At 38.4% G+C, this 57025-nt stretch overlaps 2 protein-coding genes and 1 long non-coding RNA gene across 3 annotated transcripts; 2 read left to right on the forward strand and 1 right to left on the reverse strand.

Annotated features, from left to right (window-relative positions):
- Nucleotides 1–30058: 30058 nt before the first annotated feature.
- On the reverse strand, nucleotides 30059–30794 carry LOC149948369 (uncharacterized). The gene is made up of 3 exons (XR_016480664.1): nucleotides 30641–30794; nucleotides 30517–30570; nucleotides 30059–30363 (listed from the first exon to the last, which is right to left on the reverse strand). It is a non-coding gene; the product is annotated as an uncharacterized LOC149948369 (long non-coding RNA).
- A 7722-nt stretch (nucleotides 30795–38516) lies between these two features.
- On the forward strand, nucleotides 38517–40064 carry LOC149948370 (uncharacterized). Its single transcript, XM_090171065.1, has 3 exons — nucleotides 38517–38544; nucleotides 38616–38634; nucleotides 39350–40064. Exons 1-3 carry the CDS (start codon nucleotides 38517–38519, stop codon nucleotides 40062–40064), a joined length of 762 nt encoding a protein of 253 aa, XP_090027191.1.
- A 1288-nt stretch (nucleotides 40065–41352) lies between these two features.
- On the forward strand, nucleotides 41353–42821 carry LOC149948371 (uncharacterized). The gene is made up of 4 exons (XM_090171066.1): nucleotides 41353–41498; nucleotides 41563–41992; nucleotides 42034–42320; nucleotides 42506–42821. The coding sequence occupies exons 1-4, from the start codon at nucleotides 41353–41355 to the stop codon at nucleotides 42819–42821; spliced, it is 1179 nt and encodes a 392-aa protein (XP_090027192.1).
- The last annotated feature ends 14204 nt before the right edge of the window (nucleotides 42822–57025 follow it).

The following is a 57025-nucleotide window of genomic DNA, read 5'->3' on the forward strand; positions in this document are numbered from 1 at the left end:
AAGGAAGTATACGCCCTACGTTTTTTTAACGTAACAAGTGGCAATAGGCACTTCAATAATACATCTTCAAGAAGTTATAATTCCGAGAGCCAGGACCTGAAAGTTACTGTTGGAAAGGTGCTGGTTGAATTAAAGGAAACTTTCACCTGTACGGTACGCAACAAGTGTTCCCTTTTAACAAGGTAGCTTTTTTTGACATATTAAGGCTTAGCAAAAACACAACTTTCTGTTTAGTAAGTTTCCATTATTTCAACAAGTACTTTATAAACAGTAACTTGCAGGTCCTGGCTCTGGAAATATTACTTCTTGGCGATTTCCTTGAAGATGTTTTATTGAAACGGCAATTAGCCTAAGCTTTTGTTAAAACTGATGGTCGAATTGTAAAATTAGCTGGTCCACCGGAAATACGAACCTTTAAACTCCTTTGAAAGGAAACCAATGACATCATGTTCTGTAAATTTATAAAGATCTATTTAATTTTTCACATTGGAATTGATTTAAAAAACGCTGTCCATTTTTCATTCTTTGAGGCAGCTTCAATTTGAATTTTACAATTCCTTCTCAGTTAAAGGGACACAAACTAGGAAGACCTCTGCGTGTGGACGGTGTGGTGCCATAGCAGAGTGATTGAGAAAAATCATATCACCTCGGGCAGGAATCGAACCTACGACCTTTTGGTTACCGTCTCAACGCCACTACCATTGGACCGTCAACAACGGGTTAATTGAATCCCGTCAATAATGTGAACCAGATCGAGTCATTCATAAATTGGGTGTCCGAGGCCTGATGGTTCGTGGCCTCGGTAGTCCAATGGTAGTGGCGCTGGGACGGTTACCCAATGTTGTATTTTATTTTAGTTTGTTTATTTTGTTTGCATTTAAACCTTTATATGAATATAAGAAAAATAATTTTTAAACATAACTTTAGTAAAAACCCCGTAATTTGTACAACATGCCCCTCTCCTCGTCAAGGTCAGCAAAACCACGGTCTAAAGTACGTGTTTTAATTGGCTGCGAGAGAGAGAGAGGAAACAAGAAGAGCCCCGAAAAACGGGCAGAGGTTTCATAGAGTTGAAAGAGAACGCGTGTAGAGACAAAAATAAAGGATGTTTTTCACTTCAGCTGGATTTCATTTCATTCAAGAGCCCTATTATTTAAATTTACATTAGAGCATGATAAGAGTAGAGTAGAGTCCCTAGAGTTATAAATTAAAGAAATTAAACCCAAAGGTTGTAGGTTCGATTCCTGCCCGAGGTGAAATGATTTTTCTCAATCACTATGGTATGGCACCACACGCAGAGGTATTCCTTGGTTTAAATTAAACTTCTAATATATTCAGTGGCGGATTAACTACCACTCGGGCCCCTAGGCTTAGCTTTGTTTAGGGCCCCCTTGACCTTGGGAAACTTGCCGCGGCAGTTTTGATATTATTCGCTTAAGCATTTATGGTTGTACTTTGTACCATACTAAACTTTCTTATGAAATATATATAACTAAAAAAATCTGAAGATACATTTTTAATTTTATTTTTAAATAATTATTTTTTAAAAAACTTTCTAGTTTTTCGGTTTAAAAATATGTTAATGATAGATTTTGAATCAATTTTCTGAAGAATATCCGATTCAATATGCATAAGTGCTAAATTTCCAAGTTTTTCATCACACATCGTTGAACGTAAATATGACTTTAACCTCTTTAGAGCCGAAAATGAACGCTCAGCTGAACAATTGGTTATCATTAAGCACAAATAAATTCGAAAGCAAAGATATATGTTATAAAACACAGTAAAAACAAGATGAAGAACTGACCATTGACAAAGCACACCTTAACTGAATTCGTCTCAGAAGCAAAGAAATTATTTTTCTTGCTATTTTTGTCGCACAGATAACTCGAGTCAGAAATTAGAATTTCTAACCCGGCCTTGATTGGCACTTGCCTTAAGTTTTATGAACAGCGCACAGGTTATCACAGTCAATCAGTCCTTCAATTAATCAAATATTATAATATATCAAAATCAGTGGCGGCTTAAAAAGGCTGGGTCCCCGTGGCGGCAATGTTTTGTGACACCCCCCAGGACCGTGCACGGGTCCTTCGTATTGCACCCCCCCCCCCCCCATTCGGGCTTCTCCGCCACTGATCAAAATTGGTCCGTTATTATTCCGTGGCTACTCGCAAAGTATTATTTTATTTAATTTTACTATTTTTTTAGGACAACAGGATACACGCATAAAATAAATGTTTGGAATATACTATATAGATAAAATCAATAAAGAAAATAACTTTTTCATGTATCCGGCTTTACTACAAAACGACGATAATACAGACGACCTTAGCGGCGGTGGTTGAAATGAAATCCGACAATCAGTAGAAAACGCGATTACAAGAATTTGTGTTTGGACAATTTTCCAACAATTTTTTTCCAACTAAAAGCTTAAATATTTTTCTATTTTGAGTTAACTGTGGATTATTTATTCTCGGGGGCCCTTCTAGAAAAATCCTACCAGGCCCATTTATCCTCCGGGCCCGTAGGCTTAAGCCTACTCAGCCACTGAATATATTAGACTAATCATGGAATGAAAACGTTTTTTTATTTTTTTCGGAAAAATACGGCAAATTTTCCGACTTACAACACTATAAAAAATTCTTCATAAAAGCAGGCTACCAAGGGGCCATATAGAGCGAAGGATGTGAAATATAGGGTTAAAACGAAAGTATGCCAATGGCATTTGGCGTTCAGCACAATTAGTAATTGAAATTCTCTAACCAAGACACGTTTTCTCTAGTAAGCCGTGCTCAAGGTAAACCCAGGGTTGTAGAGAGATGGTTCGATTCTACCATAGGAGAGTTTGGCTAAAGAAAAAGTGACAATTAGATGGCGCGCCCGACACTGTGTAGCCCCTTCAGATACTTATGGGTGTTCCCCCAATGCATAGAAGTACCGAGGTGCAGCCTAAGTTATAGGAAACAGCGGGAAATTTGGATTTTACAAGCTAATTTCTGTTTCGTTTTTACACGTGTGAATTTTAAGGAAATTTATTTTTTTAATATTTATAATTAGCGAACGTTAAATTTCAGTTTATCAGATATTTATTTGAACTGAAATACAAATTATTACTTGAATTATTAAAGGAATAACACTGACCGTAGTTTTGCCTTTTGGCTCTTAATTAGCTTCGGTTTGCTTAGATTGTTCACAATTTCAAAAATTAATTTGTTAAACAATTTATAACAAAGCGACAATTAACTAATTTAGAGATCATAAGGAACCGAGATCGATTGACACGAAAAATTGGTAGTGTTCCCTTTCCGTAGGTCGTCCTGTGTAATGAGGTAAAGCCTACAAAATATCTGTAGGGGCTACTTAGCGTCACTAGCGCCATCCGTGGTAGAAAAATATTTCGCCAAAAACAAATCTAAGTGATCGAACCATCTCTCTACAACCCTGGTAAACCTAAAGGGGTCTTGATCACATGGCTTTCAAATAGAGCATTTTTAAAAGTCTTATAAAATGCGCTTGGAAAATAATTTTTTAATACTGTCAAATACCATTATGGTTGTCTTTTTGCACTCCATGAATTTAGTATTTTATAATACATATATGTTTAATGGTTAATGTTTTATAAAAATTTAAAAACGAAGAAATCTAGAAGCCATTTTAAACTTCGTGGCGTTATTTTTTAAGTAATACTTTTGAAAATGTTAAAGAAAATAGTGTGGTTTTAATCTTTGCAGAAATTAATTAATTTTATTTGCTTTGGTTTTTTTAGAATTAAAATGTAGTAAATTTTAATTTTACGAAATAACGATTTTATTCAAATTATTTGTAATTTCGGTCAAGATTAAATAATTATTCCAAGTTTAAACTTAATTTTAAAACCATTTTAAAAATTTTAACTTAAAAAAATAACTACTAATCGTTAAAACGCTGAAGGCCGTAGCATCAACTGTGCATTTTGTTTACGGGCGTAGTTCACCTCTTCTACGATATATGGTGGTAAATACGGATACGAATAAAGAGTAATTGGGAACTATAGTGTCTGAAAACCTTTTATCTCCAAATTACCCCCACCCGCCTTAGTAGAAGGCCAAGATGTAAAACTTGTTACAATGCCGAAGAGGTTTTCCTCTTCGTTTCCCCCCCCCCCTCCCACCAGCGCGCTCTTAACGATCCTGGTGGCTAGGGCAGCAGTTTCGATATTCCATAGAGTAAATAACGCGCGGTACACAAAGCAAATAGTAATTTTGGGATAGACAAGTGATTGAAAATAATAATTATAATTTTCACTACATTACTTTAGTACTTTAACTTGTTTTATTTTTATAGGGTGTATTCTCGTGACCAAGGGCGTATCCAGGATTTTATTTCGGGGGGGGTTTTGAGGGAAAATTCAAGGGGTGGGGTGCTGACGGAAGTTTTACTGTTTTTTATACGCCCTTGCTCGTGACGTCATTATCGCTGTAGTGGAAGGCTAGTGTCATCCCCCTTTCCCCCATAACTATCTACCTTAGAGCAATGGCCGCCATCTTCTCGTGAATACCACCTATAAGGTTAAATATAGGCTAGAATAATATTAGTTATAAACTAAAGTATAAAATATTAAGTTTTGCTGGATTTATTTACTCACAAAGACATTTTACATGAAAAAAATTTACATTCTTATCTTGTTTTGCACAGCGTATTTACTATCTCTGGTCGAAGGTCGCGTGTATTCGAATGGGCAAAGCCATACACCCTTAGTAGACACAGGTAGGCAAACTAATACAAAGCTTTTGAGGCTTTGTGATTTCTTATCGTTGGATATATAAATTGCCACCCTAAGTGAAAGGGTGGATGCCGCCCACCATCAGGAGACCCGGGTGGGCAAACTAATATAAAAACTGTTGAGCCCATGTGATTTCCTATAGTTAGATATACTATTTACCATCCTATGTTAAAGAGAGGCCACCGCCCACCCTCAGGATACACGGGTGGGCAAACCAATTCATAAGCTGTTGAGGTCATTTATTGACTTAACTTGCAAGGTAATTTGACAAAAAGCTATATTTTAAATTTCGATATATTTGTGGTAGAGCTATAAACGGGTAGTCTTTACGTGAACTTGTAAGTTAATATACCTAAGTTTTGCGAATGGTATACGGCAAAGATTATCGAAATAAAAATTTACCTTCATAGATATAAAACTACATATGCCCGAATGCCCCTAGTTTTTGGATGAGTATGGCAGTCCAATAATTAATAATGGCGGTACGTAAGTGTGTGAAGGGAAATAGAGTCTTCAATGCTTTAACTTTTTAAGCGTACGCGTGTTCTTAATAATATAATACCTTCTCCCGATAGTGACTTCAATTTATAATTGTTTCTCTATGGTTCTATTGCTTTTATTACCCAAAAGGAAGTTCGTCAGTGTGGATTGAACTCGTAGTTTGTCTTGAACCTTTTGTTTGGTGTAACGAGTGATGAAGTTTTTTAATGTATCTTGTTGATTTATTTAAATAAGAAAATAAGTATCTCATTGGGGGGCTTTTAGAGCATTTATAAGTACATATGGGCATTTAAAATTTTCGAGCTCGTTTATTCGAGTACTCACTTTCGAGCGAGGCATCTTAAGCGAGTGTGCCCACCACCCACCACCCACCACCCGACGCGAAGTTTGAGGTTCACTTGACCTTAAACTCCGAAAATATACGAAAAATAAGGCGTAAAAAACGTAAACCAATCACACTAAGGGAATCGTCCAAGGTTATTTGAAAAAAAAAACAAGTATCGCTAAGAGTGGACGATACTGTTCGAAAAAAGAAAAAAGATAAACACGAAGTACATTTTTACGCCAAAAGGTATTTTTTCACGTTTTTATAGATTAAATATGATATAACAAATATCAGTTGACAGTTTTTATTGAATTAAAAAACCAAAATTAAAAATGACTAAAATATAAAGCGCAAAAAATTACGTAACAATATCAACCGCGTTAGATTGCCATTTTGAAATTTTATATATATCTATATATATATATATATATATATATATATCTATATATATATTTACGTGACGGTACTTAGACAAAACTACATCGAATATCCAGTGGCGGCGCAGGCTACAGCCTACTTTTATTTCGCTTGTAGGGGCCCCAAATCTAGATGAAGGGGCCCCGAACAGCCCCCTAAAATGATTTGCGAAACTAGAAATATCAAAATCCGAATTAAAAGCCTGCTGTTTTTAAGTTGCGAACACTGAACAGTGATTTCTAATATTTTTTTGAACGCAGCCTTGATTCGTTGTAGTTGCTAAACTAGCTACTTCAAAAAGTGTTGCATCGTTAGACAGATGATAAATTGCACGGTTTTCCGACTCTCCGAGGCCCAATTTCCAAAATAAAGATAAAATAAAGCGTGGCAACTGGCAAGTATTTTTGCAACAATTGTATGTGAAAATGGAGAATGCTGTTGGAGGATGTTGCCCATATGTGTATTGTTATGCTCATCGACTAAAAAAAAACTTCCGAGTACATTTAAACAGTTATGTAAATTTTTTTTGTAAATTATTAAAAATAAACCGGTTTTGTCACAGTTTTGTTTAGTTAGTGTATGTAAAGGTTGTACCCCCAAATTAAAGAATTAAGTAGCCTACCCATAGTAATATCCTGGCGCCGCCACTGCGAATATCACATTATTTGTTACTTTTAAATTTAAACAACCTGTCTCCTTATTAAGCTCTCCAACATAGAAATGTAACTGTAACATAGAGTAAAAACGTGTCCATCGTGTATCCTGCTTTATGAGCTAATTCTAAGGAGTAAAACTTTAAGTAAAGTAGAGTAAGTCTCGTTACGCGACTAGAAAATCAAAAAGTTAAAATGAAGTAGCGTAAAACTCGTAACGCATTTAAATAAACTACTCGTGTTTAAAGACTGAGCTACATCAAATTAAAACCAGCCTTTACATACTTTTGGCGCCAACTATAAAACTTACTCACTTTATAGTCCTCGAAAAAATGCGCCCCCAAACCTCTTGCGCCCCCACACAGTTGCGTACCCTGCGTACCCTATATCGCCGCCCCTGCTTGCAAGACTCCCTCGGATTCTCTCGAGCTGATTGATACGCGGGGAGAAATAAAATGCACTGTGGAAGGGTATCGAAAACCTGTCCTCTTAATTTACTGTCCATGATTGCACTTGGCCCCGAAACTGACACACAGACTGACAGACACGGTGATTGTAATACTCCTCCGAGGTAATAGTCCCCTCGAAGAGGTAAAAATGCTTAATGAAAGTATAGACGCAGTCAAAAGTGAATCCAATTTAAATTCTTTAGCTCCGAAATCGAATGTTAAAAAACAAAAAGACATTCCTGCCATGAGTTTAGAAGAATTTAACGTACGGAATCGCATTTTTTTTAAAGAATCCTAGATTCGCGATATTTCGTACTCTGCCTGAATTTTATTTAAATTTTATACCAAAATGTACTGACGAGAAGTACCCGGCTAATTTACTCTACTTCGAAAGCAACACGGTCCTTCCTTTCAACGAGCTTTTGAATGCATGTGAGAAAGTTAATATTGAGCTCACAGATAACCAAATTAGTAGAGTTGAGAGGAAAACGAAATTACAATCTAAAAGCAAACTTTGGCAGTGGCTAAGCGCACGAAGAATTACTGCTTCCAACTTCAAGAGAGTGTTTCTTTCTAATCCCGCTCTGCCTTCTTTGTCCTTGTTAAAAGTAATATTTTATATAGCCAGTCACAGTCCTTCAACTGATGCGACCAGGCGGGGCTTAGATCATGAAGATATGTAGCCAAAAAGTCATATCTCCAATTAACTAAAGGAAATCACGTAAATTTTGGCAGTTGAAGTTTCGGTACGGATTTTAAACAAAAAGTACCCTTATTTAGGGGCGTCTCCTGATGGAATGATTGCTTGCGACTGTTTGCGGTAAGGGAGTCCTTGAAATCAAGGCTCCTTTTAGTATGAAAGATAATTGCTTGAAAGATAAATCCCCTAAGTCATGTCTAGAGGTAATTGACGAAGTGTACAGATTGCAAAGAAACCATGCCTATTATTATCAAGTCCAAGCATAAATATTTGTCACGGTGATTTTGGTGTTTGGACCAAAATAGATTGCCACATTGAAAGGATATATCCAGATGCTGAATTTCGGCAAGCTAACAATGTGCAGGCTGAAAAATTGTTTATATGTGCCTTATTGCCAGAGCTAATAGCAAAATGTTTCCCATGAAAACTTTGTGAACCAAAAATACCTAGTGCATCCAAAACGAGCCAAATAACTAGTTCAAAGTCTGTCCAAAACACGTCCAACAACTAGCCAAGGAAACATTCCAAGTCCATCCATTACATTTTTGTTTCGAAGTCCATCTAATAGATGTCAAATAAATAGTCAAGGTCCAGCTGCAGCTAATCAACGGAACCAGAGTACTAAAGATAGGCAAGGGACCCCAAGTCCATTTAACGTTGGTCACAGTGGCACGCACCGGGTGTCACCCGTTTGGGGCCGTTTTGGGATTAACACCCGACCGTGAAAAAAATAAAAACTTACACAAACTAGAGAAATTCGAAAAAACGTTTTTACGCGTTTTGACTAGTAAGTAGCACACCATGATATCCGCACCAGGTGCCACCCACGCTAGCTACGCCAAAAACTATTCAGGGGAACCCAAGCCCATCTAATCCATGTCCAATTAATAATCAAGGGATCTCAAACCGAACCATCGCTTTAGCTAGTCCACCGAAAAATACATTTGATAAAACAAGTCACCATGATATTCAGTTGAACATTATCAGTCCATAAAATAATGTAAAAAAGCTTCATGCAGCACCAATAATCAAAATCTATTTCAAAGTGCAATCAAAAATTATCAAAACCAAACTCTCGTTAAGTCAAACAATCTCAGCCCATGAAAACTGTGTTTTGATCAAAACATAGATATTGATAGTGATGAAAACTGGTGCCATTATATGGGAAAAGATTATTGATCTAAACTGATGGTTTCTGATGAAGATAACTGTAAAATCCAATGGTTTTACATCACGTGTTTGAAAATTGTAGTACCGTCGAAGAAAAAAAATGGTATTGTCCAGATTGTGTGGAAGATCGTCAATTTTGAATACAAAGAATTATTTTGAAATGAGATTATTCCAATGGCACAGCAGATGGGCAAAGGTTGACTAAGGCACATGCCACTAAAGCTATTTTTATCAATGCTAGCTTGATGTTCCTATGGCGCACCGTGTAATAATTCGACTGGTATTTTGTGATGTAAAATGGAAAATTTTTGACGAAGGTGACCAATAACTCTTTCAACATGTATACGAACGTTAGCAATTTTTGTACTCTCTTCAATAGCTTTTGGGTCTAATTGTTTTTATTTTTAGTGAAGGTCGGAAGTTTTACTGTAGCATAGTATAGACCAACTGAACCTTGAATATTAAACCATCTATCAGCCAGGAGTAACAAATACTAGGAGAACGTCGCGACTCGCTAGCCTTTAAACACGCTTACGCAGTGTTGCGTACAAATTTCATTGGACGAACCTTTAGGCTGAACGTTTTACGGAAAGGGGGAAGACAATTTCCAAATTTTCCCCTTCCGATGGCAGCAGGTGCTAAAGCGTCTAACCAATGAAAAATGTACGCCAGAAAATGCACGACTTTTGACGGGTTGCGTTCTCCTGGTGTGGGGTGCTCCTACATGTAGCTATCAGTAAGATGTTTATCGCTAACTCTATACCACCCCATCCTTGCAATAAACAAGACGTACGACGGTCGGAATACACACAATCCTCCTGATGTGTTAAGTTTGTTTGAGCTATTTACAGCAACCTGCAACGCCGGTGACATAACCAATATATATCCACGGCCATACTTATTTGCACCTATACTTATTTGTTACTTCTGTGTTCACACTTATTTGTTAATTCTGGTCAGACGTTGAGTATCACATTAATTTGTTACTTATAGTCACACGTTGAGTGTCCCTCTTATTGGTTACTTCTGGTCACACGTTGCAAGCATCGCGTACTGCTCCGATAAGTGTCACACTTATTTGTTACTTTTGGTCATATTAGAACGGGCTTAGAAAATGCCAGAGAGAAATTCGCGTATAGTCTGTATAACCACGCGTGTTTCCAATGTTGGAAGTTGAGGGGGATACGTATACGCTGTTCAAAAAACCTTACTTAGAATTAAAATTAAGCAACGTAATTGCAATTCAAGGTTATATGGAAACCACAGCTATTCAAAAATATAACTTTCATGAAAATCGGGCTTAAATTAAGGAACATTATGTCGATTTTCAGGCGGAAATATAAAACCACGAACATTGGGGTAGCTTAAATTACCCCGAAAATCATACTTAACATTAATATTTACTGAAATAACCGGAGGGATAGTTCCTCTGAATCCTAACCTATACAATAATATTTTTTTAACATTACCGGACTTAATTTAAAAAAAAATATCTACCACACAAAGCCAAACTACCAAAAACGGTAAATTGGGCAAATGCCCAACTTCTTGGGCTTCGATTTCAAACATTTATGAAAGGCTATCAATGGCGATGAATGTACACTCGAACGAGATATCATTGACTCTTTTAGGCCTAACCGTTGAAGAGATATGCGCGACACGGCGGCATCGGCAACGGCTACACTGTACGTGAAACTAATACACACAAATCCTTAGGATTGCGTTTTCTTACACACAATCCTAAGGATTTGTGTGTATTAGTCTCACGTACAGTGTAGCCGTTGCTGCCGATGCCGCCGATGGCGCCGTGTCACGCATACCTCTTCAATGGTTAGGGCTAGACGTGTCAATGATATCTCGTTCGGATGTACAGACATTACCATTGATAGCCTTTCATAAAGTTTTCAAATCGGAGCCCAAGAAGTTGGGAATTTGCCCAATTTACTATTTTCGGTGATTTCCTTTATGTGGTAGATATTTTGTCCGATAACGTTAAAAAAATATTATTGGATAGGTTAGGATTCAGCGGACCTCTAACTTCGGTTATATCAGTAAATATTAAATTTAAGTATAGTTTTAAGGGTAATTTACGGGACCCCAATTTTGGTGGTTTAATATTTTCGTTTAAAAATCTACATATTTAAGTCCAATTTTCATGTGAGTTATATTTTTGAATAGCTGTGGTTTACACTTAACCTAAAATTGCAAATACGTTCCTTAAATTTAATTCTAAGTAAGGTTTTTTGGGCAGCGTATACGGACCCCCGCAATTTCCAACATTGTAAATCCGCGTGTTTATAGAGGTCTAAGCGACCGTTTCCCTCTGGCGTTTTTCAAGGCCGTTCAGAGTGGGCCGCGCTTTCAACGTATGAGCAGAAGTAACAATTAAGCATGACACTAATCGGCTTAGTCTTCGGCGTATGACCAGAAGTAACAAATAAGTGTGATCAAAAGTAACTAATAAATGTGATCAGAAGTAACTAATAAGTTACTAGAAAAAATAAGTGTGATCAGAAGTAACTAATAAGTCACTAGAAGAAATAAGTGTGACACTCAACGGCTGACTAGTAGTAACAAATAAGTGTGATCAGAAGTAAAAAATAAAAGTGACACTGATCGAAGAAATTTTCGATGCTTTCAAAGTATGACTAGAAGTAACAAATAAGTGTAAATATGTTTATATGTGTGACCGTGGATACATTTTGGTTGCGATACCGGCGTTGCAGGTTGCTGTGAATAGCTCAAACAAACTTAACACATTAGAAGGATTGTGTGTATTCCGACCGTCGTACGTCTTGTTTTTCTCTCCTTGGTCGTGAAGAGCTAGGGCTAGACATAGCCTTAACAGCTCTGAGAGTCCAAATTGGAAAGTCGCGGGAAAATAGATATATACAAAAACCAAAGAAACGGAGGTCAATTACACAAGGCTATAGGAGATTTGAGGGCACATTAAGTTTTAAGTGAATTTTAAGTTTTGCTTTAAAAAGATGGATAGCCCTCAAGGAAACCATGTCCTCAGGGAGAGCATTCCAATGAGGAATAACTCTGCGAAAAAATGAATTTTTAAGGGTTTCCTTGTTGGAGGTTCTAAGAAAAAGTTTACGGTAGTGACCACGAGTGCCAGTATTACTATTCGCAAAAGTAAAATATGGTTGATTTGGATCACATAAAATTTTAAAGAGCGATGTTAAGTCTAGATAAAGTCTACGAGATTGAAGGGGGACCCAATTAAGTTTAGCCAATCGACAGATAGGGGCTCCAAATTTGACTAGAAAATTCCAAGAGGGGGCGGACGTAACAGTCAAAGAGGCGACTAAGCATAGCAGGGCTGATTCCAGAAAAATTAGCTTTAATGGTGGCAAGAAGACCAGAGGCATGACCACAAACCTTAGTAATGTGTGTGCGAAAAGAGAGGTTATTGGAAACGTGAACACCGAGGTCGCGACACTCATTAACTCTTTGAATATTACGGTTAAAGAGGTAAAATGGGGATGGAATTCTCGTATGACATTTCTCTCGTTGGATAGAGAGCGCAACTGATTTATAGTCATTGAAAATGAGTCCATTGGTTTGAGACCAGAGTTCAAGAGTTCGAAGGTCAGATTGAAGGGTGATAATGTCAGCGAAAGATTTTATCACATGGAACACTTTGAGGTCATCAGCAAAAAGCTTGAGATCAGATTTGATGTTCTGGGGGATGTCGTTAATGTACAAGACGAACAATTGGGGCCCTAAGACACTCCCCTGGGACCAAGCGGGAGTCACTCAAAAAATTCCCAACACGCACCCGTTGAGAGCGGTAGAGAAGACAATTCTTTAGCCACGTGAGGACATTGTTCCTGATGTTAAAAGTGGATTCGAGTTTAGCCAGGTCGAGACGATGATGGGGGACCGAGTCAAAAGCTTTAGCTATATCAAGGTAGATCGCATCGACACGTTGGCTATTATCAAAGGCATCCAACCAAATAGCCATAGTAGATAGCAGGTTCGATTCGACTGATTTGCCGTGTAGAAATCCATTTTGAAATTCACTGAGAAAGGGATTGGCATGGGATAGTAACGCAGATCGAACACATTTTCCAGAACTTTGCAAATAGAAGAGGTAAGGCTAATTGGCCGATAGTTCGAGGCGTCGCATTTTCCCCCTTTTCCTTTATAGATAGGGGTGATATGAGCCGTGCACCAGTCCTTCGGGAGTTCACCAGTTTGAAGAGAGACCGTAAATAGGTAGCTAAGCGGTCGAAAAAGGGAGGTAGCACAGTTTTTTAATAGTCTATTGGGAATCCCATCAGGGCCCGATGCACTTTTGGTGTCGAGAGATTTGAGAGCTTGGCGGACGTCACGAAAAGACGTCAGTTTTCGGAAGGTTCAGCAGATCGTACTGGTTAGTATTGAAGTTCCTAGAAAGTGTGTTATTAACGCAGTTGGCCATCTGAAGATCCGAGTCAGTTTCTCACCGTTGGAAAGTGTAATATTGAGACGCGAAGGTGGTACACGAATTTGTTTCTTGAAAAAGCGATAGAAGGCTCTCGGGTCTTTTTGATACTATTAAACTGCCGTTGGTGAGACTTTGCTTTAGCTCGAGAGATCAAGACTTTGACAAGCTTCACTTTATCCTTGTAGGCTGGTTGGAGATGATTGAACGAGACAATGTTATTAGATCGAATCGTGCGCTGGAGCCGTTTCCAGAGGCGTTCCTTTTTCCGAATGGCTGGTTTGGTTGGCAGGGGGACCCAAGAGCGGCGGCTTTTGGGTTTGTTGGAGCTATAAAGTGGCACTGCAGTGGCCACACATTTGAGAATAACATCCTTAAAGAACTGCCAAGCTTCCTCCATAGGAAGATCTAGGATACGAGACCAGTCTTCCTTGGCAAACCGAGCATTAAGGGAGACAAAATCAGCACGAGAATAGTCGAAGTCATGCTCAAAATTTAACGAAGGCTGAACAGCGGTTATGCTCGAGGAAGTTGGGTATAGAATTTGTAGGATGATATGATCGCTACGGCCACGAGGCGGGAACTCAGTGATTGATGGCTGTACATTAGTTTGTGTTAGAACCAGATCTAAAATGTTAGAGCTAATATTGTGTGATTGCGAGAAACAAGTTGGGATGTTAAGGTGTTGCCGAAGAAATTGGCGTTGGAAAGCGTTGAAAAATAGTTCGTGAACGGCAGTAGCTTTAGGTCGAAGAGTATGGGTGGGCCAGTTAATTAGTGGAAGATTATAGTCACCAACGAAAACCAGTTCCATGTGTTGTTTAGTGCGTACAATTTCAGAAATGTTGGAGATAAGTTTGGAGTTGTTCGCATCAGAGGTAGTAGGGGAGCGGTAGACACAGGATAATAAAAGCCAGGTGTCGCAATTGTCAGGCTTTAATTCGAGCCAGACGGATTCATGGAAAATGAGTCCATCACGAATGTAGACTAGAACACCACCACCTCCTTGACCAACGTGATCGCGCCTGATAAACTGAAAACCCGGTAGATTGAAATTAGCGTCGCCATGAGAATCATTTGCCCAAGTCTCGGTAATACAGATACAGTCAGCGTTCCAATTGGGAGACAGTGTTCCAAGTTCTTTGATTTTACCTGGGAGAGACTGAGCATTGAAAGACATAATGGTAACATATGAGAGGTAATGTGGCGAGAAACGTGCAGAGGAGCTGTAAATGACGACGAGGAGGAATTTAGTTTTTTGAAGCAGGGAAGGGAGGGATTGACGCTGAAACGGTGAAGGGAACTGGAGAAGAAGGCTCGCTGATGGAATCAGAGGAGATTACCAGAGGAGACATCACTTGGGAGAGTTACCAGGGTGTGTGCGAGTGGTTGCACGCTAGCGGCTTGAGATTCAACTGGAGTTTGGGCGATTGAATTGTCATGGGTAATTGGAATCTCTTGGGGTATGGCTGTCAGGGGCGTAGGAACCGGGAGGGGCAGGGGGGGCAATGCCCCTCCCTAGAATTTTGCTGGGAGGGGCAACTAATGTTATTGCCCCCTCCAACCTTTGGTCAGTTGAAATCTTCAAAAGGCTCAAATTCTCATTTTAAAAGCAAATAAAGCTTATAGAACATCAACTGTGTTTAAATTTCAGTCTTTTCCCGCCTATTTACGTAGTAGTAACAAGTACACATGCATTCGGAGAAGCTACACTCCATTAAAAATTAAAAACCATTCTCCAGATCCCTTTTCGTTTATCTTTGCCCCCTCCAACTTCTAGAACGTTCCTACGCCCCTGATGGCTGTGTTGGATTTCGCGTGTCGTTGTATAATTTTTCCACCGTGAATAGAATAGATGTGAGTTGGGTTTTCTTCCTTTAATTTGCGCAGTTCATCGAGAAAGCCTGTGAGCCTGGCGTTGTAAAGCGGTGCGGTCCGGAGCCACAGGAAAACGAAATTCGTTGCGATTGTGCATTTCCTGTATACCCTGGGTGAAATATTGCCTATGACTAACAGATTGAAAACAAAATTTAATGAGGCGGATCTTCCCTTCAAAGAACCGACCAACTCGTTCAATTTGTATATTGCGGCACTGCGAGTAGCTAAAGTCAAGTTCTTGTAGAACACCATATGAATCATGAATATCACGGTCAAGATTATTGTCATCGGGTACATTGAAGATCAGAGCATTACGCTTGCGTGCATTAATCTCAAGCTGCTCTTCGAAACAGGCTTTGACCGAATTATTGTCACCCCGGAGACTTTCCCTGGGAACCTTGACAGCGGTATTAGAATCAGGAGACACAGATAAAGCTTCACTGTACGAGGGCTGAGATGAGGTAGCGAGCTTATCGGAGTGATCGTGAAATTTTTTATCAAGGGTCGCGATTGAAGTAGTGTGACTGACAGTGGTAGTTTCAACTGCGGATAATTTGGCAGAGAGAGTGAAGTTATGGCGGTATTGTCAGACGCTTGTAGGCCCGAGAGACGAGTGACCTCTTTAGATAACTCGGATAGCGTACGTAGGAACTTGGGGCCAGTTGCGAGGCACTTTGGGTAAAGAAACAAGAAATTCTTGCAGTGGGTTGAAGAATAGTTGAAGAACTGTATTGTTGTGCTTATAATTAGACCAGGTTGCCGCTTTTCCAATTACGCTCGACTGCTTTTCCGTAAAATTAGAAACAATAATTACAGCAACTTTTATGTCAAAATGTTCTCGTAAGGGCATTGGCGTTGTTGATTGTAAAATATGCCTTTCAGGCGAGTGAATATTCCTAGCTAGTCGAGTTGCTAACGCGTCTAAGGTATTATAAACAAGTTGGCAAGCCAAAATATACCTCTCCTCGGAAGAATTGTCCCTAGTGGTATTAATTTCTCGAGATAACCCGTAAAGATATCTCCGCAATTTAGAGTTATTTCTTAAAAATGTTATCCCAGTTCTATCCCGCACGGTATAAAATTTAATTATAATTAGAATAATTGAGACGAAACGACCAATTTTAATTTATTCAGAATATCATACGTTAAGTAGTTACAACAGGGTCATTCCATGACAAAACGACCTAGTTTTTTTTAATTTTAACACCCGACCCCTTTCGATTTCGCCAAAATTTTGTATACAAGGTTTTTTGGGCCTAGGAAAACGATTTTGACAGTTTCATAACGATCGGTTCAGCCGTTTACGAGATACAGCATACGCGTTTTTTCAAAAGTTCGCCTTGACCCCCTAAATGTTTTCTAGTATATCTTATGACATAATTATCGCAAAATCACATGTAATACCTCATTTTAAAGACAATGCGCACCCTAATATGAATATTTAATCAGAGTTGTCATTTGACGTAAATGTCATTAAAATCTGGGCCTTTAAATAATTTGACCTTTGACCTTGCCCAGACACCTCAGTCGTAGGTCAACGATTTTAGCATTTTTAAAATTCCCACTATCGAATACATAATAATCACTCAAAATCTCAAAGTAATATTTGTAGTTTTCGAGATATTAATTTTTGAAATTTACCCCACCACACACAAAATGAAATACCAAAACCATTTATTTTTATAGTTTACACACCAATTAATTTTTTATTTACACAAAACAGCTTAAACTTCTTTATACATGGAAAAGGCTTTGGTAATTTTATTTTTATCGTGTTCTTTGATTTGATAGCCTTTCGAATTTGGTAAACCTACAAGAATTTCAATTGCACATAGAACATTTTCACTTGACACCCAACTGCTATCGATCCTTCTGGGCCATGTGTATTTGTCCGAAATACCAGGGGGACGCAAAAAGTTTACAAAGAAGTCTCCAAACTCTTCTGATACTTCCTCAATTAATCCAACGTAAAGTTGGCCTTTGTAGACGCTGGCTACCAAATTTCCCACTTTAAAGTTTTCAGCCTCTTGATTTCGAGTATCTGACAATTCTAAAGTCGAAACCTTAACTGTGGTTAGCGAATCGTCATTAGATAACGGAGAAACCATGATTTCATTTAACGATTTCGGAACGAATTTATGAAACCCTCGAGTTCCTTTTACTGTTATGGCTTTAGAAAACCTTTCTTTTAAAAGTTCCTTTTGTCGCTCAATTTCTTCGTTTTTAACATAGATGAACTTGATATTTTCGAAGTTTGATAGGCAGAAGTTAAACATATCTGTTGGAGTCAAAATCTGTCCAGTCACTGGTCGCTGAAGACTGACTCTTGCTGTTTTACGCTTCACTGTTCCGCCAATTCCGTCACAAGGTCCCTTGCCATGAGATGTGGCAAAAAAATGCCATTCAGCGTCCAAACCAAAATCTTGTTTGTGGCAACAGAGATTAGAAAAGTTGTATTTGTTTTTATACTGTCCAGCACATCCATCCGTAAAATAAATTAGCTTTCTAACATTAGGAACATGTGTTTTTATATTTGGAATTAGATAAGTTAAAAAACTGTGAACAGTATTGGTTGTATGTGTTCTGGTATCACTGATAATACAAAAATTTAAGTGGTTAAGTTCTCCGTTTTCGACTACCCTGAAGTAGATTACGAAGGGATGCACTGTCGCTTGAGAATTGTCCCAATGGAACCCTTGTGCTTCGTCTTGAATTACGAAGGAATAGTTCTCCGCAAAATCACCGAGAACAATTACGTCACCAGGTTTTAGAGTTTTTTTGAGGTTTTTAAGATAATTAGATTGCGACTTAGATGTGTAATGATGACGCGTTAGTTCAAGTAGTTTAATGGCCAAAGAGTCGAAAAAGTTTTCAACACTCTCGCTCAAGGTCATGAGCTTTGTGCTGTCAGTTGTCACCCATTGCATGAACTTTATATTTTCAAAATCTTCTAAAAGGTTCGTTAAATATTCATTTTCAAGTAGACCATTTTTCCCAGGACAGTCCTTGCACACCCTCATCATACAATTCCTGTTTTGAGTATCACACACGGTGAGCGCCATGAAATCGATATCACATTTTAAAGGACAAGGAGACGGTAGAGCTGATATCATTAGCTTGACATTTTGGTGATAGGTGCAGACACACACTGAATGTGTACCTGACGAACCTGCTAATACACACCAAGGTGGTCGTAGATAACAAAATGACGAAAATCCTAACGTCAAATCATGCTCTTCCTTGAATTTGTTATAGAGCTCTCTCAGGTTCAGCAGTACAAGCCTCTTTTGATGATGTTCTTTTTGACCTGTCTCGTGGTTTCTAACTGACACAAACTCCTTTTGTCCAGGTGTCATACGACTGTTATCGTCATTTTCGTAAAATTCAACGACCTTTAATTTAACGTCTTCGGTCAATATTAATCCCTTCGATTGTTTCTCTGGTAGCGAAAGAATTCCTTGACTAGATTTAAGATTCCTGCTTCGTTTGACCATGTATTCTGGTGCTCCAAATTCCTCCATTGTGCGTTGTATTCCAAATGGTGACAAGGTCAGGATCTGAAGCTTTTCGCCGTATGATTTCTCTCTCAGTTCGTTCAAAATATTCTCATATAATCGATGTTCTTCGAGCTTTCTAAAAACATCGTCCGTAACCATATTATCGTCTGTTTCATCAAGAGAAATTTCCATTGACTCTTCTAATTTGCGTTTCAATGAATTGTTCACAGCGTTTAACTTAGTCCTGCTTAGAATTGTTTTTTGGCGAGATGACAAACCTTCTGTACAAAAGTTAAAAAATATATGTATTTTTATATGTATACATATATAAATTATTTCAAATTGAATATATTTCTTACTTCTTTTAACAGGAGATTCTCCCAAGTTTATTAGAGTTTCGTTAACTGCCACTAAAGCTATAGCTTTGTCGTCTTGCGTCGCATCTCCCGATGAACAAGGTTGACTAAATGAAAAAGAATCGCTTTCTTGTGATTCTTGTGCAGTGTGAACTTCTGAAACGTCCAACTGTATTTGGAGTTCATCCTTTACTTTTTTTCCAGCAGACATAAAACACTGGATGCACAACTTATTTCCAGCGATAACTTCAATTCCTCGTAACTTTAATTTTTTGAACAAATCCAATGAAATAGTTTTTAGTCCACTCTTTCTTTCAGCGTCGTGAGTCCCAAAAGGATTCATACACTTCTTTTGACTCGTTGAATACCTTTTCATAAAAAGTTCTTCATGGTGACGACATATGTTTCTTATTTTGGACATAGGTATAGCTGTTCGGCTGCTAAGAACTAATTTGTCATCCTCGGACAGATGGTTGTTGATACCAACTGTTTTCGAAAGTGTTTGCAATGACATTTACTACTGTCTCTCCAAAACGAACAATTTCGATCCATTTCAGGGCTTTGTTCGAGAATATACAGTTAAATAAATTCTATTTCGCTACTCAATTATCGCTGTTAATATATTTAACTACTCAATTATAACTATTATATATTAAAAAGATATTAAAACATTTTTACGTTATTAAAAACGTAATCGATATGACTAAGAGCAATATTGGGTTTTCTTGAGATATCTAGCACATTTCCATTTTAGGGTGCAGTAAGATACGCTACAATAATATTGAACGCCAGACTATACTAAGGACAAGCAATTTAGTGATGTCTTCTGTCTACAGATAACATGCAAAACTAAAAATAATATGTAAATATAACTCAACTTAATTTAAGAATTAGTGTATTTGATATTCTAAACTCAAAATTACCAAAATAATAATATTTTTAATTTATTTAGTAGGTCAACTAGTTTCGTGTATAAAATAGCATTTTCATTAATTTGAGGGGTAAATTTCAAAAATTAATATCTCGAAAACTACAAATATTACTTTGAGATTTTGAGTGATTATTATGTATTCGATAGTGGGAATTTTAAAAATGCTAAAATCGTTGACCTACGACTGAGGTGTCTGGGCAAGGTCAAAGGTCAAATTATTTAAAGGCCCAGATTTTAATGACATTTACGTCAAATGACAACTCTGATTAAATATTCATATTAGGGTGCGCATTGTCTTTAAATGAGGTATTACATGTGATTTTGCGATAATTATGTCTTAAGATATAGTAGAAAACATTTAGGGGGTCAAGGCGTACTTTTGAAAAAACGCGTATGCTGTATCTCGTAAACGGCTGAACCGATCGTTATGAAACTGTCAAAATCGTTTTCCTAGGCCCAAAAAACCCTGTATACAAAATTTGGGCAAAATCGAAAGGGGTCGGGTGTTCTGTGGCAGGCGTTTTGTCATGGAATGACCCAACAGTGAGTTAGACGTACTATAACAATGCACAATTGAATTACACCGTTTTTACAGTACAAGTTTGTCAATTGAATATAATACAAAGCAAATTTTAATGAAAGAAATAGCTACAGAGGGTATTATAACGACCGTTCGCTTTTTGGTTTATAATTTTAACGGAATCGGGCCGATTTTAATTAAACGATAGTTTATCGAAATTTTGTTAAAAGAATATTCCCTAAGGCCGCGCGATAAATTTACGAGAATAATTTCCCGTCTCCGTCATATCGCAAATTTAGTTAATTCGGGATTGCCAGAACTTTAATATTGTGGGCGAGTGATTAGAAATAAAATGGCAACCAGAATTATGCAAAATTATAAATGTTTATTTTTATTCAGAACAGTCTATGTAACGTTCTAGATTTAACTTTCATCAATAACCCAACAATATACATCCCTCCTACGTAATTGTGCAGAACTGGTACTCAAGTGTCAAAGACTAGATTTGTCTTAGTTCATCGTCATTGAAAAATAAACCAAAACACACTTACACTTAAGTAAATATCATAAATTATACTGAGTAATTTTAACTAAATTCAAACTACATTACTATAAACTCTTGTCTTAATTAACAGCTGAGAGCTGTTCGCTACTAATATCTTCCAATCTACTTAATTAGCCTCACAGGTTGAGTTGATAATTTCAAGGGTATAATTAGGTTATTCCAATTAAAAAAAAACAATCAATCTTACAGCTGACTTGAGTTAGTTCACAATTACTTTAACACTTTCAGTCTTAAACACGCACTGTTCATACACTTAAGTCCATTCGCTCACGTTCCAAACGCGAAACACAATTTAACTCTTTCCTTGACCGAAGACCGAACATACTAATTAAAACCGAAAAGTTACCTCATAACTTTTGACCGACACCTGGACCCCGTCCTGTAGTAGTTCGTCTGACCGCCAAGAACTAAGAAAGACTAATCTTCCATATTGACGGCAACGGCTTTATATACGTTTATTTGATGTTTTTTAGTCCCGTCAAGATTTGACTAAAGTTCGAAAAATTGAAGAGATTATATTTTTTACCCGGTTTGATTGATAGTTCTCCACACGGTGGCGCTATATTATTACTTTTATATAGTTTCCGCGGGAGTTTTAAATAATTATCCTTTTTCTAAGCGTTATTAAAAGGTAAAAAACCCGCCTTATCATAATGGTTTCTTTACTTTTTATATTCCTAAAGGAAGTCAATGGCTCGGCGGTAAACTATCTGCATTGTAACGATGCGACCAGAGTTCAATTCCTGAACACGATCAAATAAAGTAAAATACTCAGATATTTAATTAAATATAATATTAATATAATTTATAAATATTTAATTAAATATGAGATTAATATAATTTATTAATATTTAATTAAATATAACATTAATATAATTTATAAATATTTCATTAAATATAAGATTAATATAATTTATAAATATTTCATTAAATATAAGATTAATATAATTTATAAATATTTAAAATGATGTAGAATAAATTATAGTACCTAACGTTATAACTTTGTAAATGACATTCGCCAAAGCTGTTTTTTAGAAAAACACCGTAACTTAACAAGCGTTGGTGGCTGAGTGGTTAGAGTAAATCTCTTGCACAAGGCAGACCCGGGTTCGTTTCCCGGCCGGCGCTAATAAATCGCACATTGATCCTAAGACGAATACCGTGTACAATTGGTGGAAACCCTGCCATTGGACGTTGAGAGGTAGCATTACACTCAGCACTCGGTCCGTTCTAAAGTCATTAAGAAGAAGTTGGAGATAAAACGCCCGTACAAACACAACAATCTCTACACCCACAACCGACATAATACGAACTCAACATACACAACCATCAAAACACAAACACAACAAACTCAACACTCACAACACGAACTAGACATTCACAATCTACGCATAAACATTACAAAAACGTAATACACCAAACCGTCACGACGGTGAGCGAAAAAACACCATCCAAACCAAACCGCAAATGACTCCGTTAACACTAACCGTCACGCGGTGGTTTTGCCAACCCTTCGAGAAACTGCGAACGCAATGATTAACCTTTGCACGGAAAATGCGAACGCGTTCGCAGGGCAGACACACTTTGTCCCCTCGGAGAGGTAAAAACCGTACCAAAGAATAAACAAACAAAGTTCCATAAACAATATATACAGATATTGTATTAATCCGCTTAGTAAAAAAACCCGCCTTATCATAATTGTTCCTTTACTTTAATATTTTCCCTAAGGAAGTCAATGGCTCGGCGGTGAACTATCCGCATTGTTACAATGCGACCCGAGTTCAATTCCTGATCACGATCAAATTTTTAGAAAAACACCGTAAATAAACAAGCGTTGGTGGCTGAGTGGTTAGAGTACATCTCTTGCACGAGGCAGACCCGGGTTCGATTCCCGGCCGGCGCCAAAAAATCGCAATTTGATACTAAGACGAATACCGGGTACAACTAGTGGAAACCCTGCCATTGGACGTTGAGATGTTGCAAAACACTCAGCACTCGGTCCGTCCCAAAGTCGTTAAGAAGAAGTTGGAGAGAGAACGCCCATACAAATACAACAGACCCAACATCCACAACCTTCATAACACAACAAATTCCACACCCACAACATTCACAACACGAACTCAACATTCACAACCTACACATAAACGTTACAATAACGAAATATCCCATCAAACTGAGTTAAAACTGTGACGGTGAACGTTGACGAAAAAATACCAACCAAACCCAACCCAACCGCAAAGCAATCCGTTAACGCTCACCGTCACACGGTGGTTTGCCCAACCCTTCGAGAAACTGCGAACGCAGTGATTACCCTTTGCCCCGAAAATTCGAACGCGTTTGCAGGCCTGATAGACAGACCCACAGACAGACTGACACGATGGTTGTATAACCCCTCCTAAAAAGTCCCCTCGGAGAGGTAGAAATGTATTAAATAGGAAAATTAAATCTCTATTCATTAAACTTAGAATAATCTGCTGAAAACCTGATAGTTTCGAATTTTGAAACAGATACGGTTTCACTTCGTCTAAAATTCGCATTAGAAATTCATACGTTTCAAGGCCAGTATAAAATTTAACAGAGGGGAAAGGCCACTTCCTTGATTAACGACGCACCCCTCGAAAGATTAAACCTGATTTATTCATGATTATTTTGATTAAATTCAATTTAATCACGATTATATTGATTAAATAATGTTTAATCAATTAATAGAATGTTTAAATCATGTTTTATTAATTAATATAATGTTTAAATCTGATTTAATCATGATTAAATGATTAAATCTGATTTGAATGATTAAATCTGATTGAAACGATTAAATCCTGATTGAAACGATTAAATCCTGATTGAAACGATTAAATCGTGATTAGTATGAACAAATGGCGATTAGAAATTAGAACGAGAATCAGAATGATTAAATTGGTGATTGGAATGATTATAATTGTGCGTGATTAGAACGAGCTGATTAGAATAATTGAATACGTTATTAGAATTATTATTTCGTATTTATCGCTTTCGATAAAATCTCGATTCGACCGATTATATTGATTAAATCGTGATTAAAATGATTAAATTGTGATTAAAATGATTAAATCCTGATTAAAAAGATTAGATCATGATTAGATTAATTAAATCTCGTTTAAATCGTGATTAGAGTGATTAAATCGTGATTAGATTTTCTAATCTTGATTACCCTGATTTAATCACGATTACCCTGATTTAATCATTTTGCTGTAATTAAGACGCTCCGAAAAGCTTCCTATTTCCAACTGGATGCGTAAGCTTTCTAATTCCGCAATATTATTTTGGATTTCACGGGTAAAACTCAGAAGAAGGGCTTCCTTTTGTTCTTATTTTCCCCTTAATTCCTTACTTAGCGATTCTGCTTTTCCTAACTCTATCATAGCATTTTCCAATTGAATTGAATCACACACGTTCGCAAATGTTTCAGTATTCGCAGGCTCGCAGCTTCAGATAGATCCTCTGTTTGCATAGCCACATTTCCGGAAAAAAAGATATTCAGTCTGAATGTAAACACTCTTCATTCTTGAAGTTCTTCTATATTCAGTCTGTACAAATGCAGTCTTCATTTCCGGGGATTTTTTTTTATTTGGCTATTTTCTTTAGTTTGCGTTGATCCGTTAAGTTCCGTCCCAGAACCTTCAATGCTAGTACTGTTCAAGACAACCGATATGTCACTAGACACGTTAGTTCATGACTCGGTTGCAATGATTGAAGACAAATCCCTAGCGAATGTTTCCTCATTAACCATACTTAAAGATTCCGGATTGTCACTAACTGTTGACGCTGTTAGAAAAGCGTCTTTTAAAGAGGTATCCATGGGCGCCCGGGGGGGGGGATAATCTGCCCCCTTATATGGTGGTTGCTACGTTGCCCCCCCTTAGATCAAACTTTACTCCCTGTAAAATGATTGGTTTTCATATGTAGTTAAGTTTTTTAATTTGAAGATATTTTTATTTAATTATGTAGTCCGGCCACATCTTTTGAGTACAACGCGCGGAGATATTTTCCGCTAGGTACTGACAAGAATGTACTTATGTATACTGAGGGAGAATGAATACACGTTGAGGCCCTAACCCCGTCACGCTAAGGGGGGGGGGGGGAGGAACAAAGGAGGTGGTCTTATTTTTTGCGTCCTCGCAGCAGCGTTAATCGCGTCGAAAAACGTAATTTTTAAGAACCAATGAGATTGCAGTATTATTTGATTTTATTAAAGCGGAGGAGCATACCGGGGGCCCCAACGGATGGAATTTGGAGAAACGCTAAAAATAATCTCGACATATTCATTCTCCCTGAGTATAAATAAATACATTCTTGGTACTGATCAAGGTTTTTAAAAATCGTGCATGCACTACTGGGTACTGATGACGAATTATAGCTTAAAGTGGTAAACCATTGTACAGTAAACACTCGACGGTACATTAAATTTTGGACGATACTATGACAAATCGTACTTGTCCGGTATTGGGTCCTCCTTGATTTTACCCCCAATGTCAGCCCCCCTGGCGTCTCGGTTGCCCTGCTTGGACACATTTAGCGCATAATTTACGACTCCCTTATCCTCCCTGATTGAATCGACCTCAATCTGCCAGAATTCAGAAAGGTGTGCGACGAAGAAAAACCTATCTATGGACTTAACTAAAGCTTAAAACATGTAAATTGGTTTTAAAACTGTAATGAAATAACATAAAAAAAATTTAATACACTAAAGTTGATTAATCACTTTAATATTTAATATCTAATATTCTAATTATAAAATTAACAAAGCTGCATTAATAAACAAATGAAGGGAGAACACAAAATCTAAAGGAGATGTCGCTAAGGTTCCCCAATTCTCTGTTAAGAAATGATTAGTTTCCAAAAGTTGCCGCTTGGAGGAAATAGGAATAACGACCATGAAACTGTATACATTAGGTCTAGATAAGTTCGGTGTTAGATAATATGTTTTTTAAATTTTCCTAGCGGCTAAAGACCGAATTGTCTTATACAGTATTAGACAATTTTCTGTAACAAAAATTCGGTACTAGAGGGGCGCGTAGGTAGGAGCATTTAGGATTTAGGAGGTATAATTCAGAAAGTGGTTTTTGTGCCCCCCCCCCCCTTTTTTACTATTTGAAGCTAGCGTTTTCAATGGCGTAGTCAGAAATCCTACAAGGGAGGGGTTCAAACTATGTAAAATACCTGAGAGGGGTCGAGAAGGGGGTGATATTTGACTACAGCCAAATTTACACCGAAGGGGGGGGGGGGTTAGGACACTGAAACCCTCCCCTTGTCTACGCACCTAAGCGTTTTGGTGCACATTCCTAAAATGTTGGGGCCACATTGTACCCACCAGTTCCTACGCCAAGGAAGGGGCACCTCAAAATAAAAAGGCCCAAGGGCCCATAGCATGAAAAGACAGCTATGGTAGGCTGGTACCGACGAATTCTACTTTTATGTCGATAAATGCAGAAATGCTACGAAATAGGAGGTTAAATAAACCCCTCTCTGACTGTCTTGCCACCCTGTTCAAAAATGCTGCCAGATCTATTCATAGAAAATTCTCAGCTTTGGCAGTAAAAAGAGAAACCATAGACAAACCAGTTATATGTCCAGTCGTAGCAGTACAAACTCTATAATTGGCTATGAATGATCTTTTATTTAAAGGACTATTGAATACAAAAAATACCAAAAAAACATGACGTCATTTAGGGTTATGGATAAAAGTTATAAAGCTATAAAAGTATTTTTTAATTTTTGTGACTGCCCCCCTTGAAAAAACGTATGTGGGCGCCCATGGAGGTATCAGTTGGTTTCTCAGAAAGTGTAGTTTCTGCCTCTTTTGAAACCAGACGTGTGAAACTCTTCAGATTCACCTTCACCCGCATACCTAAATTTTTTGTTTTATTATTGTGTTATTTACTTTTGATATTGCATTTTCCCCCGCACTCTTGACCAATGTTTAATAGGCCCTCGAGGAGTCCGGCTTGACCATTTTGTTATGTATATATAAGTTACTATTTTAGCTATTCACTGATGGTTATTCTTAAGTATTCTTAGAGTTACATATATCAAATATCTAAATACTAAAAATAATCCCAGTTGTTAAAGAGTAATTAAAAGTAACGTTAAAGGGGAACGTTCAAGCTTTAATCAGTTAGATAGCCCTATAGCCCATTAAAAACTAAAATTTATGGCGAAAACCGCATAAAGAAATATTGAGTGGATAATTTTTAATAAAATAAAGAAATTTCGGGAAATCGAAAAGCGCGCGTCCGCCGCGACACCTGGTGAGAAGTCGGTGAGACAGAAAAACAACGTAAAAGCGCGCGCTGCTGAAGACGCGAAAGATTTGTTTTGCACGCTCGGCGCGTTCCAGTTATAAGAGACCTAAGCCTAAATTGCGCGATTTTAAAAGTTGGGATAGTTTGCAAATCGCTCATACAGGGTTAGGGGCGCTGGCGGCAGCTCCTAAGTTGGCAGCGAAAATTCAAACCCAAACACATGGCGTTATTTTTCGTTTAAACTTTTTGGGCCAAAAGCTATTTTTTCAAGACAAAAAGGTACGTGTTAGTATACTGAACGTCTTGTTAATCTTTTGATGAATGAGGCCATATTTGGAAAAGCTTGGCCGTTCCCCTTTAAATTAAAACAAAATAACTTTAGAATGCCACATTCGAATTAAATATAGTTTATACAGATAATAGAATTCGATCTACCTTAGCTGTAAAATATAAAATTAAGTTAATGAATTAAACAGTTTTCTTAAAATAAATTATGAAATAAATTCCTGCCTTCCGACAGGTTTTAATTAAATATCTCGCTAATTAAAGTGTTTTTCTCTCTGTCATACGATACATTCCTCTTCCTTCCCAAGCCCAGATATTTCCAGAACTTTCCCGAGGTATGCGCTTGACAAAAGGTTAAGACCAGCAACATTCCCTCAACTCAAAGCGATCCCATGAAGTGATCAGATCTACTACCAGGTAACGAGACTCCAACAAAAGCGCGAATTTTCCAATCCTGCCAGGTCAAGACCACGTCCCTCGATACAGCGATAGATACTACAAGCTACAGCGTCCCCCCCCCGCTTGTACTCAATGTTAGAGACAAGGGTGCGCCCGGAGTTTCCGCTTGGTAACGAAACTGAAAGTAACCCTGAAACCCTCTGAGATCCCCCCCCCCCCCCCCCGCAACCATGAGCGAATTTTCTAGGTCAGATGACATCCTCCGTAGCATTACAAGACACGAGTCTTAAGTTCACCAATGAAACACATAAAACGTGAGGTAACAATTTGGTTTTGTTTCAACTCCGCCCAAAAACACCCGGAACAAAACCAGAGGACAGAGCCCCAAAACCTCAGAAGTTTGATTCTTCAAGAATGAGATAATTCTGATTCTCCGACTGCGGTGACAAGCCATCAGATAATCCTGATTCTCCAACTGCGATAACAAGCGATGAGATAATTCTGATTCTCCGACTGCGATAAAAAGTCATGAGATAATTCTGATTCTCCGACTGCGGTGACAAGCCATGAGATAATTCTGATTCTCCGACTGCGGTGACAAGCCACGAGATAATTCTGGTTCTCCAACTGCGATAACAAGCCATGAGATAACGTTAATTCTGATTCTCCGACTGCGGTGACAAGCCATCAGATAATTCTGATTCTCCAACTGCGATAACAAGCCATGAGATAATTCTGATTCTCCGACTGTGGTGACAAGCCATCAGATAATTCTGATTCTCCAACTGCGATAACAAGCGATGAGATAATTCTGATTCTCCGACTGCGATAACAAGTCATGAGATAATTCTGATTATCCGACTGCGGTGACAAGTCATGAGATAATTCTGATTCTCCGACTGCGGTGACAAGCCACGAGATAATTCTGATTCTCCGACTGCGGTGACAAGCCATCAGATAATTCTGATTCTCCAACTGCGATAACAAGTCATGAGATAATTCTGATTCTCCGACTGCGGTGACAAGCCATGAGATAATTCTGATTCTCCGACTGCGGTGACAAGCCATCAGATAATTCTGATTCTCCGACTGCGGTGACAAGCCACGAGATAATTCTGATTCTCCAACTGCGGTGACAAGCCATGAGATAATTCTGATTCTCCGACTGCGGTGACAAGCCACGAGATAATTCTGATTCTCCAACTGCGATAACAAGCCATGAGATAATTCTGATTCTCCGACTGCGGTGACAAGCCATCAGATAATTCTGATTCTCCAACTGCGATAACAACCCCTGTAGCACAAAACAGTCGGGCCGACGTCGACTAGGCAGAGTCGCATAGTCGGTTAAGTGTCGAGCTGTCAACTCCGATTCAAGGTCGGGAGTCTCCTGGAAAAACAGTCGAAATGTCCTACCTGAATTGCAGTCGGCCGACTGTTTATAGTGTGCTTTTTGCCGACCGCCGAAAGTGTGGCCTACCGACATCCTTATGTCTAGTTAATTACCTAAAAATAGTCCTATTAACCGACACCTTTTTGTTGGCCTATTCAGAGTCGGTCATTATAACTTTCCCCCCCTCTTCTCCAATACCAATTCAAGAATGATACAGAATTTTTATACTAAAAAGTTGTTTATTTTTGTAATAAAATGTTTTGACAAAAATTTAATTATACTCTATTTGAAGTATTTATTTATCTGAAACTTCAGGTAGTGAAGTCTGGAAACAGTTACCAAACATTTCTGCAATTTTCCAAAGTTGACAGTTTTTTTCCAGACTACCTGGTTTAAGCCCTAAAATAGGGTAAGCTGAGAAGAAATAATTCACTTTGATTTATTTTAAATTGTAGAAATATATACCTTTGGTAAATTATTGATATATCTAAGTCAATATTTTTGGGTGACAAATCGAATATAAATTATAACTTGTTTCCCATTTTTATACTCATTTTTACAATTAACTAAAACATTATCACAATTACACAAGGTATGATTGTGTTTACAACTTGTTATAAAAATATGTTGAAAGATTATTTCTGATTAATTTATCAGATATACATTGAAAAAATCTTAAGGTTTTTTGAACAGTATGACTAGTGAGTATCAAACAAATATATTAAACAGTTTTTTTAAAGTCTCTCCGCTCTTCATCCGTCTCAGTCCATTTTGTCTATCACTGTCATGGAACTGGCAAGGGCCAGCTTGACACTCATTAGCATTCGTTCCAACCGCAATATTATCCTGCAAAGCATTATTGATAAACTCATTTGTTATTCTTCTTTTTTGTCTAGAGAAAATGTCATCTATAGCCTTGTAAGCCTTTCGCTTTCCCGCCATAACTAAGCCTTAGCTAACGTAGAACTACTTAAATTTTATAATTTTAATAAAAATTACCCTTCTTTTTCTTCCTTTCAAGTTTCCTTCCGGCTAGGTAGCGGTTTATGACAACTAAAATCACGCAAACTTTAAGAATTCTACTTTATATACGACAAACCACAATAAATTATCAAACACTAACCAAAATGAATCCCATCCGCCGATCCGAACATGCACTTCTGTTTTTGGTTACGATAAAAATCATGACTTAGCGTCACTGTAGGTGGCATGGTTGTCGCAATTTTTTTTAAATTTAAACGGTTTAAATAAAAAGAAATTATTATTATTATCATAAATACTTAACACATTTTTTAAGTTTCATATGAAGTTAAATGCATTTAAGACGATCGTTCAAAATATTTTATTTAGATGACTCTGCATGATTTCCGGGAAAATTTAAATGGGTATTTTTGCCGGCTAAAAAATGGATAGTCGAATCACTAGTATATTGGAAGTTGTACTATATAAAAAAACGGACGTCATAAACTACGTAACCGACTCAAGGCCGACTGCATTTCTTGAACAATTTGAAACAGTCGGTTTTGCCGACTTAATTTTGGAATCTTTCTAAAAATTAAATAATCGTTAATTTTCCGACTCTAATCAGTATTCTGTTTAGTAGTACTTTTAATAGTCGCAATCTCGACTACATTTTTCAAAAAAAATCATATCGTCGGCTAAGAGTCGAAATGCCGACTGCGACTCCAAAACGACTGTTCGACCCCTAACCGACTCGTTTTCGGAGGCATTGTGCTACAGGGGAAGCGATGAGATAATTCTGATTCTCCGACTGCGATAACAAGTCATGAGATAATTCTGATTCTCCGACTGCGGTGACAAGCCACGAGATAATTCTGATTCTCCGACTGCGGTGACAAGCCATCAGATAATTCTGATTCTCCAACTGCGATAACAAGCCATGAGATAATTCTGATTCTCCGACTGCGATAACAAGTCATGAGATAATTCTGATTCTCCGACTGCGGTGACAAGCCATGAGATAATTCTGATTCTCCGACTGCGGTGACAAGCCATGAGATAATTCTGATTCTCCGACTGCGGTGACAAGCCACGAGATAATTCTGATTCTCCGACTGCGGTGACAAGCCATCAGATAATTCTGATTCTCCAACTGCGATAACAAGTCATGAGATAATTCTGATTCTCCGACTGCGGTGACAAGCCATGAGATAATTCTGATTCTCCGACTGCGGTGACAAGCCACGAGATAATTCTGATTCTCCAACTGCGATAACAAGCCATGAGATAATTCTGATTCTCCGACTGCGGTGACAAGCCATCAGATAATTCTGATTCTCCAACTGCGATAACAAGCGATGAGATAATTCTGATTCTCCGACTGCGATAACAAGTCATGAGATAATTCTGATTCTCCGACTGCGGTGACAAGCCATGAGATAATTCTGATTCTCCGACTGCGGTGACAAGCCACGAGATAATTCTGATTCTCCGACTGCGGTGACAAGCCATCAGATCATTCTGATTCTCCAACTGCGATAACAAGCCATGAGATAATTCTGATTCTCCGACTGCGATAACAAGTCATGAGATAATTCTGATTCTCCGACTGCGGTGACAAGCCATGAGATAATTCTGATTCTCCGACTGCGGTGACAAGCCATGAGATAATTCTGATTCTCCGACTGCGGTGACAAGCCACGAGATAATTCTGATTCTCCAACTGCTATAACACCCCCATGAGATAATTCTGATTCTCCGACTGCGGTGACAAGCCATGAGATAATTCTGATTCTCCGACTGCGGTGACAAGCCACGAGATAATTCTGATTCTCCGACTGCGGTGACAAGCCACGAGATAATTCTGATTCTCCGACTGCGGTGACAAGCCATCAGATAATTCTGATTCTCCAACTGCGATAACAAGCCATGAGATAATTCTGATTCTCCGACTGCGATAACAAGTCATGAGATAATTCTGATTCTCCGACTGCGGTGACAAGCCACGAGATAATTCTGATTCTCCGACTGCGGTGACAAGCCATCAGATAATTCTGATTCTCCAACTGCGATAACAAGTCATGAGATAATTCTGATTCTCCGACTGCGGTGACAAGCCATGAGATAATTCTGATTCTCCGACTGCGGTGACAAGCCACGAGATAATTCTGATTTTCCAACTGCGATAACAAGCCATGAGATAATTCTGATTCTCCGACTGCGGTGACAAGCCATCAGATAATTCTGATTCTCCAACTGCGATAACAAGCGATGAGATAATTCTGATTCTCCGACTGCGATAACAAGCGATGATATAATTCTGATTCTCCGACTGCGATAACAAGTCATGAGATAATTCTGATTCTCCGACTGCGGTGACAAGCCACGAGATAATTCTGATTCTCCGACTGCGGTGACAAGCCATCAGATAATTCTGATTCTCCAACTGCGATAACAAGCCATGAGATAATTCTGATTCTCCGACTGCGATAACAAGTCATGAGATAATTCTGATTCTCCGACTGCGGTGACAAGCCATGAGATAATTCTGAACCGCCACTTGAGGGAAATAGGAATAACGCCCAATACACAATTTAAGTCTCGCTATCGACTCGCATGAGATTAATCAAGTCATTGTAAGCCCAAGTATTGATAAATTTGTGGTAAAAACACAAAGAAAGAAAACCAAACTAAGGTTATTGTAAATTCAACTTCGATTTACGTTTAATATAAATTAAATTTATATTTATTTAAACCACGTGTTGCAATGGCAAACGCCAGTGTGGCCCGTGTGGACTTTTAAGCTCATTTTAAAGTAGTCTTAGCAAATAAGCCTCATAGGTCTTTGGAAACAAATTGATTTTTAAGGGTGCCCTTTAGGAATTTACTGGGCCCCCTCAAAGGAAAAATCCTGGCTACGGGCCTGTTAGGATAGCCGAAGGATTCCCTGAGCGACCAGACATTTCATCGTTCAGGCTAACAACGGAACCAATAAAATATGGGTTCTCATCTCCAAGTTTGAAAAACCTTGAAGGGCGAAGAATTGTGGACATTGGGCTCTTTTTAGCTGAAATCAGCCCGTTAGAAAAGCATAGATACGAATGGCGAAAACAAGGTTATTTTCAGTTCGAAAAGGAGTTGATTCTTGGACTTCAGAGCCACCTTATATTCCAATGTTACTCGTGTTCGGCGACTAAGAAAATCCCAACAAATTAAGAAACGGAATTCGATAAAAGCATAGAGGAACTATCCCCTCTATGATAAAAGTATCAATTATATTGGGACGTGGGCGTGTACGTCAATTGGAGTGGGACACGCCGAGTAGGATGAAGCGTTGGCAGTTCTAAATGTCCCTTCTATGAGTTTGCCAACATATTTGAAACTGGAAAACCAAGTAGGAAAAGTACGAATATTTTTTACATTATCTAAAATTTAAAATGTGCATCTATATATTTATCAAAAAACTGAAATCTGTAGCTTTAACGTATAAAGACTAATTACTTGAAAATATTCATCATATCAAGGACATATTTAGGTCTCTAAGAACATTGAAAGGTAAGGCCCAACTATAATATTTTGGATACTAAAGGACACAGATTGCAGGATTGCTTTTTCTCTTGATATCATTAACATTTTCAATTAGATAATATAAGTTTTACTGCGTTTAATTGTGTTCGATATATCGAACACAATTAAACGCAGTAAAAATTATATTATCTAATTGAAAATGTTAATGATATCAAGAGAAAAATATCTGTAGTTCGTATACTCATATCAAATTTGATCTTCCTTAGGATTGTGCTGAACAACTACACGCGGAATTTCTGGCTGCCGGCGTCTTGGAACGTGAAATTTCCACGAGCAAATGTCACGTTGACGCTGATGGCGTCGCTTGGATCAAGGTAATAGCCGATGGAGGTTGGATGCAACGGGTTAACAACGGGAGATACATGGCTAAGTCATGGGTAGCGGCAATAATAAGTGTTTTCATAAAATCAGACTATGTTGTTTCCCCCCCGACAAAAATTGCCCCTCAGTCTTTGATGGGAGTTCAGTTCAGTACGTTCCAGTTCTAAAACCGTCAGCGCAACTCAAATAAATGTACGTCAACAAGCTGGCAAACATGTTTCCTGAAAAATCAATAAAAACCGAAGACTACCGACCGTTACATGTCCCTTCCTAGAGTATACCACCTCCTAGGCAGTTCTTTGATGGGGGTTTTATGAAAACACCTATTGGTGCAGAAACGAAGAAGATTCTTTTTCTTGGTATAAGAAACAAATACAACAGCATTTGCTTTGTGGCTGAAAAAAAGGGGATAGAAATCCAACACGTTTGTGGAAGGCTTTTCCAAAAGTTTCGTACTTCACAACCTCCAATACGTCGAGCTCGTGGGTGATGGAGATTCGAGTACCCTCTTCAAAATTAGAGAAAAAGTGCCCTATGTTCATCGCGTAAAAAAAAAATAGAATGTGCCAACCACGCTATTCGAAGGTACAGGGTGTCCTTATACGCTATCGATAAGGAAGGGGCTTTGATGGCTAAGAATCTTAGCAAAGCCCGAATTTAGCGTCTTTCTATTTGTGCCCGTGCCGCTATCATTTATAATTCGGTAAGCCGAAAAACTGAAAAAGACTTACAGGAAGACATCCCGAAGTGTAACCCACCGATTTTGTTCAAACTCGGGGGATTGGTAGACCTTCGTGTAACTTGAAAATCTTAAAGGGAATTTATTCAATGGGCAAATTTTTTGCCATGGCAACAAAAAAGGTTTTTGACAACAAAAAAAGGAAATTTTCCCATTGAAAATAACATGGGATTCTGATCGATTCCTAAGGTCCCCTCTGTGAAAAATTTGAACAAATTTCAAAAATAACCGCTATTAACTAATATTTAGTAAAGAAGGCCGGTAAGCTTCTTTCCGACAAGACCAGCAATGCCGCGGAATGAATATTGTTTCAAAATTCATTGGTCATAAGCAATTTTTGCCGGTCCCGTTGGGGCTCATATAACGTTCGGGTGGATGGGGCCGGCCTCAGCTACAAGAATCCACTTGGAGGAAATTACTTAAGAAGGAGCCCCTCGATGGTTGAGAATTGATAGAAGCCAAACGAAAGATGGTAGCCTTTTATCAATTCCCGAAGCGAAAAAGCAAAGAAAACAAATTTTATCAATGCCCAAAGGATCTGTGGACTATGGTCCGAGTGCAACCTGACATGGACGAAGAGCCTTACGAAAAGTCAAAAATCGATTTTCTCGCTAGCCTTTCTGCAGGCCGCTCTCTACCATTGGGCTAGGTAGGGCTAAGCCCTAGGGCGCCGCGACCGGCAGGGGCGCGGCGTCTCCCCGGAGGGGCTAGAGGTCGGTGATGGTTAACTTTTATTCAATAGATAAAGCTCTCAAAATTATTCGTAAAATGTTTTGATCAAGTAATTTATATTTCTGTATTATCCGATTAATTTTTTGATAAATTTGTAAAATTAATCGGAAAAACGACGTTTTTTCGATAAAAAGCTCAAATTTTACGAATAATACATGTTTTTTAATCAATTTCCGAAATATTAACCGGTAAATTTCTTTGTTTAAATTTGTTTCCCGAAAAAAATCAATTTAAACATGGATAATGATTAACCGTTCCCGACCTCTAGGAGGGGCGCCGTCTATATAAAAAATACTATAAAAATATATAAAAGGGCGCCTAATATAATTAGCCCAGGGGCACCTGAAAGCTAAAGACAGTCCTGCCTTTCTGTCAATGAAGAAAAAAGAAATACAATCGAACATATTACCAGAAACCCCATAGTTAAAAAAAAGGTTTATAAAACGACTAAAATTGGAATTTAAATTTATTTCAAACCATTTGGTTACTAAAAAAGGTGTAATATCTTAATTTAGACTCATTTTAATCTTTCATGTTGAATACAATACCCTTGGGGGGTCCATTAACCTGTCCCGCCCAAATAAACATAACTAAAATAATATAGCCTATCAATACGCACCCATTAAGCACCGTTAATTTCATATTTTGCACCAGTGCCGTTTTGACGGAATTTAATTTTTTCAATGGGCGGGCCAGCTTAACGATAGCCCGCCCAATTTCGAATTTCCGATAAAAAAAACAGTCTATCAATAGGCACCCATTATACACCACCATTTTCACAATTAGCACCAGACTGATTTTTTGAAATTGAAACTGTGAATTTTCACATTCAAGTTTTCTTTTTTACAAAGTAATGTTTCAACAATATTTTTAAATTTTAGAATTTTTTTTAATGTATCAAAAATTTTTCTCAAGGTTTTATTTGGCAAGACATAAGCAACGTTTAACTGAAGTTCAAGTCGGCTTTGGTTGTTTCACAGAGTAATACCGAACTGAATTCATTGTGAAACGAAATAAGTTTGTCACTAGAAATCTAGCGTAAAGGTTTTACAATTGAAATTTATTTAGGGAAAATTTCTTATTGTAAAGGATGATAAAATTAGCGAATAAGTAGATTAGTCCATTATGAAAAGGGATAATAAAGCTAAACCCTAAACAAATTTGAAGAAATTTAAAAACTTACTAATAGCTCATACCGATAGGTCTTCGAGCGAACAAAAAGACGCGAAACTCGGACCAAATAGGTCTTCGAGTGCAAATCTAAATTAAATTAAATAAAATAGCCAGAAATTCCAACGGTAGACCGGTTTCGTCCAATTTGGGACTCGTCAGTACCGTGCGGGAAATCTGGCTCGCGACTATAACACCGAATAGAGAAACTAAGCCTAAATATTAAAAATTTCAAAACGAGTTTATCATAGGTGGTTCCTTTTAACTTGACATTGCGTGTATACTAATCTCCAGCACTCTCCCCCTATTCGGCTTTCCGTTGCTACGCAACTCGTTTTGAAATTTAATTCCGAAGCTCAAGAACTGCTAGTTAAAAAACCAAGAACAGTCGCGAAATGTCGAAGAGACCCAATTCGCAAACGAGAACTCATCTCTTTCGTCGGTACAACAAATTATTAAAAGTTGCTGGCGACGACATTGACTGTTGAGGACCATTTACCAACAATCCCAGTGATAAATCATTATCGTCAACTCTGCGGCAAAATATCCGCTGGACGTTACCTTCGAAACGTATGGATATTGTTGAATATTGTGTAGTTTTAGTTTTTTTAAGTTAGATGATAGGGAAATTGGTGCACCATATAGAGTAGGATTTTATTTCATTAGATCGTTTAAATAATTTAACAGTTATCCTTAAAATTAAATATTCCATGGAAACCTTCATACTCCTTTATTATTTTATACCGCTGACATCATTTTATATTTACTTTAATAATGATATTATCTTGGGCCCCAATAGTGAAAGCCTGCCGAAACCCGGAGTTTATTGTAATCGTAGCGTGGAGTAAGATATTCAAGATTAGACAAACGTCAGCTATTTCTAATTAACATATCTTACGACGTGATATACAGGGTGTTCCCTAAATGGGGGTAGGACCGAGCGTCGACGGGTTCTACAGATTCTTTTAAAACGAAAATGTTCTACGACATTTTTCCGATTTAGGCCACCGTTTCGAAGTTACGAAACAATCGATTAATATTAATTAATATTAATATTAATATAAATAAATATATAATATTAATATTAAGTCCCATACTCACGCGCTACGAAACGAAATGTTATGTTTTGTACCATTTAATAAATTTGGGAGGGGGTTGAACCACTAAAAATCCCCATTAAATACGCCCTTGACGTCAATTATTATTAAAATTTACTATTAGCTATGTACCAGGCGTCAAACTGGTGCTTTACCTCGTGGAAACTTTCTCCTATGTATTAGCGAAATTGTAAGTGTCTGTCAATCCCAAATTTTCCTGGGTAAACTTCATTCCCCACCAGTTTATTTAGACATCTTTTAAGGAATATTCCAAACCCATTGCGTCGAAGATTCCATTACACTACAATTATATTTATAATCAATTAAAATATTAAGAATGCATTATATTCAGAATAAATATAGTGTGGTACCACATGTATAAACTTACAAAGATGGTCTTGGCTTTGGTAGTAGTGCCAGGTAAGATTTATTTCTAGTAAAAACTACAGGAAATCATACCTGAATAAAACTGAATTTTATTATTCTTCCAGCATTAAGATCCATCATGTTGTAAACTCCATACTTCGCATTATGCCCGGGGCTGTCACATCTCGACACCCCCCCCCCTTCCCCCAAACAAATATCGTTCAGTTCTTATACGATGATCGCTAAGTAAGGTCCATTGAGTTGGGAATAAATAGAGGTTCAACTAAATCTGGCTGGCGCGGGACCAATTTCTCTCTATATGGCAATTGAATTTTTGCGCAATTAAAATGTATGATTTATCGTAACAAACAAACTTTTGAAGTTGTTTAAAAATAATTTTATTCTGTCAACACGATCCTTTTTAACACAAGTTACAGTGAGTTAGCTAATAATTATTTATTTTTAGTATTATAACTTTACAAAATATAGATGGCGCTACCGCCTAATTATAAAGATGAATTTCGTACAGTCTTCTCAGAACAGGTCCCGCGTAACCATGGCAACCGAAATCGTAATTGTAATTCTAGCAGTATTACTCCCAATTCAATGGTAAGGTCTCATCTTCCGTTCTCCAACGCATCATAATAGTGGAATACAAGTAATACTTTTACATTTTAAAAAATGTTCTTGAAGATATGAATGGTATTTGTAAGAACTTAAACATTCGAACAAAACGGAAGCGGTTGCTATTTGTGAAGCTACATTAGCAAGGTAGCACACTATTACATCAGTATAAGCAAGAAAGAGCTACAATAGAACCCTCAAGAAACCCAACTTAAGTCAATTGTCTCGTTTCAAGAGAATCCTTTTTGGCATTACAAGTCATATTGGTGACCGCTATCGTGCTAATAGAAGCATCAAATGGAGAATTCCAGCCAGTCCGGGCGCTTTTGGATTCCGGATCCCAAGCTAACTTTATCAGCGAACAATGCTCTAAGAAGTTGCAGCTCAGAAGACGACGGCTGAATGTTGTTGTAGGAGGAGTTGGAGGAGCGGAAGTTGGCAGCGTTCGCATAACAGTAAAATCAGAGTTGGTAAACAAGACGCACGTCGAAGTCACAGCTTTGGTACTTAAGAAAGTCACGGCAGACCTCCCAAATGTGGCCATCAATACTGACGTCTGGACGCATCTTAAGGGTCTTAAACTTGTTGATCCTAAATTTCACGTGTTATTGGGAGCTGATGGCTATTTGTCTCTAATTCAAGATGGTACTTGTTTCGGAGAACCTGGGACGCCAGGAGCTTTCAACACTATTTTTGGATGGGCCATCTGTGGTACCATCGAATCTCACAAGTCGGCCAAGTGTCCACCTGACATCCGAATTTATCAATCTACCATCGAAGATCAACTGCAAAGATTCTGGGAATTTGAAGAGCTAGTTCCAAAACAATTGTTAACCGCAAGCGAATTGCGATGTGAAGAAAACTTCGACAACAATTACTGTCGTAATAAGGAAGGCAGATATATAGTCAGCTTGCTAATGAAGAACGGTCAACAACAACTGGGTGATTAAAAAAAGATGGCCATTCGAAGATTCTTAGGTCTTGAAAAACGATTACAAGCAGATCCGGGCTTGGCTGAACAATACCACGCCTTTATGGAAGAGTGTCTTGAGATTGGTCACATGAGGCCACTGCTGCCAGAAGAAAAGAAATTACAAGGACAGAAAACTTTTATCTTCCGCATCACGCCGTGGTCAAGGCAAGTAGTAGTACTACTAAGCTGCGAGTGGTGGTGTCGTCTAATGGAGTCTCACTGCATTATCTATTACTGGTTGGCCCAAAAACTCAAGATTTGATAACTCTACTAATTCGTTTCAGACTTCATACCGTGGCAGTAACAGCTGATATTGCCAAAATGTATCACCAGATCTTGATACAACCTTAAGATACCAACCTCCAGCGGATCGTGTGGAGAAGTAACCCAACAAAACCAATTCGGGACTATCAACAACTTACCGTCACCATTTTTGGCAACTAGGGTACTGAAGCAACTTTCACTTGATGTGAAGGACAAGTATCAGATGGCCATCTGATACTTGTCCTTCACATCAAGTGCAGAAGACTTCCATGTTGATGACCTGATGTCAGGTGCCGAATCTACAGAAGATGTCTTGCAGCTACAATCAGAACTATTGCAATCAACTGCCGAAGGGGGATTTCAACTGTGAAAATGGACTTCCAACGATCCCGTCATTACCCGTGGAAATGCGCTAAGATCAAGGGCCTCTAAAAATAGATATTGATGAAGCTGTCAAAACCCTGGGGCTTCGATGGACACCGGGAGCTGACTTTCTCATTTTCCGTATCCAGCCCTCACTACAAAACTTCAATAACGAAAAGAATAATTCTTTCAGAGACATCCAATGTGTTTGACCCCTTGGGGTTACTTACTACAGTTACCATCCAGGCAAAGTGACTAGCTACTTCAAGATCTCTGGAAACTGAAGCTGGGTTGGTACGATCAGTTGTCGGAACTTATCGCTAATAAATGGAAAATATTTCAGGCGGAGTTACCAGGAATCGAAGCCATAACCATTCAACTGTCACATATCTCAGCGTCAAATCAGTGAGATCAGTCTACAAGGTTTCTGTGATGCCTCGGAAAAAGCATAGGCCGCAGCAGTCTATCTAAAGACAAGGAATAGTAACGGAAACATCAAGGTGCAGCTTATCGCGGCGAAGACAAAGGTAGCACCATTGAAACAAGTATCGTTACCAAGGCATGAACTCTGTGGAGCTGTATTACTCATTCGACTTCTAAGACTTATTTCAGACGCTCTGAAGATAGCCATCCCAGAAATGCATTGCGGGAGTGACTCCATGACTGCCTTGGCCTGGATAGCGTCGATGGAAAACGTTCATAGCCAATCGGGTATCGGAAATTCAGACTACTTTACCCCAAGCACAATGGCATCATGTAAAGGGAGAATGCAACCCTGCATACTGTACGTCGCGTGGTATCTCACCTACCCAATTACTTCAACATCCACTTTCGTGGAACGGTCCTAGGTGGCTATCGGCTTGTCCGACCTTCAAGGACATAATTATACCTGTCGAAACTGAAACTTGCATACTAGAAGCTCGTCCATTATCTATAATGTCAAATCACTACACCGTTGACACGACGCTACTTGATGCACATTCGTCCTTTATCAATCTGCTCAATGTAACGGCCTACATACAACGATTCGCAAGAAATTCTCGTGAACCCAAATTAGACAGAACCATTGGCCCATTGATGGCTACCGAAGTAGAGTCAGCGCGGAAACACTGGATAAAGGTAACTGAGCAACAAACCTTTACTGAAGAAATTCACTGTCTTTCCACAGCCAAGCCAACCCGTTCTTGGATTCCGATGGAATCCTTCGAGTTGGTGGGCGAATCAGACATGCGAAGATTAACACAGATCAAATTCATCCCATCATCCTGCCACGAAGAAGTAAGCTGACTGAATTAATAATAACTTACTAACACCAGAAGCACGTTCACGCTGGTCCCCAGCTACTCATGACAGTTCTACAGCGAAAATATTGGATCTTTGGAGTTCGAGATGCCAAAAGATTTCATGTGAGACTTTTTACTTGGCAGAAGGCAGTGATTGTTCAACAGATGATGGGGGACTTGCCATCGGCTCGGGTTAATCCAGCTAGAGCCTTTTTAAAGTGTGGTGTAGATCAGCTGTTCCCAAAAGGTGTTCCGCGGAACCCTGAGGTTCCATGGAAGGGTCACAGGGGTTCCGAGAATTTGCAAAGCGGCCATCTTCATTTGTATCAAGACTCTTTTAAGATAAGTAAAAAATGAGTTGAGTTTCCGCCAGAATTAGGTGGATAATTTAGGGTTCCATAGCCGAAACAAATTGGGAACTGCTGGTGTAGATTATGCTGGGCCTTTCACCCACAGAATTATGAAAGGTCGTGGCGCATAAAGCATTATTTGTGTGTTTCACTACCAGGGCCATCCATATCGAATTGGTGAGCGACTTGTCTACTGACGCGTTCCTAGCAGCTCTAAAACGATTCGTCGCCAGGCGAGGAAGGAGCTCAAACATTTACAGCGATTGTGGGTCCAATTTTGTCGGCGCCAATCGAGAAATGCGAGATTTTCTGAAATTAATGTCCAGCTCAGCAAATAAGTCCTCCATTATGCGATGGATGTCAGACGAAGGCATTAACTGGCATTTTAATCCACCTGCAGCGCCGCACTTTGGAGGACTGTGGGAAGCAGTAATCAAAGCGGTGAAACTTATTCAAAACGAGTGGTCGGCATAACCATTTAATCTTATGAAGAGATGAACACGCTACTCTGTCAAATAGAGGCTTGTTTGAATTCCACACCCTTATCAGCTTTATTTACACATCCAGATGATCTGGCGGCCTTAACTCCGGGACATTTTCTCATTGGCGATGCGCTCACGGCGATCCCAGAACCAGACCTCACAGATATAAACAGATATAAAAGTCAACCGTTTAAATCGATATCAGATGGGACAACAGCTTCTTCAGCACTTCTGGTGGAGATGGCGTAATGAATATTTAACAAAACTACAATAGCGTCCTAAATGGCTGACCGTGCAGAAGAATCTACAACTAGGAGATCTTGTCGTTCTCAAGGATGAGAATCTTCCCCCTTCCAAATGGAAGCTGGGCCGCATTCAAAATATTCAGCCAGGGAAGGACAACGACCGTTAACCAAACTATGCTTGCTACCAAGTAATTGAAACCATGATCTACGTTGAAATGCGGCATTTCAAGGACACCGGAATGTTTGCGACTGTTATTTCTAGTTGATTCATTCAATTTTATCTTTTATCTAATCTTGATTAAAAAAATGTACTGTCATTTTTTATTGGGGTATAAAACCAAGCGTAAATTGTTGGCCTAGCCAGTATCAATGCATGGTATCTCTTAACGAAAATGTAATATTCGCATTAATTAAAGGCCTTTTGACACGAGCCAACTTTTCAAATCAAAATGCTGAGTCAGCAAAAATGGATCAGTGATCCATTTTTTACTCGCGTACTTTTTTGGTGGATCAACTCATCGAACTTTTATTCACACGAACCAACTAGTTGACTCAACTCAAGTTGACTCATCTAATTGGGTAAAAAAGTTGGCTCGTGTGAAAAGGCCTTTAGTTTTGTAAATAAACGTCTATGTTCTATTTAGTAAGGGTTTTTCATTTTATCTGACTGAAAATGTTTTCCATAATAAAGAAACAAACCTGAACAGAAATCATCCTCCCTGAAATGCAGGCAACAGACCTTCTGTGTATCTTTTAGTACAAAATCATCCCGACTAATGTCTTTTAACCATAAACTTCTAAGGCTTTCTTCGCTAGGAAACTCGTGAAAAGATAAATTTTTCCTACTTACATGGCTTGATGTACAATATGGTTCGCAACCTAAGTATCTTTTATCTTCAACTAGCTGGGGTACCCGGTATTTCCTGGGGAACTATGCCTATCTGTATAACCTAATTATTAAATTAATTCAATTAATTAAAGCTGTTTAGCCGACCGTAACCGTCGAAAACCAGTCAGGGTATCATGAGCTAAGTATACCCCATTTGGTATACTATCTCGTGATACCCCTAGGGCGAAGTATTTGGCTTGCCCCTACTTAGCTTACCAACCCGTTAGACAATACCCAAGGGCGGCAAATGTTGCTGTGCCTAGAGGAACCGAAAGGGTTAATCCGCCCATGAAGGGAAAGGATGTAACAAGGGGACGGTTTGGTTATTTCTGGCGATAATACTCGCTATACATTTAAGGTTACCAACTACTCAATTTATAACAATTGAATATTTGATATAGTTACTATTAATATAATTAATTGCTTTTAAGAGTAAATAAAAGTGAACGCGTAATTCAAGTTTACGTACAAATAAGGTGTTCTCACTTATTTCAAGGTTGCACAAGTGTTGAATGAAGTTATTTCACTAATCCAAGGATTCACGCGGGTCGCGGAGGTTTTCGTTGTGAATTAGAGCAACATCCCCGATTTTAAATACGGGTTCGTTTTTAACCCCCTTCGAGTGGTGGGCGCCACCTTTTCCAAATTTTATCTATAGTCCAGTCGCTATAAAATAAACAAGTTCGCCAAAGTGATAATTTTATTTCGTTTACCCCTTGGTCTAATTTTAATAACTGGTAGCATAAATCCATGCTTAAACTCAAGTAAGAACCATTTCCTGTACTTAGTTCATATATATACCTTGCGGTGTTTTTATGTGGGATAGTGACGAAGTGCTTCCAGGAAATGTGCACCAACCACCCTTATACCGGTTTCAGACTATAAAAAAGACAAATTTTCTCCTATCTCTCCATCTAGCTCTCTCTCTCTCTCCATCAGCAAGCTCACGAATTTCTGAGCGACGCGATATTTGCCGGCAACTATTCTCAAATTTTCAAATAATATGGTAGTAACGTAACAATCGTAAGTTTAATAATGAATTGTTTGATTAGTACGAGTTTGGATAAACGTTTTTGTTGTAGTGATTGCAAATCTCACGCTGCGATTTTAAATAGACAAGATGATTGAGATAAATATTCATATTTATCATTATCGTGGGTATTGTACAAATTATGACCTCGTGACCAAAAAAAGACTATTACTTGCAAATTCCGTTCGGGGTTATATTCCTTTTAAATGTTAAAGATGTTTTTGTGAGTTCCCTCATCATAGGTCTATTTTAACGCAAATTAAATAGCTTCAGTATAGGAATTTTAAGTAATAAAATAAACTGAACCGCCTCCAGGCCCGATTGTTTTCAGAAATATTTTCCCTAAAAAAAACGCGCAAAAGAGTGTAAAATTTTAAAGCTAGACAAAGTACAGTTTGGTATTAAGAGCGCTACGATTAAGGAAAGACCACTATTAACAATGAAATACGTAATATGAATACATGCCATGCAATAGGCGCTTCAATAAATGCCGCTGTTTTTTTTTCCAACTCTAGACGCATGCGAGCGAGTCACTGAAAAAAATAGTCACGTGTTTGTTTGTTTGGTTTTTTTCTTTCTTTCAGGGGCAGCGTTCGAAATAGATTCTTAAATATAACATTTTCAAGGAAATCGCCACGAAGTAATGGTTCCCAGAACCAGGACCTGCAAGTTACTGTTAACGTAGTGCTTGTTGAAATAATGGAAACTTTTCTCCTGTAAGGTATGCAACAAGTGTTTCCTTTTAACCAAGTAGCTTTTTTTACATGGATTCCCACGAATTTGATCAAAAAACCTCAGCCATAATAATAATAATAATAATTATTATTATTATTTCGACCAGCAGGCGACCACAGAGGCAAAGCCTATTATTAGTGGTCAAAATTTACATACAAATAATCAATAAATATATAACTTAACTAGATACCAAAAAATTAAAAAAAAAATAAACAAAAAATATTAAATAGGAAAAAATTTAAAAATATAATTTAAGAATGGATTAAGAATTATGACAAAGCCAATCATCAAAGAAAAATTTTACACGTAGGAGATAAATAACGGAATAGCGCAATTCTCCCTAATGTCCCTAGGTAACAAGTTCCAGGTTTTAGCGCGCCGGAGGAAAAACGAATGTTCGAAAGCCAAGCATCGGGCATATTTGATGAAATAAGTAAGGCAAGAATGTCGAAAAACGGAGATCGAACAAGCCGTTGGAGAGTAAATACATGGCACACATCACGTCACACTGACAAGGGAAGAAGGTGAAGGCCAAGCAAGCGGCTTACTGGTTATTTTTACTTAACACAATGGTTAATGACCATTACTTGAACTTTTAAAGAACCAATTTCAAAAATTAAAGGTCTAAAATTCATTAAGCCTAATCGTTTAAACGACAACAACGGCGCCATTTTGTCAAAATTGAACGTACGTTCCAGCCATATAGATAGAAAATAAGTAGAGGCCCAATGAAATCTGACGGTTTGTTCCACGGTTCTATCCCCTTCGTGAGCTATGCTTTGAACAAAAATACCACTGAAATCCCTTTATGGCAACCAGCTGGGCTCTACGACTACACTGTAGAATGTAAACAAAGGAAGGAAGTACGCAGGGTTGCTGTTTGTGTGGTTTTCGATGGTCATTTTGGGGAAAAATATCGGTTGGACGGAAAGTGGGTTTTTGGGCGGTTTTCAATTTAAAAAATCCCACATTTATTAAACTTATTTTTCCGAGAAAAAAAAATAAAAAGCGTATAATATTTAAAGCGTGTCATGGTTCCATATTTTTTAAAAGACATTTCTCTTATTTAAAAAAGAAACAAAACGCTATATAAAGGATAAAAACGCATTTCGAAATTTTAGTGCGCATAATTCTAAGGTTCATAATCTAATTTAATTTTTGTGTAGTCGTTTTGCTTTATAACGAGTTCAATTTCACCTAAACTATGGTAAAGTGGGCTAAGTACAAAAAGAAATATAAAAAGGAATGGGAGAACGACCCCGTTTTGAAAGGTAATTATATATTTCAACGTAATCGAATTAATTCCATGGAATACCAGTAAGCTTACATTAATCTTTATTTTTATTCCTAGATTTCATCGCGGGGAAGAAAGGCGATGAAGACGCAAGATGTTTATGGTGCCATTGCACCATTCGAGCACAATACCGAGACATTATTGAACACAGCCAGACAAGAAAAAATAAAAGTAGCAATCCTTCTGGAGGTGGGGATCTTGCCGGAATCCCGAAGATTAACGCGATGTTAACAACGACTCGGCCAATGAAGGAGATTTCAATTAGCAAAAAAAGGCTGGAGTTAAGAATTGCTACGTACGTTGCAGCTAAAGCGTCAATTTTAGCGGAAGATGAACTTCGTGAGATATTAACGGATGAGTTCGGCGAATCCCGTTTTAAAATGCATAGAACAAAATGCGGGGCATTAATTAAGAATATACTAGGCCCGTATTTCAAAACGTCGATATTAGAAGACATAGCAAACGGACCATATTCCCTTTTACTAGACGAGTCAACGGATATTAGCAAAACTAAGTTACTAAGCGCGTCCATAAAATATTTTGGTAAACATAGTTCAGATTTCGTCACTACCTTTCTTGGATTATTAACTGTGCCGGATGGTACCGCTGCCGGGTTATCTGAAAGCATTATACAGTTTTTAAAGACAGTAAATTTTGACACGAAGAAGTTAGTTGGTAATTTGGTATAGGTACCGATGGTGCCAATACCATGTGCGGTAAAAACAACTCTGTTTTCACGAAATTAAAGCAAGAGGTACCCAACTTGGTATTAGTTAAAAGCGTTTGCCACTCGCTAGATTTGGTGGCTAAAACGTCTTTCAACGCGATGCCTGCTTCTTTAGATTTCTTTATTCGGAATACATATAACTGGTTCGCCCACAGCTACTCCCGCCAGGAAAGTTATAAAGAAATTTACAGAGTAATTAATGAGGACGAGGATCCTCTAAAATTAGTTTCATTATCCGCAACTAGATGGTTAGTCATGTTCGATTGCGTAAATAAAATTTTAAGTCAATATGATGCCCTGAAACTCCATTTTTCTATTGTCGTTGATAAAGAAAAATGCATGGAAGCTAAGATGCTCCATGAAATGTAGGAAGACCCCACCATTAAGCTGTATTTAGAATTTTTAAATCCAATTCTAAAAGAACTAAACCGATTAACGAAATTGTTTCAATTGGAAAACGGAGATCATGTTACCATATTTGATCAATTACAATTGTGTTTCGAACAGTTTATGAGTAGGATTTTGCAACCAGTAATTTTTAATGTGAACAAGGAAAACGACACCTTGGGAAATTTAGATATCTCCAATTTACAAACCATATTTTTAGGAATAGAAAATATAGACGTTGGATTCGTGTTCAAAGAACAATTAGAAAATAGTAAACTCTCAAAAACCAAAAAAGAAGAAATTTTACAAAGGTGTTTCAATTACTTAAAGGAAATTTGTATCGAAATGCAATCGCGACTACCAAGTAAAGATCATATTATTCGAAAATTAGAGTGCATCTCGCCACAAACTATCTTAATTAAAGGACCAAGGTGCGTGGGAAATTTGCCCACGCAGTATTTCGATTGTTCACCCAGCGATCTGGCAGTTAAAATAAGAACTATAAACGCTCTTGTTTGGAAAAACAAGACCAAAGCCAACGAATTTTGGAAAGAAGTTCTCGCTTTCCAAGATGCGTCGGGAGATTTTTTGTTGAAAGATATCGCTAACGGAGCATTAAGCTCTTATGTTTACCACTATCTAATGCTCATGTGGAGCGAGTTTTTCCCCATGTTAGTTTAACTAAAACTAGGGTAAGTGCGGGATAGATTGCACACTTTTAATAAAATGTACCTTGCCTCTTTATAAATTATGTTGTGGAGAAATATAAGTAGTGGAATATGTAAAACCATTTATAATTCTACTTCCTATCCTTTTTCGACGTTAAAATTAAGCATTTTAATAGCTGAAATACTTATTTTCTTGAATGAAGGTTTCGAGCCGAACTTTGGACAAAACGGTGTTGAAATGGACAGGGGGTGGTGTAACATTGGACGCCAGACGCTAAGATTGGACACGCGAGGCTAAGATTGAACACCATGGAGTTATCTTTGGACGCATATAGCTAACTTTAGACAGTAATGCCTAACTTTGGACAACTTTGAAAAATACATTGAATAAATGGTTTCATTGCCGTTTTTAGGTTTTAACTCATTTGTTCGATGTTAAAGGGGTTGATTTTATAATAATTTTAGTTCATTTCACAGTTTAGACCGAGCGGTCGGTCCACGTCTAATTTTTAATACGGGATTTGCACTCTCAAACTGATTTTGACAGTAATTTCTACGATTTCAAGATTTTCAAACGGATTTTAAGATTTCTAAAATCCCTTTTTCAGCATGTTTACCGAATTTTGACATATGTCCGACCCTTCTGTTTAGGCGGAAACGCAATTTTTGAGATTTCCCTGCAAGTGCCGCCTCGCGAAATCAAACGAATAGTTGATCCCCATATTTTCTCCTAGTTTTAGATAAAAATTAAGAAATGAAATCAGAAGTTAATCTTTAAACTTTAAATCTTAAACCAAGTTTTGGCTCTAGAGAAACCCCTTCGGATGCTTTCCCGCAATACACAAAAAAGTGTACGTGTAGTATCGCCCTTTAGCGTTGCGGCAGCACAAATCTAAATAAATTCCACAAATAAGGGCATGTATGTTTGAGATTTAAGAACTAAGATGTTAATTAAAATAAGTTAAACAAGACCACACATTAACGACTCGGTATGTCTTTTTAGATTGCGATTGAAAAGTAATAGTAATATGTTACTCGATGATATTAGATATTTTGAGGTAGTCGGTAGTAGAAATCATAGTTTTGTCTTGAAAAATTTGATTCGGACATTGACGACTTGGTATATTTTTAGAAATTGCTATCGGGAAGTAATTGTAACATGTGGATTCGAAGGGTTTTCGAGAATCGCTTGTTTAGTTAATAGGTCTATCTACGATAAAGAGATAATAGCCAAGACGAATTTATTATATTTTTAAATAGATCGTTATATAGAATATATTCTTTCCAAATGGACCAAATTCAGTAATCATAAGTTTTGCTCTTAACTTTCCATTGCGAAATAAACCATAAAAAGGCCAAAAACACTAATTTTAAGGGGAAATTAGTAATAATAAGACCTGTTTTCTGGCCAAATGGAGTAGTATGGGTTCAAATATACCTTCCTCGATTTAGATTTGTTGACCAAATCACTGTCCTACATATGAAAACCAACTGTGGGCAACTGCTCTACTCCCAATATCAAATATGAAAACCCTTACTTCCCTAAAACTAAACTCTTAGATTTTAAAAGCCTATTCTGGCTTCAATTTGTATAACTGAATAACGTACTCCTCCTAATATATCTTAAAAAATTTCATTCTTTGCAAACTTAAAATAACTTTATACATTTTTATGATTGTTATATAATGCGTTTTAAGTGTCCAAAGTTAGCCACAAGAGTGGTGTATTTAAATTTCTAAAAATATTATAATTTAAAGGTCCTAGCAAAATGTTTACTACATTATTGAATAGAATAGGGTTCATTTTATTTATTGAGCATATATTAAAATAAATCTTGCATGAAGTAAACCCACTAAACCTTATTTCGTTAACTAGTAAGAGCTACATTCCTTAAACTTTTTAACTAATATCAAATTAGATAATCACTATACCTGATTCAAATTCATCCATCTTGATAACTTAAAATCTGAGAAGCAGAAATTTTTTGCCCAACTAACGAGGAGACTACCCGAGGTGATAATCACCGATTTTGTTGAAACTAGGTGGGTATGTAGACCCTATGGTAACATGAAATTTCACCAAAGGAAAAATTGCAATGGGCATTAGTTTTGCCATAGCAACCGAAAATGTTTATGACAACACAGTATGTATATTTTCTCATTGAAAATAACACGGGAATCTGAGCACTTCTAAGGGTCCCCCCAGTAAAAGATTTTTAAAAAAATTCTAATTTTAAAACCAAAAAAAATGGAGCAAAATTGACAAATTAAATGAATTTTATGATATTTTGGTCAATTTGATCCAAATATGTAAAAATTGATCAATTGTTATTTTCAATGGGACAATATACAGACTGTGTTGTCAAAAACATTTTCGGTTGCCATGGCAAAACTAATGCCCATTGCAACTTTTCCCTTGGTGAAATTTTATGTTACCATAAGGTCTACATACCCACCTAGTTTCAACAAAATCGGTGATTATCACCTCGGGTAGTCTCCTCGTAAGTCAAAGGTTAGGGCTAACGGCTAAAGGAAATGACTTTTGAAAATCGTCTGCGTCGTCTGCTTCAGGCAGGAGGTATTTTTTTGTTTAAAGTGTCCAATTTTAGCCGTGTCCCAACTAACCCGAAACCACCATAATTTAAGAAATAAAATGCGGCCAGATATGCTTCGAAGCATTCTGTACATAAAATTTGGTTTGTTACGTTTAAACTTAAAATCATCTCAGTTTGTACCTCCCGCTGAGTTGTTGTACTCCATCAATAGCGCCATTTACGATGAGTAAATCTTTAACCTCAAATAGTATTTTTTCCTTATTTTTTTGACGGAAATTGGGCTTGTTTTAGAAAAATTATTTATTTTGGGCGGGAAATTGGGTGGTTTGTATATATTTTTTTGGGCGGGTCATGAAACTTTTATCTGGTAACCCTGGAAGTACGTCGATATTTCGAGAGAAAAAAAGGTAAATTTACCTCTAATTTTCAAGATTAAATACAACTATGAATCCTTAAAATATATTTATGACTTTCTCTTTAATAAATTAGTTAAAATTTTAATATATTATGTTCTAAATAGTGTGAAAGACTGTCATTGCATCCAAAATTGTCCTTGGAAAAGGATTATTGTGGTAAGTTCTCTTCAGCTTCTTTCTTTTGACTATCGTTGATGTATCTGCTGAAGTACTGCGCCCCTTATCCGAAAGTTTAGGTAAGCCTCCCTGATTTAAAAGGGACCAAATTCGGAGTGGAAAAGTTAACTGAACTGACCTGAACTGAACTGATAACGCATACCACAGGGGGGGGGGGGGGGTTATGAAATTTCCATAACAGAAAGAATCTCTCTTTTCCCCCTGGTTGGGCCTCTACTTATAAAGGTTCAAAGGTTTAAACTTTAAAGGTTCTTATTTGCCGTAAGAGAACTTACACTCTTTTGGAACAGAGCGACTCCGAAAAATGGAGCTCAGCAACGCGTTAAAAATATATTAAGATAAACATTAATGGCAGCACTTTCAGAAACAACAAACAGAGATTATCTGAACAAGTTAAACAGGAAAAATAAAACTAAAAGGATATAGAATCCATATACAAATGGAATAAATGAAATGTAAAAATACAAATTGTATACAAAAATACAGATAGATACAAAAAATATAAATATAAATGGCACTGAAAATAGGCGAGAGAATTGAGAGGAACTGACTACTGGTAGAGGGACTAATTAAGGCAAGTTGCTTCGCCGCCACTCCAGTTTGAGTTTTTGCCAGAGTGTAAGGATGGATGCGACCATTTCAAAATTCCAAGGGGAGTCGGTAAGACCAAGTAGTAGCTCTAAAAGGTCGTCACGATGGACCAAACGCCAGTTGACCTGATTTGTGCCGAGGGAACGCAGAGGGCAGACGAGTAGTACATGGAGAGTGTCTTCCCTGGCTGCTCCACAGAGTTTGCACTCAGCGGAGTAAGGGCCTAACTCGGCTTGCCGTACGCTGGTTAGCAAGGAGCCTGTGCGTGCTTGGAATAGTAACCCACTACTGCAACTACCGGTATAACAATCCTCCGTCTTGGGAAGTCGTTTGAGGGTATATATGCCCAAACTACACTTGTGCCCTACCTGACTCCGCCAAAACTGGGCAGCAGAAACCGTTATTTCGGAATTTACACATTTCAACCACTGCCTATAGTTTTTCGCATTACCACGTTTAGTACCGATCCCATACTTGCGGTCTAGCCGGGCGATGCGTGCGGTCCACGCTACCTCGTAGCCATTAGATCTAATGAAGTCATAGACCTGCTTGACAATACGTGAGTGATCGAGAAATTTCAACCGTCACAGGAGCCTTACCTTGCTACGATATTCACGGAGGTCCATAGTGGACCAACCCATCTCGCCCTGTATGGCTGGGGTGGCCGCAAAAGGGCCCGTGTGAAGCAGCGCTTTCCCAACACCACGTTGATTGCGATCGAGACAGTCAGCTGTAGACTTAGAATAGCAGACCACCTCGTTCCCCTAGGTGAGGGCGGGAACCGCCACAGCCTTCCACAAAGTACGGCTGACGGTATATTTGTTATAGGAGTGTGACGCCATATTGGTGACTGCCCACCTCAGTTTATTTGCCTTAGCCTTCATAAGTTTTTCCATACCATGAAGATAATCCGCCTGATTTGTAATAAAAATACCGAGATAAGTATAGCTATTGACGACCGACATGGGTTTACCTCCCAGAGCAAACTAGACTGTGAACTTTCAAAAATCATTATATTAGATTTCTCGAAACTATAAGTCAACCCCTGCCTCGCAGCGAAAGTAGCGCAAACATTCAAAAGGCGTTGTAAATCAGTTGCAGTGTTAGCCATAAGGACCACGTCATCGGCATAGAACAGACACGAAATCCGTAAGATTCTAGGCGGGCCAGACCGACTCGGAAGAGATGCCCCCGCAGTTAAAGCTTCAATATTATTTGCCAATTCATCGATATAGACAACGAACAGCAATGCCGACAGCGGACAACCCTAACGGAGGCCTACCTTGCTCTGAACGGGGAGATTAGTGAAACCAGAGAGGTTAAAAACGTACCGGCAATTACAGTATAAAGCGGAAAGTTGACCTATGAAGGGTTCTGGTACGCCTTTACTTCGAAGACTAACCCATAATTTGTCTCGATTGACAGTATCATAAGCACTCTTAAAGTCCAGAAAGGCGAGATAAAGAGCACGCCCGGTCTTTCGAGACAGTTCAATTAAAGTAGTGAGCACAAAGAGATTGTCGGAAATTCTACGGTCAGTCCTAAAACCACATTGAGCTTCGCTGAGAAGCCCGTGAGATTCAAGATATCCACCTAACCTATCCTTGAGGATCATAGCGTACAACTTATACATATCCGATGCTACGGCGATGGGACGATAGGAGGCCAAATCAGTGATATCTTTACCTTTCCCAGTGACGGCCTAAGGGGGGGGGGAGGGGGTGCAAATCAGAACGATTAAACTTGAAGAAGACGGACCCGTGAAAACCTCTGCACGGTCCGGGGGGTGTCACAAAACACTGTCGCCGCCCCGGGGACCCAGCCTTCTTAAGCCGCCACTGAGTAGTGGACCAGTAACTAGGGGTGGAATTACCTAATCGAATCTGTTTGAAGACGTGTAGGAGTGCCAGTTTGGCTTGAGGACCAAGCGCTATCAGACATTCCCCGTAGATATCATCTAACCCAGCTGATTTGCCCCGCTTAAGTTTCCTAAGGGACGACTCCAAATGTTTAGCCTACCTACCCAAAAATCCTGGCGCCGCTACTGGTTCCAGCCTTTGAATTGGGAATAGTACCGCTAGAATAAAAATTTCAATCTGCCTTCCGCGAAACAAATTTTTCAAAATTGAGAACTCTATTATTTGTTGGTGGCGCTATCCGCTGTTAGCGGCGGGAACTATAATCGTATACAATTGAATTAATAGTACTAATGTACTTTGAAATTGATAGATGGCGCCACCCGTATAATTATAGAGTTGAAGGCTGAGTGCGCCGACCATAGACATTAGACATAATAAAGAAAAAAAAATAAACTTAATTTTTTTTAAAATAGATGGCGTGCTCGCTCAAAGAATACTGGCGATTCCACTCTCATGGCAGCCTTCTAAATCGTACATCTCACCACAATCTAATCGTGCTTCTAGTGTCATTTCTATTTCTATGGTGCGAGTACTTGAACATCATCGGCAACTTTTTGGGGTGGAAATAATAAACGGTACCTACAAGACATACATACAACAAATGCTTTGAATGACCTTGGGGGTGGATCACGGTTTTTAATACGTAGTGCGCCTGCGCGGTTTTTCATCAAACAATATTATTAAGTTTTAGTTTTGAGTGTCAGTTCACGAATTCGGTTCGGATGTCGGCCGGCGTTAGAACTAGAGGTGTCAATGAGCGAGTCGAGTCGAGTTTCGAGCTCGACTCGGTTTTAGGCTCGACTCGGTTTAGGCTCGACTCGGTTTAGGCTCGACTCGGTTTAGGCTCGACTCGGTTTAGGCTCGACTCGGTTTAAGCTCGACTCGGTTTAGGCTCGACTCGGTTTAGGCTCGACTCGGTTTAGGCTCGACTCGGTTTAGGCTCGACTCGGTTTAGGCTCGACTCGGTTTAGGCTCGACTCGGTTTAGGCTCGACTCGGTTTAGGCTCGACTCGGTTTAGGCTCGACTCGGTTTAGGCTCGACTCGGTTTAGGCTCGACTCGGTTTAGGCTCGACTCGGTTTAGGCTCGACTCGGTTTAGGCTCGACTCGGTTTAGGCTCGACTCGGTTTAGGCTCGACTCGGTTTAGGCTCGACTCGGTTTAGGCTCGACTCGGTTTAGGCTCGACTCGGTTTAGGCTCGACTCGGTTTAGGCTCGACTCGGTTTAGGCTCGACTCGGTTTAGGCTCGACTCGATATGTGCTCAGCTCGTTTATGGATCGGTTCGACAAAGGCTCGAAAAAAACTGACTCGGCTCGAGTTCGAGTCGGGTGGCGTTTTAACTCGCCGAACCCTATTTTAGTCGTGCTCGACTCGTTTAAGACTCGCGCACCGCATAACTCGCTCAAAATGTCTATAAGTCAAAATTTCAGCCGGAGAATCTAACCGTAAACCGGTTTCGCCCTTTTGTGACTCATCAGTACTGTGTAGGATTTCTGGCTTTTCTCGAAAAACTACCGATATCACTAAAACTAATACAAAGCTGTGTATATAGGGCAACACAGTTGTATATTCGCTCAAAATGGTTTCCGATTTAAATTACTCTGTTCGACCTGTGTAAAATACATAGTTGTACCGAGCGAGATTATGAAAATAAATAACCACTTAAAATCCGTCAATTTATGTTTTAAAATTAATTACCCGAACAATAATAAATGCGGCTATTTTAATTGAAACCTTGGTCACCACTCGAGAATGCTATTTACAATTTTTATTCTAGCACCAAAAAATAAAGTAAAACTTATCGTCGAACTAGACAGTTTAAAGGCCCATCCACACTATCCAACTTTAGTCAGCTGACAACTTGAAAGATTTTTGTCGGACGAACAAGGTGGGTATTGTGAACGTGTCAGTTGGTTAGTGTAAATGCAAAATAAGTTAGGCTGACTAGTCTGCCTAATTTGGTCAGCTGACTAAAGTTGGATAGTTAGAATGAGCCTTAAGGGTGATTTCAAAGTGAACTGATGAATAACAACAAACATTTAGAACTTTAAATCAGTGCAAATGCAGACCGAGTAAAAGCACAGTTAACGCGTAACGTTCAAGTCAATGAGGCAATGTAGAAATCCACAAAAAAATGCATAGAAAATGTTTTCAATAAGTAAAATAAAAAGAAACTGTCCAAGCCTAAATATAATTCTCACAATCAACTATTACTGTGTAAATCGTGTTAGGATATAAGACCGTTAAAGGTCTTTGTTATGTACAGAAACGTCAATTAAGGCCGCTAAATTCAAGACCACACTGACCTATAGGCCGAATTAGCGATCGCCCTTTTGCCCTGGTCTCAAGAAGCAGTTTTGCCGCCCTAGTTTGAAACCCTACTGCTGACTACAGCAACTTTCACCTGAGTCTTTACGTACCCAGTCCGACCCTAGCTTAGGCAAGCTACACTATAGTGAAATGAATACATTTAATTTAGTGCTCCAGGAAACCACATTTGTTTAAACGGTTTATTGTCTGGGTTTAAAATAAAGGCCAGCTATAATGTACAAAAAGTTTTATAT

This window comes from Leiobunum rupestre, chromosome 4 (genome assembly GCF_980474605.1).
Source record: "Leiobunum rupestre chromosome 4, qqLeiRupe1.1.hap1, whole genome shotgun sequence".
NCBI classification, from domain to species: domain Eukaryota; kingdom Metazoa; phylum Arthropoda; class Arachnida; order Opiliones; family Sclerosomatidae; genus Leiobunum; species Leiobunum rupestre.

Bases quoted from the DNA above. Each gene is read 5' to 3' on its own strand.
- LOC149948370 (XM_090171065.1), top strand. From the start codon at position 38,517: ATGGTCTTGGCTTTGGTAGTAGTGCCAG.
- LOC149948371 (XM_090171066.1), top strand. From the start codon at position 41,353: ATGCATTGCGGGAGTGACTCCATGACTGCCTTGGCCTGGATAGCGTCG. The intron at 41,499-41,562 runs GTACGTCGCGTG...GAACGGTCCTAG, and splicing joins AGAATGCAACCCTGCATACT to GTGGCTATCGGCTTGTCCGA. The intron at 42,321-42,505 runs GTATCAAGACTC...TTTCACTACCAG, and splicing joins CAAAGCGGCCATCTTCATTT to GGCCATCCATATCGAATTGG.